The 72089-nt window shown below is 39.2% G+C and overlaps 1 long non-coding RNA gene across 1 annotated transcript; it reads left to right on the top strand.

Moving 5' to 3' along the window:
* The first annotated feature begins 15124 nt into the window (after positions 1–15124).
* On the top strand, positions 15125–17728 carry LOC116792599. Its single transcript, XR_004359197.1, has 3 exons — positions 15125–15251; positions 16306–16413; positions 17616–17728. It is a non-coding gene; the product is annotated as an uncharacterized LOC116792599 (long non-coding RNA).
* The last annotated feature ends 54361 nt before the right edge of the window (positions 17729–72089 follow it).

Here is a 72089-nt window from a genome sequence, read left to right as displayed (position 1 = left end):
TAATTTTCATTCCCTGCTAAGTGCCTACATTTTTAACCACACAGAGGCAGAGCTCTGAGCCTCAGGCTTCCTTTGTGTGCATGTCAGTGATGTTAATAATGTCTCTATTGGTATCTTGTCTCTGAAGTGAACTCCTAAGGCTTTCATTTTGTGAGTGGAAATCCTTTCTAAAAACGATTCCATCTCTAACTCTGTATGGGGTACTGCAATCTACTCTCATTAGAGACAGAGAAAGCTCTTAGGCCAGCTATGGAAAGACAACAGGAAACTTTTTTTCATCCAACTTTACCCCAAAAATGAATCTATGATTTACTATTCATTTTAGTCATTAAGTGGCTGGTTTCAGATCTCATACTAAAAGGTCCCTGTCCTGAGGTTCAAACTCATTCTTTTATAAAAGTTAATGATGTTTCACCTTGCAGGATGATAAGGCTAGAAGTGATATTCTGAATATGTTGAGGAACTGCTGTACAGTTCCAGAGCACCACCAATTGCTCCTTGTCACATTGGTCAGGGGAAGTTTATGTCCTAAAGGAGAGCTTCTGGCTGAGCCTTGGGATAACAGTTACATGATGCATTGAACCAGCTACAATACCTGTCTGAACACTTTATCTCCTGCTGCTGACTGATTTTTCTTTTAGCTTGCAACTCATTCTTTCATCACTGCGTTTTCTATTCAGAATAGTCAGGGATATTTTTAGAAACCTGTGTGTACCGTGCGCAGGAGAAGACACAAGCAGGTAAAATAGAATAGAGAAAGATCTCCCTAGCAGTGGAGCATATGTGTGTAATACTAATAACATATATTAACGTCAAATGTTGGCTGAAAATCTATTCCTGTAAATGACCAGCCTAAGATGTGGCATGTGGGAGTGGGAAAGTACCTGGGTTCTATAGGGAGCCTGTTGATGCCTTTTATGTTGCATTTCCCTCCCAAATATGCTTATGATTCACTAGGTTTGGATGCCTTGCCTTCACTCCTCCTGCCCCCTCAGATATTCCTTAGGTGCTCCTTATATTGGTGTATGATTTTACTTTTTAAATGCTACTTACATACTGAGCACTCATTGAAGACCAGGCATCGTGTAGGAGAAAAACATAGCTCTGGAGTCCTAATGTTTTTGATCTGGGGAGATTTTAAAGGCATTCTCTGTTCTAGCCAGATGTACATGCACTGGGCAGAGTTATTTATACGCACCATGTAGTAGCAATGCTTCATTACTGGCCTTATGAAGATTGCGTCGTAAAAGAGCTTGGCAATGGGGTTATCAAAGTTAATGCTACATGAAAAATAGTGATTCTTACAAGTCTGTTAGAAGGGGAACATGTCGTAAGGCTGCAATATATATAGAAGTCATTTGCATCCTGGCTTTTGGGTTTGTCTGACCTTAGGAGTACCACCACCACAGCTTGCAATAAAGAATTGGTTCATTAGCGCTAATACTTTCCTCTGCCACTGCGTAAGCAGATCTACCAAGTGTCAGTGATGGCTGATTATTCAGGTTGGGAATGTGCTGCATGGCTGCAGAGGCATTTATTCAATGATATCATACTGATGTTGACGTATAAAGCTAGCTGGATTTTAGGAGCTCACAGAAAGTCTTCATCCTTATATCCTCTAAAGATTCTCTTTTCCCTTTAATGTGGAGGACTGAGCCTATGCCATCTTGCTGACAGTAATACAGAATTAGTAAACTAATCCTGTTCCTCACCGATGATCAAAGGTAGGGCCTTGTAAAATGAGAAAAGAAAATTGCACAGACCAGAGCGACAAAAGTAAACTAAGACTAACTCAGTTATTGTTCCTGCTTCTGGTGAAGTGCTCAGTGCCACACTGACAATGAAGAGCAAAGCCAGAATGAACACTTTCCTGTTAGCATGAATGTAGCCCATGTCGTTAGAGTAGGGAAATGATTTTAAGTAGACTGAGCTGTGCTGCCTTTTGTACACAAGAAAGGCTAATCCCATTAAAAGTAATGGTCTGAGATTGCTCACTCCAAGTACTGTTAATGAGTTAAGTTTGTTCGTGTGTAATGAGTCCTCGTGTTCTTTATGTCCTCCTTGCTGATGAACCGCATAGCAGGAGCTGTCACCAGCTTAATTATGAAAATTTCCATGAGGGAAAATATCATTTTAGGAAGCAGGGTAAATAGATGGCATTTGTGGGTGTTGTTGTGTGGAGCACAGAGAACTCTGCTCTCCTCATTTTTCTGGTAGCTGCAGCAGTTCAGGAGAGCTCAAATTTAAGCCTGTGTTACTTAAATTGTCATAATACCAGACCTAAAAAGCCATGTGAAAGTGTGCAGTTTCATGTAGATCTCACTGCACAAACTCACAGCACAACTTAATTTCTATTAGTCTTAAGGATTTTGAAACCTTTGAAATTGTTAACATCCACTGTCTCTTTTCTTCCCCACCTGTCTGTGAGCCAAATTGCAAAGACCTCAGATCTTGCTTCCATCTCCATTTAAATCCACTTCATTTTGGCTTGGGTGTAAACATCATGTGTAGATCCATTTGGTTATCAGGGTTACAGAGGTCAAACTGGGCAAACTCTCCCTGTGAGGAATTTGGCCATCCCAGGGAAGGTGTAGGGCACACTTGCCACAGCGTTTCATGTGTGCTGGCAACTGGTGAGTGTTTGGAGGACCAGGTCAGGACTTAGACTGAATCATTACGCAATATTTTTTTCACAACATGAAGATACTGAAAATAATTATATCGGTTAAGGCACCTTGAAAGGGACAGAAAAGCATCTTATGCATATGTAGTAGGGTAACAGTTTAAAAATTTCTATCTTCTCACTATTGAACAGGAGTGTTTGATCAGCGATACAAATGCTTCTTGGCAAGGAATGTTGACTGTATCAGACAACATATGGTTCTAGAGTACACATTTGCAAATTAAGTGGTATCTGGTCACAAAATGTGTTCACTTTTTATTTTAAAACACAACTTGCCTCCCCCCATTTTTGGTCACAGCCCATTTAATTCAGTGAGTAGATTATTCAATGAAAAACACTCTTGGACATAAGACAGATCGGATTCAATAGAGAAAAAAAAAGATCTTAACAGTGACATTAATAACCTCAGTTCTTGTTAGCCAGATCAGCCTCCAGCACAGTATTAATGTGTCCATGAAAAAGAGGAAGGAAATTGTAGGTGCTTTTATTTTATATCCATATCTAAGCTCCTTTGCTGGTGACAGCCACCTTAAAGCAGTCAGTGCTTGGGAACTGGGTTGGTTTTGTTTTTTAATAACGATGTTTTCAAGCCACGATGGCTGTTCTGTTAATTGGGATGCCATTTGTAAGACCTTGAGACCTGGCTCTGATCATGAAAAAAAGATCAGGTCTTATGGACAGAGATATTAGGTTGAAACCTGCATATTTAGGGGAAAGCCTGACTACAAATTTCGCCAACGTTCTCTAATTTGCTTTAAAAGAACAAAAATTCAAAACCTACTTGCAAAATTATCCCAAACTTCAGGCATATGAAGCAAGTCTGGAATCTCATTAGTAAATTGTCTTCTGCATTAGGCTGTTCACTTAGGCCTGTGTTTGAAAAGACTTTTATGTAATTAAACTCCAGTGAAACTTTGTAGGAGTTTAAACACTCCAACAGAATGTAGGATATTGCCTGTTATATAAATGTGTGCTAGCCTGATTGTAAAGCACTGTTTTAAAATAGTATTATTGCACGCATGGATAAAATCAGGCCCTTTAGATAGGGTTTACTTTCACTGGGTTGAGACTGTTCTGCTGTGTGGCATTTATTAGATGAAAAAATAAGCTTGTCCTTGATGGTGTTGCTCTGTTGGAACTCTTCCCTCTTTGTATTGCCATTAGTTTCCTACCAAGGTTGCAGCAGAGCAATATCAGTGCTTTGCTTTTCAGCTATCTTGTAAGAAAAAGTTCTGGGCCCTCCTAAAATTACTATTAATTCAGCTATGGTGCAAAATAAAATCATGGCAAGAGTTCCATGTGGTTTATAGTGGCAGACCTCAGACTAGCCAACTGTAGCCAAAGCAAGCCTTGCTTGCAGTGAAAATCAAGTAACTGACCTTCTTGTAGTGTTAAAGGTGTTTGTCAAACTGCTTCTCTCAGCAGTGCAAAACTTGGTGGCTTCTACTGCCTATTTTTAGTAAATTCTCTTTAATTTCTTTTAAATTCAGAAGGCTGATAACCATGAAGTAAGGAGGCGTGGATGCTGAAAGGTCTCTAAGCAATAGATGTTGAACAAGTTGTTAAACAAGAGAATTGGATGTCTTTTTTCATCGTTCCGTATGTAGTATTGATTGATTGGAGTTTGAATAGGTATTGGTTTTAGATAAGCAAGACAAAGTGAAAGATCAACAGCAGCCAGTGAGGATGAACATTGAAAAAGACTGTACAGATAGTATCTTGTGAGGATCTGACTAGACATAATTCTGCTCTTTGTGCTACCTTAAGTCTAATGTCACTCCACAGAAACAACAGACCTAATGGATTAACGTCGAGGAGAAGATAATTTATTTTAAGAGAGAAACTCAGATAGTTTAGGGTGGTAAAATGGACAAAACCCAACAATTTGACCTGTCAAGGATTTAATACAGTCAGCAGGTGTATTTTGATTGCACACACTAATTTTCTGTTAAGTACTAATGATATGAAATTAGATGGGATATGAGCAATTCTCGTGGGAGTTCAGTGGCAGTGATGGAAAATAACACTTTTAGTACTGTGGCTTATCCTGTGGGATCTCTAGGTTTCTGTTGCAGTCTTGGAGTATGTAAGTTTTGCCAATGTACAGTCTCTATAGAAATATAGAAATATGAAGGTTCACGTTCTTGTGACATGGAGTGAAGCTTTGGGTGAGACAGGGCAAAATCCATTGGTGAGAACCCTAAAATAGGGAATGCAGATCTAGACCTTGCTTGATCACAGATATGCCATGAAAATTTGTGCAAGTCATACCAGTCTCCTCAAGCTCTGTTTTTTTTTTTCCTGTCCTGTTCTTTATTAGCAGTGTCTAATAGTGCCTAGCTGAAGGGACTCTCGATTTCAAGTGGAGCAATATACATTTGTTCTGTAATTAAGAAATCAAATTAGCAGGAGTGCGGATGTCATCCATCCACTTCATGCCTTTAGGACATGAAAGTAATAAATTGACAGTCTCTCGGAGCCAAGTGAGATCCAAAGATGGGTGCAGGAGACCTTGCAAGGATAATTGCAAAAGCAGCCCACAGAAAAAAAAAAAGTGAGTTTATCAGTTCAGTGCTACACTGTAGGACTGAAAGCAGACTGACATGCTCTGAGGACCTCCATTCAGTCTGTGATGCAGGAGGGGGATCCTACCTGTTTACATTAGAGTTGGAGAATAATTTGGTTCTGAAGAATCTTTTCTCTTGAGAAACCAGGAATTTCTGTTAAATTTATTCCAAGCTAGGTATGGGGGATAGCCTTGACTAGCACAGAACAAACATCCTGAGTCTGATACTGACATTTCCTAGACTTGAAAGCTGAAAGAAACACCCCACAGAAGGCACTGGAGTTACCACTGCACTACATTTACTGCCGTGTAAGCAAGGCCAGCCCCATCCTCCTAAACCCCACCAGCCTTTTGTTTTCCTTTGTACTGAAATTGGAAAGTAGAGCATTAAGATTTGAATATTCAGCCCCCTGCTGTGTGTCACAACCTTTAATGTTAGAAAAGCCACCCCTTTTACTTAAGCACTTAATTCAATTTTTATTGTGCAAATTACGCTTACCCAAGCAGTACTGTTTAATTGATTAATAAATTACCATTGACTGTCGATGTTCTTGGATTTCCTCTCTGTGCTATTGGAAGCACTGCTGACAGTAATTAAATAATCATTTCATCACAAGTGATGATTGAGTTTATCTAATTCAGTAGCTCTCTTATGTACCTAGTGTTAAGTTTGGACTCTTATAGGATTATATTGATTGATGGAGGAAGACCAGAAAGATAGCTATCATGAGTTGTTTCTTGCATTCAGAAGAGCAGGTAAGAGTTGTCCTGATAAAGTTATTTGACACATAGGTAAATAGGCATTTTTTAATACCTTGAAACCTGTAGTACTGTACCATGACTCATTTGAAGTTCAGCTTGTAGCACTCAGCATTCACTAATGCCTGTTCTCACTAATATGAAAAAATATAGAATAAAAATTATTGCTATAAAAAGGTATTAAAAAAAAATAAGAAATCTAGCTTGATCATGTTATCTTAACTCCTAAGAATACCTTTAAAAATAATAGCATCTGTCCACATATGTATATGCTTAAAAATGTATCTTCTCTGTCTCATTAAGCAAATAACCACTCAAGTTACACTTTCTCTTTCATGTACAGCATGAAAGTAGCATCTTGTAGCTCTCCCAGGGAGCACCAGTAACACCAGTTAAAGTGTCCCCCAGTCATAACAGTTATTTGGGATTGACAGAACTATAACCGAGATCGTCGTATTGAGGGAGAAAGATGAAATGTGACAAGCAACAGAAAGGGCTCATGGAATTTTCTTCAGAAGAGTTGTCAGGGCACAATTCAAGCCCAATTGATCAGACTGGCTTTAGAAAAATGAAATTAATTCTACCATCATAACAGAAACAGATTAAATGAAAGGACAGAAGTTCAGCTGTTGGTGCTTAGTCTTGCAAGCTCTCCTGAAGGGAAAAGTGGCATTTTCAGCCACAAGTCAACCTTTTGCCATTTCAAGATGAGTGCATAGCATCAGGATCTATAATCTGGGTGTAAGGAAATGCTGTGGGGAATTGTGAGTGATCCCCAGGGTTGTTTTAGTTAAGTTTGGGACTAAACTTTCACTGTAAAGAGTGCCATCAGTAAATGTGCCTGTTGGGAAAATGGGAAGATCTGAAATTAAACTTGCAGAAGTAGTGAATGGCCAACAAAAGATGACCTCAGTGACACCTGTTTTTAAAGGAACACAGCAGGCTTTGTATTTGAACACAGAAGGAATGTCTTTGGAGGATCCTTTATTATAATCAAAGGAAACTGATTTATCCACCACATGTATTACACGTGACATTTAAAATGAAGGCCCAAGTCAGGTACAGAAAGTTCCTCTATCATAAGTACCATGTGGTTTTGAGTCTAAATTTAATGAGAGTGAAGAGTAAAATACCCTGAAAAGGAGCAGATGAAGCACTCACGCAGCTTTTATGACAGTGACAAACTATCCAAGCTCTGCACTTCTTGCTTTATGATGCTTCTGTCACCTCCTCAATGAAAATGCCATCTTATTATGTACAGTGGGTGTACATTATTCTATATATATTCTAAATCATCTGACTATTTTGGCTCTCCATTAATGGCAAATTACAGTAAAACTCTGAAGGAAATGTCTGTGATGACTCTGTGAACACTGGAAGAATTAATTATGATTGATTTTGTTAATTAAGTTCAGTGGCTAATGTCTTTACAGTAATGGGATGCTTAAAAGACAGAGGCAGTGTTAAGTGTTGCACCTATAGCTGAGCTGAAGAGGTTCAGTGCAGTGTGGGTATCCATCTCCATGGACAAGGCTGTCAGGGAGTCACTTTTATTGTAGGCTCATGTGCTTTAAATGACATTTATCTGGTAAATTATCAAGCAAACCCTCCTTGTTTATGGGACACTTAATATTTTACATTTAAAATTATATTTATGCTAGTTATATTTTCTTACTAGGTCCAAGGGCTTGGGATATATTTTGGTCTTAGCTGTTTGGTTTACTTTCTTTTGCATATGTCCAGTTGTGTTCAGCCACCTAACTAGAGACTCAGTCTTTCCCATTCCACACTGGTTTCCCAGAATCTTTTGCTTTCACGGAACACTAGTGAATCCTCGTGGAAGGTGTCTTTGCTGTCTGGCAATTGCCTTCATTCCTTTTGTTTTGTTGCTATCTGTGTCTCCTCTTGAATTTAGGTTAGGAGGATAGAAAAAGGCCAAATGCACCCCATGAAGACATTCTGTACATGTGTATATATGCAGATATGTGCACTTCTATGGAGTTAGAAGCAGCAGAAGAAAAGATTTGTAATTGATACGTGTTTTGCTTAAAAACTGCAAAACCAGTTTGTTATTGACAAAATTGTGCAGCTGGATAGCATAAGATGACTTTGTCCTTGTGACAAACATGTTTAAGATGATAAAATACCTTAACATGTAGATTCTTCTGATGCACTGTGTATTATCTTGAACAGGCATCCTAACGCCCTGTATAGGTTTGGCCTTAAAATTATTTTTGTAGCTGGGTATATGTTGCTTTAAAAGAAAACCGCCACTTGCTATCCCTGTACCCTTGCAGAAGCTTGCCAAAAAAGGTTTCCCTCTTTTTCCTGCAGAATTATTTGTTTTTCCTGACACAAAGGAGAGTGCTTTGTCATTGTTTTCTGTATAACATTGATGGATTTCATGTTGAATGGGTATTGGGTTTTAGTTAAACATGACAGGGAAGGAGATTTATAGGCAGCGGCCGCAGAGGTTGTTTGAAAGGCCCAATAATGCTTCACTGCACAGATGTGTTTTCAGTGTTCTCTGATGGTAAAGAACCAACCGGCTCATATACACTCCACCCTCATTACGGAGCAATCCTTGAAAAGCCGAGTGTTAACAACTATATAGGTTTTCTTTCTTTGGAGTTTCAAAGTAAACAGGATTCAAGGAGCGGCCTTATGTCAGGAATGCTGTGCTAATGAGGACAAATTATATTCTAATCAGGTTTCTCCATTATTAATTCCCTGTTATTCTACTCTCTTTTTTCCCCCCTCTCCTCCTCTTTGTGTCCAATTTAAAGTTGCAGAAGAAACATGGGGTGGAGTGTTTTTCTTCTGGTGCTTGTTATTCATATTAAGTAGTCTGTTCTGCCTTTGGTGTGATGGTGGGTGTTAAGAATTTAAATCCCCCCTAATGCATTGATAGGATAATATGAATCACCACCCAGAAAAAAATCCTATATAGATCTCAACAGCTAAGGGATACTAAATGTGGTGTCTTATTTCTACACACAAAACATAACCCATTCTAGTTCATCATGGTCCTACATAGCTTAGGGATTTTCTTAGAGAGATTTTCATATTTTCCTTCTGTAAGGAAACTTAAAGAAGTGAGTAGAAATATATTATGCATTGTTCTTTCTTTGTTCTACTATGACTTTTACACATATTCTTAAACCAAATCCTCCAACAAACTTAAAAGTACCATTAAAATATAAGTATGACAATGGAATAAAATAAACCTTACTTGCATGCACTACATCTCGTTTATTTTGTCTGTGTCCCTTGGTTTGGCTCATGTATATTAAATATTCCATCAGGAAGTACCAGCCCAGCTCTCATGGAGAATACGTAGTGAACCGTGTGAAGCACCAGCTCACAGAGTGTGTGCACTCATTCAGCTTCCACCACAGTCACATTGTCATGAATCCTTTACTATCTCAAGCAGATTTGAAGCATTTGGGGCCTAATTAGCAGTTTTCCAGGAGCTGGGGAGCTGCAGCTAATACAGGAACATCATACTGTAAGGGATCCCTGGGTCACCGAGTCCAGTCCTCTGTCATTGGAGGCTATCTCAGTGTATCATTCCTTTCATCAAATGATTAAGATCTTTCTTAAAAGTCATCTGCTACATTTAGCACTGTTTTGATTGTTAGAAACCTCCTCCTCATTCTGAGCCTAAGTAGACATCTTGCCCACTGACAATATTTTTTCCTATGCTAGCAATGTCCATAGTTTTAATTTGTTCTTTATTTACCTGCCTATTTTGTGTTTGTTCTCCAGCAGTCATCTCTCCCTCATTTTGCAAGGCTCAATTGACCAAGCCTGTTTAGTCATCTCTTGCAAGATGAGCTCATTTCTTCCCATTACTAGGTCCTTTTTGCCAATTTGAAATAGTCTTTCTTGGGCATCAGTGTTCAAATTTGTGAAACATAAGCTGGATAAGGGCTCTCTAGGAACTGGTATCGTGGCATTAGCACATCCTCACCCTCACTAGAAAAATGTAACACACCAAGTAGGAAAAAAAAATTACTTTCCACCTGGTTATATTATGTTGATGGTTCACAGCAAGGACACTGACTTCTTTCTCCTTACTCATTTACAACTGCTGAGATCCCATATTATAGTAGAGATTCTTGTTAGTTCCCGCAAAGCTTTGCACTTAGACTTTTTTAATTGAGTCCCTTTTCCTCCCTGGGGTCATCAAATACCAGTAGGATCCTCCACGGTCTTGAGGCTGAGGCATACAGCTCTTTAAGAACACACCCCAGAAGGCTTCCCAGACTTTTCCCAAAATTTAAGGAGTTTTCTTATACCTCTGTCTTCTTCCAGAGCTGGAAGTTAATTGCTCATTAGGCAAGCTCACCTGGATTGAAAACACATAGTAAAGAAAGCTCTTACAGTAATTGAAGACTCATAATGCATTTGGGCCTGAATTTTGGAATAAGATGGATGGAGTTGTGTGCTGTATTTGTGTGCATAATAAGAACCACAATTGCTCATACAGGTAATTGGCTGCACCAGTTTAGCTTTAGTCAATCTGTAGGTGCCATTCTGGAATTACCACTGTCAAGCAGGGCATCAAGATAATTATTTCACATCTTCTGCCATAAACCCAATTATAAAATATTTTTGTGATAAATTGATGCCTTCCTGTCTTTGTCATTGCTCTCCTGAGCCTTTGAGATATTTATATATTCTGTAACACAAAATGATCCTTCTGGAGCTTGGCTTATTTGTGATGTAATTAACCCTCAGGAAATGCTTCCCTCATCCACAGTGGCTCTCCAGACTTGCATAACTTCTTTCAAGATGTGCTTCCCCTCAAAGTTGTGGCCCCAAGTTGCACCAGGGGACGTTTTGATTGGACATGACAAAAAAATTTCTTCATAGAAAGGATTGTCAAGCCTTGGAACAAGCTGTCCAGGGAAGTGGTGGAATCACCACCCCTGGAAGTACGTAAGGAATGCGTAGATGTGCTGCTTAGGAGATGGTTTACTGGTGGGCTTGGCAGTGTTGGGCTTGATGGTCTTAGAGGTCTTTTCTAACCTAAGTGATTCTGTAATTCATTTCTCCCCTCTCAGAGTTCTTCCCTAGCCCTGCACAGGTGTCACAGCTCAGTCCCCCACAGGTTGTCTGGGAAGGAGGGTTCATGTCTGTTCCAGGATCTCTCACAGTGGTTGATGCAACTTGGTTTTAACGCCTATTTCTAATCCCAGAAGGCAGTTCTTTCTGTCTTGTCTTGTGCTTGGGTTTAGGGCATGTTTAAAGGAGAAGAGATCCTGAAAACATTATGCAAGGCCCCTCCCCTTCCTGAAGAAGGTCCCTCAGGCACTGCAAACAGAGGTGACAGTCAACATGGACCTCAGTGCGAGATGGGGGCCTGTTTTTGAGATATAAATACCCTGAACTGTGTCTGCCTGTAGTTCTTAGATCTCTATCCTGAATCTGTGGTCTTCATTGCTATAAATATTTAAGTGTTTTTATTCCTATTAATGTTTTATAATATTATTTATTAAATACTAGAGTTTAGAGCAATTTGTCATCTGAATAAAAATAGTGCATTTCATTTAAAGTCCAGCTTGTGCTGCAAAGTGTCAATGTAATACAATGTGTTCAATATGTTTTTTTAATGCTTATTTCCCCCCTCAAATTGGATGCTGGCTTTCAATTTGAATATTGAGCTACCTGAACTGAATTATTTATCAACTTTAATTAGATTTGCAGACAAGTCATTTTTGCACATCTTTTCTAGGAAAAAATGCAGTTCTTTCTGGAAACTTTTAAGAAACATCAGATTGAGGACGCACAGCTAATTAACTTCACATTCTCTGTCAAAGTCATCCTTTCTTTTCTGTCTCTCTTTTTTTGTGTCTAGAAAACTAAAATGTGGGCTATGATGTTGTAGCTCACTGATTGTAAACTAAAACATGTTACAGCACACATCTACAATCCAGATTTAGGGGGTTTTTGATAGTTATTTTTGTAATTATTTGTATTTCTATATTACTTAAATTCTTCACCGAAGGAATGAGTCCTATTATGTTTAGCACAGCTTAAATGCAGAATAAGAATCCTTTTCTGAAGGAGAAAGCTTATTTTTGCCACAGCAGAGCATCAAGCTCTAAATCATATCTGATTTTTATGAACACATTTTCTCGTTCTACCAGTAAGCACTGCTGGCAAAGTTGAAAAGAACCACTTCTGATGGACTCTCTGTAGTGTGACACTATGGAAGCTACTGGAAAATTTGAGTGGTGTCTTTGCCTATAGTGCATCCTTTGTTGCTGGAAATGTGAGGATTGAATTTTAAATCTTACTTTAAGGCGTGGGAGATACGTAGCTAATTTCCAAATAGAGTCCGCACAATTTATGATTTAAGAAAAAAAAAGTGTTAATATGTTAATCAAAAAGAACATAAATTTTATGCAGTTACTCATAACTTTATACAATGATTACATGTAACTACATTGTTATTACAGTCTCAAAATTACAGTATAATTATATTTAGTTAATTCCAAAAGCAATTGCTGCGTGGCCAGAATTCATTTATATAAACCTAGACTAAGCACTGAATTGACTAGGAAAGTGAGGTAAATCTAATTGAGATAGATTGAGCAAACCTAATCAGCAGGGATATTTAATGGCAAAGAGAACAAAGAATTAAATAAAGCGATGCAAAGGCTATTCAGAAGAGTGGATATATGAGATAATAGGCCTCTCCATCTCTGATGTCATGTCTGATTCAGTGAGTCATCCCTAGTATTTTGTTAGTTGGCTGCCAGTTTGCATTGTATGTATATATATGTTTATACATGGAGGAGATGTTCTGCTGTTCTTATACGGAATTTTATCCCGGTATAACACATTCACTTCCAAATGCTGATGCTTTGCAAAACAGGAGGGCAGAAGAAGGCTTGCTTGCTGTCCCACCTCATTTATCATTAGCTGCTATGATTCTGATGAGCCAGAAGAACTTGTATTTACTCTTAAGAGTACAATTCACTTGTCTAGGAAAGGGGAACTTGTAGAGTTACCACGGGGGTACCCAAGACCTGCATGGGTCTGGAAAATGAAGTGTGGAACCTGTAGGAAGTTCACATTCCTCTGAAGTCAGAAAGGCCAGATTTGAAATCCAGATTATCTTAAAATGTCATTAAATTACTGCAGGTTGGCAGTGGAATCAAACTATAGGCCATGATACCCTGACAGCTGAAAAGAAGACCGAAGACCATTTCTGCATTTCCCACTCTGAGTGCAATCTCTAGGAGCTGCTGGGGAACCTGGGGATTATACTTAGGATGAATGTTATTATATCAGCTGTTAATTTCCAGTTTGAAGAACATAGACTAGTTCTGACCTTGTCCCTTGATTGCATCCTTTGATTACATCCCTTGAACCAGCTACAGAGAAGATGGGAGGCACATAGCAGCTTTCCATCAGAGACCCTATGTAACAGGATATTGAAAGAATATTAAGGTGGTTTTAATGTAGGAGAGGATTTGAAGTAAATAATATATAATGATTTTTTTAAAAGAAGGAAATCTGAAAAATCATCTTGTTCCTGTAGGTTGCTTTCACTTTTAGAAGCTGTAAGTTCATATTGATCTTTCTGTTAGCACACAGGTGAGGTTTATTGCCTTACAAATCTTTATATTGGTGTGATTTTTTTTTTTTTTGTATGTTGACCTGACATTTAGTCATATAAAACATCTAATTTCACCAGTTTTCCATATAGAGCTTAAATGATATTCTACCAATTGGATTTCAGTTACATATGTGAACACTGGTTTATATTTCTGAAACTTTAAGGAAAACCCTTCTTGTTTTGTATAGCAGCATTGAGCAAATGATGGACTCAAACACCTTATTTTAGAAAGGACATAATTACATTGTTAAATAATGCTTCAAAAGAGGAGGAGAGAATGTGCATGGGGGAATTTTCATCCAAAATTGAGTTGTGGAGAGGCAGAGGCAGAAAGAGCTGAATGTCCTCTTTTTGATGGCAGAAGCTGCAGTACTGCAGTCTAAGAAATTAGAGGCAGATGGCAGAGTGGATGATGGGAGACCAAGGAAAATCAGATGTTCATGTTGTAGAATAAACGCAGACAACATACAATTTTGCTGCTGTTCCCTTGGTTAGAGATACAACAAAGTTCAAGCCCATTAGTTCATAAGCTGTGAAGTTCTGATTTTGGAATCATGCCATTAATAGAATGAGCATAGCCCTGACCAAAAAAAGGATTGATCAATATATGAATGTTTTATTACTTAGAGCTATATGCATATACTGGAAATTTGACCTCCCATGGATATATAGAAAGAGGAGTGGCAGCTTTTAAAAAGTTGTATTGGTGTTTGGGGAATTATTTTGGCTATATGAATACTGATAAATGGGTCCACATATTATAGTTGAACAGATTGCTTTTTCAGTAAAAAGAGAAACCACATATTTTACATGGTAAATTTGAGCAAGTATTCACAGAGATATACAGCAAAATAATCTTTAACCTTAGAAAAATACTTGGTAGAAGATAGAGCAGTGCTTCCTCTGGTGATGCAAGTTTTCTCTAAAGTAGTCATACCATTGTGGATGTTTATGTTTAAAAATTTGAATTTTCTTATGATTTTCTTTTCATGGTATTTATCTTAACAGAGCAAGAAGGGATGGTACTACCACACACATTTGTGTTGGAATTACAAAGATCACAAGGAGTCATACTCCAGATAGTTTATTAGAAATACTTAAATAGATTTGTTGACTTTGTGGTGTTACTATGAAATGCAGAAATAGCCGTAACTGTGCATTAATCAAAAGTGAAAAATCAAATGTCACCAGAAATACCATCTCTTTGCTACCCACCTATAGTTTATTCAGAGGAGTTTAGGGAGGAGCTGAAAACAAATGCTTTAGGGGCTTTGCATACATATGATGTATTTCTCAAGTGTGGCAATGTGAATTTGAAGAAGGTACTTGAAAAACCCATCCAAGTGGCATGTTATGTTGTATCAATGCTTTTAATATCCAGACTGTTGACCTCATACATTTATGATGTATGTGGTCAAACAGTAGTGCAGAGAGCTGATGGGAATGACTGATAATTCCTGTGGAATCATTATAGCATAATGGTGTCAACATGTACTGCTGGGAGACTCTTAATCCTTGGAACATTAATATTACACTGGATGTGACCATTGCATGCCAAGACATACCATAAACCTTGTGTGATACTCATCACTGCAACCAAAAGACGCAAAGTTGTGATAGTTTCCAAGTGATCATCCTCGTGTTTTGATATTACTTGGCTAATATTAAATACCATTTAGATACAGAGAAATAGTAATAGCACACACACAGTTAGCTGAGAACTTGAGTGTGAAACTCAGGAGTGCTGATGAGCATTTACACAGGTCACACAGAGAACAGACTGAAATAATTTGTACAAGCCATGGTTTAATTTAAAAGAAGCTGGGTTAAATATAGCTAATCATATCAAAAGTTGTGCTGTGCTACCAAAAACCCCCATACACTATGAATTTTTACAGTATGTGTGGGTTACACAGATGGCACTGAGAATTGTGTCAGATCTGATACAATACAGGTCGAGAATGCCCAGGTGACATTTTAAAAGGTCCCCAAAACTCCCGTTTGTCATCCATGTGAGAAACAAAAGACCTTTAAATCCTGACCCAGCCCTACTGGTAGACTGTGGGTACATGCAATGGTAAATGCTGGACTGCAGATTTATGGCCTCTGTGTGCAGTACTCCCCCAGTGTTGGAATGAGCCCCTAGCAGACCTTCACTGCCATAGGACTGGGGGAATGAAGATGCACCACAACAGATCTGGCTCTCAGGACTTACCTGCTGAAGCCCCAAACAACTGCAGCTACTGCTGCTTTGAAGTAGAGTTTTGGGGTGCTCAACACAGATATAAAACAGGCACTTCCTGTGCTTATTTTCTATGACTTTCTGTCATGGTACCTCAGAGGTAAGCCTGAAGTAATCCCAGCAGCTTCAGTGTAGTTGCTTTAGATTTATACCCATATGAACAGGAGCCCCATTTGCCCATTGTTTCTAAAATACGAGGTTTCTCTTCCGTATCAAACTTCAGCGACTTATTTTATATTCCCTTACATCACGTTTTATCACAGATAATCCAGGAATATTGTTTCTCTGAGTAATAAAATTGTTCTTTAGTGCATGACCAGAGTAAAGGATATTGTGTCTTTTAGACATCACGTATAGACAAGAAGATATAAATGAGAGTTAATAACCATCAAATGTGTCTATTTCCTTTTCCTATAAATTAGAGCATGCTTTCCTACTGAATTTTGCAAGAAGGAAAACAGACTCCCTCCTGCTGATGTGAGGAAGCAATGCTAAATCTCCCTAAAGATTCACTCTGGCTTCTTACAGCTGTATGTTAGTACCTTTTTATATGCAATTTTACTTCATTTAGTCTTTAAGGTTGTGCCTGAGGTTAGTTTAAAAGGTTAGTTAAATGTTAATGGATGTTAATGCTGCAATTAAATTGTTAAATCAATTGAAAACTGTGGCTCCATCTCTATCTGTGTTAGTGCCGGCCTGAGTTGCATTGGCGTATAAATTAAAAGCTGTAAATCTAGTGAAGTCTAATTAGAGACCAAATTTCTCATTTATCTTATTTTCACAGGACTGTAAGCACTGATAGATAATCAACGAAGGGCTAAAACTTTTTAACATTAAAAAACTATTTTATCTATTTCAGGACTCAGGTGACTGATTATAATTCAGATCCAATTACTGTAAAAGGTCATATGTGAAATGAAGTTCTTACAGACACTACAAGTTTTATTTTACAAGTTTGCATACACTGCTGCACCACCTACATCCCAAAAAGCAAAAGTAAATACACTGAACAAGATTATGTAAAAACGCTCTTCAATTAGCCTCCCTCATGTAACCCTTTGAAGTTTGTGATTTTAATACATGGGCACATCCAGTGTTCAATTCTACAGCACATGCTTAAGCTTCCCAGGTTATGTGTGTGCCTAAGAGTCTTGTTGGTTCTTGCCTTCTGTGAGTAAAGGTAATTAGCAACATGCTTAAATACATTCGCCATAGATACAGCGATACAAATTCTTGGATTTGTGAGAATGGTTATTTCCATTGTTGTGCTTAAATTAACTACTGGCAACCTGCCACTTAGGAAAAAGAAAGGGGAAAAAAACCCCCAGGCTGTTTTATCCACGAAGGTCTTGAGGAAAAGGAAATGCCGATCTTAATCCAACTTGCAGTGCCTCAGTTTTGAGGGTGTTTTCGTGCACTAAAAACACATGCTACTTAATGTTAGTTCCTCCAAAGTTAAAAGTGAGATTTAATCATGCTGCTTCTGTTGGCTTATTTTTCCAACACCCCCTGTGATTCTCCGAAGTGTAGATCTTAAAGCTGCAAAAAGGCCAACAACAGATTGCAGCATGAGCATAGGGAGCAGCATCAAGACTCATTAGTTTACAAATAAACCACAAGACAAATGTTTAAAATGTTTGTAGGTTCCAAATCACAGTTCTAAAATTGCATCCTTTTGGTCATGTAGGAGTGTTAGAAATGTTACAGCTTTACATGTTAATTTCTTTTTTAGTGACTGTTCCTGGAGCACTTGAGGAAACATGTTTTGCTTTGGGAAATAAAAGGGAAAAAAAAAAATCCTCTGTCCTAACCAATTAAGACTTCACAGAAGGAAGTCATGAGCTCGGATTCTGCTAGAAGGCCTTCTTCCAAAGAAGCGTCAGCTCATGTCCTTTCTAGTGACTTCAGCTAAATTTCAACATTCATTAAAACACAAAAAGAGATCAAATCTGAAAGTGAATTGCCGAATAGCTTGAATGTTCTAAACTTTTCTCTCTCCTAATTTTGTCACAAATTCAGATCTTCTAAAAACATCTTGGCTGCAAACTCTGCAGGAAAAATGCTGTTGTGTTGTGTGTCCCCTACAGCAAATGAAAAAGGATGTTCTGGTTTTATTCTAAAAGGTGCACAAATTTCCTGACTGTCTTTTCTTTTCTGTTTGCATCCGTTTCAGTATTCACAGATTTGATATATCACATTGCACCTCCCAAAAAGTTGTAACTGAATGTTGAACAGTCAAATATCCACAAGAGTAGATTGTGGATATTTAGTAGATAATAGTACTAAACCTGTTGGTTTGTACTATTTAACAAAATAGTGCTTTTCCAATTATTTTGGTACATGATTAGTTAATATTTCAGATAATTATTTAACTATTTTATCACAGGGGTTCTGCATCTTTATAAGAAATGAACAGGATCATTGCTAACAGAGATCATAAATCACTTCTGCTAAAAGTACTCTCTTTAAAATTGTAACTTGCTTTCCTTTCACTTCCTTGGTAAGAAAAGACAGCAAGGAATGATAATTCTTTTTACTAAGTGCTCAGAGTAGTAAATAGTTGTCTTATAGCAAGATGTAATGTCATAAAGCAGGATATAAAAATAATAATAGTTAATCATTAAATAGCATGTTTCATCCACAGAAAATGGAGCTCTTAGAAAAGATGACTAAATAGCATTATCCATTTCCTTAATCCATCTCCTTTCCTTAATAATGATTTGATAAAATGGAAGCCAACTTTATCTCACCTTGAAAATAATAGTCTAGTTATACCAAACTTTCTCTACTACTTTCTAAACAACAATGCTAAATTTCAATAAATATTTGAGGGAAAGTCAAAGTCCTTTAAGTGAAGGAAGAAACAACACAGATACAACTAAATTCATTGTTGAGTCAATGATTAATTGAATTATAAAAGAGAAGCTGAAGTTAACACAAGAATGGGAGAGATCTAAGTGTTTTTCCGTAGTAGATCTGAGGCCTGTTGAATCCATAGGGAATACTCTTAGTTCTCTCAGAACTTGTGGTCTGGAAAGTTTCCTCACAGGCCAATTGACTTGCCAGGGAGATTTTAACTGCTGATAAAATACTGGCCTTATAGATGGGCTTCTTGAATGGGGCATGGAAAAGAAGAGGTACTGTCTTTGGGAAGTTGATTGGCTGATGTGAATCCCAGCATTCATCAGCTGAGGTGATCACAAGATCGAGAATGTAGGACAAATTCTAGAGTTGTACATTTTCCCTACCAACTTCTGCTTTGCTTGTTTGATGGTAGATTTACAGCAAGGAGGAATATCTGAAGCTAAACAATATTTTGCCATAGAACAATTTCATGTGAACTCACTCTGATGGGTGTTTCTGTGGAACTTGAACATTACCTGCAGGTGAAAGAAGACTTTCTTTATCCATTGTTCTCATCTTGTTGACTTCCATTACTGCTCTTGCTTGTGTTTTGGGAGGCAGAGGAGTTCTCATCTTGCATTATGTGCCTTTGCTGTGCCATGTCATTTCTGGACAGAACAAAAGTATTCCAGCATTGTTCTGTGGACCCAGCAGAAGAAGGGCAAAATTTGGAGTAGTTGGGAAAAGGACTTACCATGTTCACTGTTTCAAACTTTATTTTTCTAGTTTTGTTCTGATCAAGTACCAAGCTGCTGCTATTTGAAAGCTTCTCTTTGTCAGTTTGAGTCTTGCTGGCCTGTAACTCAGACACAGAAACCTTCCTTTGATTTTTGTAGCCCACAAAGAGTTCTCCAAGAAACCTTTTCTTTCCTTTCTCTTTTCATAGATAAACGAAAAGATTTATATCATAGATTTTTCTATAGATAGAAATGGAAAATAGATTTCACATAGATTTTGGTGTGTGAAACCCTGAAGAGATGCCTTGATTTTGTGAGTGGGTCAGATGTTGCTCTTGGTCTGTCTGTTTTCATGGCTGTGGTACATATTGCATGACATTTGGGGGACAGGTGTTACATACCTGCGTGAGTGACATGGTTTTATCAGTTTTACTTGTGACAGTGAGCTGCTACTTCCCCTGGGCCAGTGCAGGTGTCAGTGCTGCTTCAGAGAACTAGAAGTGGGAAAATTTCTCCTAGCTGAAGGAGTAAATAACTTTCTCTTGGACTCCATCTATAAGGCAGTGCAAAAACAACCATTACCCACTGTGCAGAGAAGGGGAGTGATGGGGAGGCATCATGCCTTTTGGTGACAGTCCACACTTCATCTCAGTATCACAAACAGCAGTATCCCACAGCAGTATCATAAACCTGTATCCAAAAGAGCAGCTTCTTTTACATTTTGTTATATTTCGTCTGGAGGGGGTATACTAACTGTTCCAAACAAGAAAAAAAATCCCACGGCAATATGGAACAGTTGTCTTTCAGGCTGGGTTTTATCTGATGGTCACCACCCTGCCTATTGCTAACTTCAGCAGGATTTCTGTAAATAGCTTGGTGCTATTTGCTTGGTGAGCAAAAGCATCTCTAAATGTCTGGATTAGAGCACTGGTAAGAGAAAACATTTACAAGTCTAAGTTTGTTCTCCAGTGGGTAATATACTGGGAGGCAGATAAAATCATCCTGCAGCCTTTCATGACTGGCAGTGTCTGGTAACACAGCAATGAGTGCTGAATGTGTAGATAAAAGAGTAAGGCACCGGAATAGCGGGGGACTCTGCAGATCAGCACTGATGTACGTTGATAGAATTACTCCCTGTAAAGGGAACTTGTACGGCATCTGCCTGCAGATATCTGACACTCATCAACATTGTCATTGTCTTGCTTCCATGGGAATCAGATATTAATTTTACAAAGCCTAAATGCAAGCTAGAAACAAGACAGATAAATGTATTTTATGCTGTCGCGTTTCGCCTTGTGATGCTCACAGCAATGCTTAGCTGGAACTTCTGTAGGTGGGTTTGCTTCAACATTTACGTGAGGATGATGAGGGGCAGAATGTGTTAGACAGAGAACAAAAGTACAGGGAATGTTGCCCATTCATTAGGAGTGGGATGGCTCCTGGGAGAGACTCTTGTCTGCAACTACCCAACCTCCAAACTGTGATGATAAACAACAGAACTTGAGAGCAAGGCAGATGACATTGCCTGATTCTGGAGACAGGAGTTCCCTGTAAAAGTCAGATTTTCCTTCTGCCTTCTAGGAAATAGTGCTTCTAAGTGGCTCCCTGAGACAGGAGTGCCTTTTTCTTTTTTATTTTTATAATTTCGGTGTTTTTCTGAATGAGACCCGTTGGTAGTGTGATGATCAGGAGCTCCCCTTCCCTCCATCCCTCATTCCCTGCTGCTGTGCAAGCAGGAGCCCTGCTCTCTGACAGCAGGGGCCGAGGTGGTTGTTTGCAGCAGAGAGATTCAACCATTTGTGCGACCCGGCTGTTTCCAAACAAGCCAGGCTCCTGCAAGCCTTACCAGCTGTGAGTAATAGTGAAGGGAAGGGGGAAAAAAGAAAGCTGCCTGGGCCTGCAGGCTTCAGACAGGCAGGCTCTGGGGGAAACAAGAGAAAGCCATTAACTAACCACAGTATTATCTTGATTCTCTCAGAGAAACGAGCTAGGGACGGCTAATGAACTAGCCTTAACGTTTCAAACTGAATGCACCTCTGGGAGCTCTGCTAGAACAAACAGTGTGACAGATCAATGCCTGATGCCTATATCAAGAGAAAAGGTTATTTGCCTCTCTAAGGAATTGCAGGATTAGTATATCGCTATGATACACTTTGTATCCTTTTCAAAATATGGGTTTATACGTTGTGCTTATTTTTATTTTTGTAAGTTGTGAACTCCACTAGTGTGAGCAATAAAAAGGTAATCCATTCTTCTCTGCCCCTCTCTCTTTCCCGGGATCCTTTGTTTGGGAGCCTACACATGCATTGTTTGACTGTTGTATGCACCTTGCCACAGAGACACTCACTTTTAGAAAGTTTTTTTAAAAAAATCAGTTTAGAGCTGTGTAACTTGGTTGGGACCCTATGAAAGGCCTTGATAGGAGGCAGATTCTTAATAGAAGAAAACCTTGTGTGGGGAAGGTTTTGCTTACTTTCTGCTGCTATCGCTGTTATCTTCCATGTTCTGGGGTAGTTCCATGTGTGTCCAGGCTTTAGAACCCCATCTCTAAAATGGGATATTAAACCTTCCTTTCTGTTACTGCTTCTCTGCCTTTGCTGTTTAGATTGAAAACTCCTGCACAGGATGTTCTTCCTATTTATACTGTACCTGGCACATGGACTGTAGATCCCTGTTGGGAGTTTTTGATAATTTAGTTAATACAAAAATAACCTCCAAGTGTAATACAATTTGTAAAAGAGATGAAAGGTAGTGACAAAGATGAAGGTGGGACCTGGAGATAATTTACCATATAAAATTATTAGAATTGGTAGACTTCTTGGGCTAGGAAGAGTTCAGGCTAGGTTATTCTTCATCCTTGTGCCTTGTCCTTTGATGCTTAGGGCAATACCAAGCCAAGGGGATAAATAGTCCAAGTGCAGCAATCTTACCTCCTCAACTGGAGGCAGAGTTGTTTTTAACTGCTGTCTATGATTTCACTATATCCTTTGATATTGCCATTTTTCTTTAAAGCCAAAGCCCTTGAAAACTATTTTGATCAATTACCTCATTCAGGAAGCTGCTGTACGTATTTAACCATAGACATAGGCTTTGGTCAGGCTATCAAAGTAATTTTCATTTTTACAAATTATTGCTTTAATGGGAATTAGATGAGGAGTGAATTATTGTTTCTTAAGAAAAATAAAAATCTCCAGGTGATTTGTCAAGAGATAAGTGTCTGAGCATCAGCATTTGAGAAGGTCCGCATTTCCTTCTAGGAAGGAAACACATTAAATGCTTAAATTAAAACAATGTTGTAAATTAGAAAATGGGACAAAATTAGCTTTATCTCTCCCCAGTTGTACCCAGGAATTGAGTCAGAAAGTGATACATGTATCCCAACTTAAATGCTTTGTGTCAAATTCTGATATCTGTATTCTGCTTTACTTCATCCCTACTTCTACTGATGTCAGTGGAACTACACATGAAACAAAGAGTGATTCAGTGTGAGCAAAGCCACCAGAGTTTGGCCTTTTGAAGTTAGTATGAGCTTTGCTATTGACGCCGTTGGAGATGAGAAATTGTTCTTTGATCATCTTCTGAAAACCACAGTTGAGCTTTGTAGGTTTTATACCAAACATAGCACACAGTTGCTTGGTTCAGGACAGGTACTACAGAATTCTTCATATGAGGTACAAAGTCACTTCTCCTGGACCTTCCATTCTGTCACAAACCCCAGTGTTACTAGGGCTTTTGGAAGCCAATGTTTACTTTTAGAATTAATTTTCTAGTGCAGATTTCCTGCAATAAGTTGAAAACAAAATTTGTTAATACTCAAGAAAGAAAAACAGCAATTTCTGAACACCTCTATTTTATAAATCATGCTGATTTTCACTGGGAGGGTGAAAATATTATTAGGGATGTCACAAGGTCCAAATTTTCTCTGTGTGTGAGAGACTGAGAGTTGGTTATTTCAGGGGAGATGAAATATAATATTGTGTTTCCAGTCTCTTTCTATGTACAGTCAGGCAAAGCTTTCATTCAGAACTGAGTTGAGAATTGGCCTGGTCATAATGACATGTGAAATCTTCTGGTCATGGAAATTCAGGAAACATGCATGTGCAAAGAGGAAAAAGTCCAGATTGATGTAAAATGTTGATGTCCTGGAAAGGTGGATGGATGGAGTAATTCTTGTTTGTCAGAGTGTTTTGAAAGCCTCTGCAAAGCAGCAAAAGACACTGACAAAGCTTATTGTATTATTTACATCAGAAGTGGTCTGAATCATGCTGATTTTACTCAGGTAAACTGTCCCAACGAAGCAATTCATTGTTATCCTTCTCTCGGCTTGTTGACACCATTTAGAACCAGAAACAAATTTTTCAGTAGTCCCTTCATTGCCACTGATAAATAGCCATGGCTTCTCCAGACTCAGGGGCTTGTTGTAACTCACTAGTAAAGTTATAGTTGTGCCTGACTGAAGATATGATCAGGGCAAGGTTTGCAAAGAGAGAGATCAAAGATTTTGTTGCTTCCCACACACTTTGCCACAGTAACTTAAGTAGAGGAAACTGAAATGTCTTTTTGTCACTATACACATACTGCCTTGTTAAAGATTATACTTTTTTCAAATTCCAAGTAACAAGAAGTAATTGATATCAAACTGTTTTGAGAACAACACTGGGCTATTGTATCACCCCAGTCTCTCCACTACAGAGTCATAAAATTGTTCAGGTTGAAAAGACTTTTAAGATCATTGAGTCCAACCATTAACCCAGCACTAATCCATGTCCCCAAGTGCCACATCTACATGTTTGATTAGTGCCTCAAACTGATACCACGTTCTGGACCTTTCCAGTAAAATGCAAAGGAACATGGGAAGTCTCCCAAACTCAGTGCAGAGGTCAGTAAGAGTTTTCCAAATGGACTAACTGAATAAAAATTTGGTCCAAATTTCAACTAAAGTCAAAACTGACTTAGGTGCTCACAGGGACTCATTAGTTTTGTTTTGCTTCTTTTTTTTTTGTATTGTCCAATGGCCCTGTATGCAGCCAGGAAGCTAATTTTCCAAAAAAAAGAAATATTATTCCTTTCTCCAGACATGTTTGAACACCTCTGTTAAGGCAACCTTCAACAAAGCTACGATTTTACCGAGTCAAACTTTGGCAATTTATAAATTAAAAACCATTTTTGTTAAACTTCGCCTTATACCGAATGTATATAAAACATGAATTTTAACACAGGGCAAAGAGTTTGTAGTGTTTCAGGGCATTACAAGGTATGTTTATACATTCTTTTCCTGTCTCTTGCCTAGTTTGGACAAGGTCAGTTCAAAAGTCCTTGTTTATATATTTTTCAATGGTCTCATCTTTCCTCTGGGCGTGTGACGCAACTGGGGAAAGGTTACCCAGTGAGACCATTTGCTGTATGGATGAACTCGTAGACGATGGCATATCAGGGAGCTTCTAAAGGAAATATTATATGGTCCATCAAGGCAATCTCAAATTTCCTGATTGCATATATTTAAATAGGATAAGCTCCAGTTACCTAAGCACTTGTTTTGGCTGTAATGGAAAATAGGAGACTAATGTGGATCATAATGCCTATCTCATCCCAGCCCATCAAGGTGTATGAAAATAAATCTTAATATCTGTTATTAGAAGAATGGGTGTAGTGGGTGAAGAGTTGAATCTATGCAACTATAGACAGGAAAAAAAAAATTAACTGGATCTGGTTTAAGATTATACCTGTTCATTGAATACATTCATCAGTGTCTGGTTTTGTATTTCTTCTTCCTCATGATACCCCAGATAAGAAGTGGTAACTAAGTCTTAATGGTTTTAAAACTTTCTGTCTGTAACCATAAAGTGACCATTTACAAATTGGAATGCATTGTTGAGTGGGGATCCAGTTCCTTTCTCTGCCAGACCTGTCCGTGCAGGTAGATCTTTGAGTTAAGACAACAGTAGACTGTTGAAAAGGTAGATTTTGTGTGTGTGTGGTTTGTTCTTCCCTTTTTTTTTTTTTTTAGGCAGTATGTATGTTAGGAGTTTCATCAGTAGACAGCTGCTTAGAACAGCTGTCTGCTTATGTGCCCATCTTAGGAGAGAATGATTAATGAATTCACTTGGGCAGTGAGAAACTCAGTTCACTGATCCATAGTTTCAGCACAGGTATTGATGTGAAACTAATGAGAAATTTGATGCTCAAATTTGAATGTTTATTCCAATTACCAAACAACAGATCTAAATTAAAAAATAGCTTGAAACCTTAACCTTTTATTAGTAACACTGAAAGCTGAACTGTGGCTTTGCATCCTGTGGTGCAATCTGAAGACTCGATGTGCTACCACCTACGTTGTTTTGGGGAAGAGAGAGAGAATGGCTTCTCCTGATTGACCCTGCTCCCACTACCTGATAATTGGAATCTTCTTCCTTCCACCCCTCCTACTCCTGTTTAACGGGTATATTTTTCCCAGGAATTAAACATGTGCTGAGAATTGAGCTGTAGGCATCCCCTACAGCTCTATTAAAATACTGCATTCACTAAGTGCTCTGAGCAATGTTTCTTATCTGATTGTGGTGTGGTACACAGGAGTTCCAGGTCTGTCCTAAAATGCTTCCAGTCTCTATAAGCAAAGGATAGAGGAAATAGGTAGATACAAGCTTTAGTACATATGCATTAAGTTAAGGTATGGGGAAATGAAATGATTTGTTGAAGTTCTACACAAAGTTTGTTTGGCACTTGACCTTTGATTCCTGCATTTTCAGTCTTGTGAAGAATTGCTGTTATCCTTCAAAACTGACTTTTTACCATGTTTCTATCAGAAGGGAATAATAAGAACTCTTGAAAGTTACTCAATGCATTCAAGTTGTCCTGTCAGCTAAAACCTGGTGGTTTTGCAAAGGATAAATACTTCTAATTTTTATACAAATCAGTGGCAGTTTATAACTCTGCATCTCACGCAATCAAGTAATTTAAAAACAAAGTTCAGAGGGGAAAATTTAGAATTTTAATACAGGTGTGTTTCATGAAAGTGCTTGCGGATGGGCAAGAATCTTTTTTTTAAAGAATTTATTAACTGCACATTCAAGACTGAACTTGGATGATCTCAATACCCTTTGCTTTAGATGCCTGCTGTGCTGGCTTTTTCCTGTTTCATGTAGGTATTCAGAAATGTGATGGCAATTCTGTTCTAATAGAAGTAAGTCAGGTTGCTGAAAATGTGCAGCAAACGTTGCTAAATTCTGCAAAACTGATCCATCAAATACCCATAAAGGAAATGGAAGATTTTACACTGGTTACTGTTCAAGGATATTTGTGAACAATTCAAATGTTCTTCCAGTACCTGAGTGCTCATGAATTTGTAGCAAAGCAGTGCTGAGGCAGATGCTACTTAATACATGCTCTTGGCCTGTAAATATCCATCTCAAGTCACCTTCGTACACATCTGCAGTGCCCTGTTTAGCCCATCCACCAAGGAATGGTGGCATCCACAGCAGCTGCTGTTGTCTCCCTCCTCAGGCATTCCCAAAGCTGCCCCTGTCTCTGAGGGTCATGGCATATGTCTTGTGGCACTTGGCCACGTGAAAATTGCAACGTGTAGGTCAGGAAAATTATGTCTTATTGTAGATTTTAGGTCAAGCCACATGAAAAGACAAGCAGTTGTTTGCAAAGCAAACAACACACAGTAAAAGGTCCACGAGTTTTTGAGAAAACTGTGTAGATTTGTGTGAAGTTAAAATTAAAAGTGAATGTGCAAACATTATTTTTAGGTTGGTATGACTATCCATTAGCTTTTCATTTTCAGCCACCATGGAACAATGTTTCACAACCTGGATTAATATCCCTTTTCTATTTAATTTTAACAGCTTATCTTGTCAGCATGCTCGCTTTTGGTGATATAAACTCATTTGGGATTGGGATCAGGAAAAGTCCTTTCTTCCTTAGAAGAATCCTGGCCCTGGGATCACTAGTCACTAGTTGAGAGCAAAAGTACAGAGGATCATGGACAGCAGACTTTGAGGGGTCCTGTGCAAGGACAACACAGTCACCAGGTCTGCCTTCATGCATATTCATAATCCATGCATTTCCAGAAAGAAATTGGTCATGGATTGCTCAAGCCAGTGAAGACACTTTAAGCATTTTTGTACATTTTTTAATGAGTGTGGGGCTGGACCTACACTGGCAGTACCCAGGCACTGAATCTGCAGCTGTGTGTTCACAGGGTATGATTCTGTTCCTTTTCTCCTGAGGTCCCCATTCATTGCATTATACAATAGCCACTGGGAGGATTAGAGCACAATTTCCATCTTGTTCCATTAGTTATTTGTATTTCAACATCAGCTGGAGACCTTTGTCAAGAGCTAGACCTTGTTGTACTTGGTGCTATGTATATCCATAGCAGAAGGCAATTCTTTCCCCACAGATATTACAGTTTAGAAACCTTGAGGTTTAGAGAGATCTGCTCTATGACATACATAGTGACAAACTTCATTATTGTTTTAAGTCTAGCTAATGCCTAGAAAAATGCTACTGGATCAGTCAGAAAAAGGGCTTTAATTCCCCTGCTGGGTCTCTCCCTGTTGTGTCATTTATTTGTAAAAAGAAAGTGCTTCAATTTTGTGGTTTTTTTTTTTTTCTTTTCCTCTTTTCAAACCGAAGGTTTGGAGCTTCTTGGAATAAAAAAGAAAAAAAATTCTTTAAGCCTTTGTGAAGCAAAGAAAACTTTCAAAAGAAATGCCCCAGTCCCCTCTTTGGTTCACACCTATCTGGTCAAAGAGTTCAGCTCTCCGTGGAGGCTCCCAGACCTAACAGCAGTCATGCGGAACCTGTTTGCTGGCTTTCAGGCTCAGCACTTTCCAGGGTGCCCCATCTCAACACGCCTGACATTTCTGGCCTGGCAGCCAAGAGGAATAAAACCTCTGGGGAGAACCTAAAATTAAATGACTCCTTTTGGTCAGATCAAGGTTGTTCACTTCAGTAACTCCGCTGCAACTCTGCCCTTCTCTCATTTAGTGGCCATGGAAAAGCCTATTCTCCCCCTTTGCCTCTTTTCCCTTTAGGGACTTTAAATACAGTCCTTGAACGCCAAGACTAGGAAAACTAGCTTCGTTTTACAGAGAAAGAAATAAGAAAACAATCAGACCTTTGTTAATGTACTCTTATTTTATGAAGCATTATTTGTCCATGCATTCCTGTACGGTAGAGAGTGTAGAGCATCCTCTTGGTTTATGTAGAACAGGCTCTTGATCTGTTACCTCTCTAACATGAAATATATTAAGGTCAGAAGAGTGTTCTAGTCCTTGTCATATAGCTGTGACAAACCTCTCAGATTTTCATTTTGGAGGTGAGCTCAGGAGATGGCAGAACATGCTTCTCCTGATGAGTCTTCCACTTCAATAGCACTTACATCTTCTAGTCTAACACCTACCAATTTATATGCATGCTTTGGTCAAGGGCATTTTCTGAATGGTCTCTTAACTGGGGGAAAGGCCCTGCTCTGCAGCTTAGATGCTGTGAGGTGTTGAAGTGTGCAGCCTGACTGACTCTAGCAGGACTGATATCTTAAAACAAGGCATGTGCTGAAATAAGTTGCTCAGGTGGTGCTCGTGGTTAGGTTGTAGGAAACATCTGATGTGTGAATGGCTGAGCTGATCACTTCTGCAGTAGAACACATTTCTTTTTCCTCTGTCCACAGCCACCGTCTATTTATTTTCCTTTGCCACCTGGCTTCGTTTTTCACCTTTTCTCCTGTATCCCTGATCTCTTTTGATCAATTGTTTCTCTTTTTAGACTTTATGGATTCTCCAGAGTGGAACAGAACCCAGTAATACTTACATATGAACTCAATTTTTCAAGCCATGATTTTGTTTTGGTTTAGTGTTTTTTGTTTGTTGGTTTTGGTTTTTTTGTCGTTGTTTTTGTTTGGTTGGTTGGTTGGGGTTTGTTTTGTTTTGTTTTTTAATGAGAAGGAAATTTCTTGCCCAAGGCTAGTTTTAAGCATTTGGCATAAAAGTTAAGGGTACATCAAAATTATCTGAAAAATAAAATTATGAACAAAATTAAAATACTCATCAATGCTTCTCATTGGTTGGCTTTTCTGCAGCTTCCTACATTGATGCTAATCAGTGTTGTAAGACAGCAATGTGAACTCTTCTAAAGATCACGGCCCAAACTACACTTTTATTTCAAACTTGAGTTTAAGCTCACTGATAGAAGGTTGTGGGTATGATAGTGGGTTGCATCCTTGTATGAGGCAGCATCACCCAGCTTTTCAAAACCAGGGCAGAGCTGGGAATCCGTTGCAAATTGATCTGTCAAGATGCTGGAGGTGCCAACCAGAGCTGCCTCTGCCTTATGCCATTTTGTGCCAGTGCCAGGCTGCAGGTAATTGACTCTTGCTCAGAGAGTCCAAGCTGATAGCAATCCATGTTACCATTTCAGGATATTAGTTTGCAATTCTTTGTCAGAGTAACTCACGTTTGGATGAGAAGCTCTTGCTGTGCCCTGCTAATCCTTTAACAGGCTGTGTTGCTTTCTGAAGTGAGTGAAATCTCCACTCATGCAGCAAGAGACTCAGTCTTTTTCACCTGCATTCTGTCCCAAAGTCCCAAAATCTTGGTTTTTTGCCAAGTATTGTGCTGATGCTGATCTCTGGATTCAAGAACGAAAGAGAGGGCTTTCTTGGGAAAGTACTGAAGACTTGGTCCACCATTACTAAAGTAGTGTCTGCTTGCCCTGATGATGCTTGATTGTCTTTCCCAGTCTTGTTCTTCAAGACATGGAGGTCTGACTATTAGACACTCAATTCCTCTGTCTAGGTGAAGTTATGTGATGTTACCATCCTATTCCTGCAGGAAAATAGGGGTGCCAGGACATCTGCAGCTGTTACTTTCATTGATCCTTTCACTGAACAAACCATCTCCAGCTTTACCCAAAGACTTAGAAATTAGGAAGACATGACAATAGTGCTGCCAGGCTTTACAGATATTTTCAGATTGGAAGAAAGTATGGGATTTTTTTTGAAGATGGCAACTTTTTGTTGCTTTCCCCTCCCCCTTGATAGAAAAATGGTCTAAAAATAAAAAAAAAAAAAAAAAAAAAAAGGGGAAAATTTCATGTTGCATACAAAGGAAGACAAAGTGAAGCTAAGAGCAATTAGGCTAGACAGATGAATAAGCTGCCTAGTGAGGTAGCTGAGTCACCATCATTAGAGGTGTTCAAAACACAGGCTAGATAAAATCCTTGAGGGGGTCAGAGTGTATGGGAAAATCCTGCTCGATAGAGGAGGCTGACCCAGCTGACCCAGGAGGTCTGCTGCTTCTTCTGCGTCTCTTTATTTAAAAACAGAGTTGAATTCAGAGAGTAGAAGGGGAAAACAAAACCCAAACCAGGTGCCTGTGTCTGGTAAACAGTTTTCTTTTGTTCTCAGTGATGAGAGTTGTGAAAAAAAAAAAAAAAGAAAAAGAGAAAAAACCAAACCCTAAAATAAAAAATGTATGTGTGCTGTTTGCAGAAGTGATGTGCTAAAAGATCTGTGTCTGCTTAGTAGAAAGACTGAGCATCTTTCAACAGACCTGACAGAGCATAGGGGGGAAATTCTTTTAGTGTGAGTAGCTGGGGCACACAGGTGAGGTTATACACCTGTGCAACAGAGAGAAGAAAACAAGCAATTGCTCTCCTGAGGGCCTTCTGGGAGTGGGCCTGTGCAGCCCCACAGCAATCCATTTGGAAATTCAATGCCTTCACGATTTGTGAAAATTTGACCCAGTGACTGTGGTTCTCAGCTGTGCATAAAAACATGGAGATGGAAGCCTGGGCTCCCAGGAGTGAGGTCCGGCATCCACACGCAGGGAAATCCTGTGGCTGGTGTTGTTGCCAAGGTCAAGCTGATGATCAGCATCAGGCATGAAAAGATTCAGGCTTAAGGCAATAAAAGTTCAAGGAATTCCCCAAAGTCTTCACCACAAACACAGAAGTACTCCAGAAGTCAGAACAAGCCAACAGCATCTCATAGAGGGTGGTTCAGTTCATCTTTGCTGATGGACTTTTCTAGATGGGCCTGGGAGAGGACAGAAGTCAACTGCTGAGGACTCCATGGGACAGGTTTCTTTTTGCCACAACACTTAGGTTTTGTAATATTTCATAGAGCTGCACTGGAAAACCCATATCTTTGGGTTCAAAATCATATCTTTGTAGTTTAACTGCCTGAAGTTTGTGCTCTCATTAGTGAGCCTGGCTTAAAATCTCTTCTCTGTCCCTGCCTATGTCTGTTGCATTCTAGTGCTACTGGGGATTGATGCCACCAGAAAGGGGATGCAACTGCAGCCCAGGACTTTTGACATGCAGTTGTATGATGGCTTTTTTCTCCATGTGCAACTACTGACATCAGTTTGACTTCTGTAGGATAACATTGTTCTTGGGATTTAAGAGCAGAAATGCTTTCTCTTGAGTGCCCAGATGTTACAGAGTCACAAGATTTACTGATAGGCAAGCAAATAAATGAGAACAATGGTTTTCATCTTTAAATTTAGAAATGAGGACAATGGTTTTCATCTTTAAATTTAGAAACACTCTTCAGTCTTCCCATGGCATTACGGTGAATGGCAAGAAACAGAGGAAAAACTATTTTGTTAAATGCAGAACTCCCGATTTAGCTCCAGCTAAGGTGAAGCCTCCTTATATGTTCGGTATTTTCTGAATGCAGAATAAAGAATAAAATACCCTGCATTCTCTAAAAAGCTTGTGATACTTGAATGAAAAAAAAAGGGAACAGAAGTTTAAGCCTTTGGGTGTTATATTCTTGCCAGTGGAGAGCACTACTTTTCTGCTACAAATGTGGTGGACAGTGGTGTTGCTCGTGTATTATCTGCATAACAGGAGCTGTGAGCACAACAGAGCTGTGCTATTTTGCAACAGTTTGCTGTCAGAGCCGTGGACTGGATTCGGTGTTTATCACTAAGTTACTTCTCAGGAACTGGGCCAGATCAATACTGTATTCTTTCAGCCCTCTCTAAACCCAGCAGGGAAGGCAATCACAGTGGTGCAGAACTCTGCACCTTCTGGAACAGATCAATACTCTGACAGTGCTAAGCTTTGTTCCTTCACCAGCTTTAAGATGTTCTACATGATTGCTTAACGGTTTGTTTTCTCTTCTCCCTATATGACAACACTGCTCCCTCCCTGATCTTTCCTAATAACATCACTGTAATTGCCTTGACATGAAATAGCAGCACAAACATAGATGCTTCGCTTTGAGGTGTTTTATCTCTTTATGAACGTCTCTATTGGTTGAGGGTGTTGATTTCACTTTAATATGAAATCAGAGCTTATTTTTTGTTTGTTTGTTTTCTTATTTACATTGTTTTACTAAACTTGATTTTGCTAAATTTGATTTTGACTATGGGGATTGCATACAGGGATTGTATTGCACGGTGTGGTAGATATAATAATATGTACCGAGTAAAGAATATCAGCTTATACTTTGTGTTGCTGAAGTCTATTTCGGTCTAACCCCATTCAACCACATCATCTTGTTCATCTCAGAAATACTGTGGTGCAGTTACCTTTCAGCTAGTACTAGGTGGAATATGTTGTCCAAGCTGGATCTAGAACTCCTACCTCTCATTTCTCTTTTCTGATGTCATCTGAAGCTGCAGAACTTGTAGTTTTCCTTCAAAACCACATCTTTTTCTCTATTTTTGAGAAATGATTGCATGTTATGTGTTGTTAGCTAGTCTAAAAGACAGTATTCGCCATTGCAAATGACTGGATTTTTCCTCTAGAGTTGGGAAGTGTGTTTAGTTACATAATTCTGTCTGGAAAAGGCTGATGTCTAGTGGCTTTTCATGTGTACAGAACTACTGGAAAATCTGTAATGTAGCACACATTTATAGGTTACCCAGAGAAATTGTGGATACCCCATTCCTGAAAGTGTTTAAGGCCAAGTTGGATGGGGCTTAGAGCAGCCTGATCTGGTGGAAGGTGTCCCTGCCTGTAGCACAGGGATTGGAACAAGATAATCTTTAAGATCTCTTCCAACCCAAACCATCCTCTGAATCTATAGTATAGTGTTAAGGTACTTGCTGCTGAACCAAGGAAAATGGAGCGTTGTTCTGAAGGATGTTCTACATGCACATGCCTCGAAGACTCTGTAGTGATGCTCTGCTAGCAAGGATGTGGCTGTTCCATATGCTGAAAATAACAAGGAAAGGGTGATTCAGAGAGCCCCTTGTTGTTGCATTTGGACTTATGTCAATCTAGGGGGAATTCTTTGTCGAGGATCTACGTCTTCAGAGCTGCTCCACTGAAGCAGTGGGAATTATTCCTAGATACCGGGGGAAATGGAAGAGGGATTTTGAACCAGAAGACAGTCTGTTTCTCAGGCAAGAGCTAGCTCAGAGAACTCTGCTTTGGAGAGTGTCAGACAAGATGATCACACTGGTCCCTCCTCTATTTTTTATCTGTGAATTTGTAGCTCTTGTTGGACAGACATACAAAGGGAGCTCTCGGTCCAAAGTCTCTCTGATACTTTGAACTGAATTACCACTTCATCACATGAAAACCTTCCATCCTTAAGACCGGACCCACGGGAATGTTGCTGTTTTTCTTTGATAGTTGACTTCCGCTCCATTTCCCAGGTAAAGCATTAATCCCTCACAGCCCTCTCCTCATTTTGAAAGTCTTTAGCTGCAGTTCTCTGTTAGGCTTTGAAAAGCATGTTGTAAGGAGTACAAATGAGAGATATGCTGCCTTCAAAACAGCAGCTGCCCACTTCTGCATATGTGTAAAGTAGGATAAGATATGCAATTTGTAGGTACTATGATTACTGGCTTAAGGAGAAGATACAGCATTTCTCAACATTTTTGAGACATTAATACAATTCAACCAGGCCATTTTCTGTAATGTGTGGTTCACTGTATCTGATGTATATTTTTTTCATCTCAGACATAAAGGTAAATCCTTTTCATTTACATAAGCGGGCTCTATAAACCAGATTACCCGAATTAATCATAGATATTTAAGCATATTACATTACTCTGTACCACAAGCTAGCATTCCTAGAAGGTGGATCAGAGATAAGGGTTCCATAAATTACTGACCAAATCCTTTAGTCCATCAGGCTTTATTTCCACTAAAATCAGTTTTGCTTGAGTAAGACCTTCTGGATTTGGCCCTGATACACTTTTATATTCATAGACCCTTCAGATACAAAGAAAGCTCCATGAAGCAATTGTATAAATTTTTTTTTTATAGCCTTAAATTCACAGTTTTGAATAAAAGTATAAAAATAAGCTGTTTTTTTAGTAATGGTGCTTTTAATAATAAACAGTCATGTTACACCTCTATCCTGTCCTGCTTTTATTAGCCTATTAGTTTTTATTTAACATCTCTATTATGTTATTTCCAGTAAACAGCTTAAATCATGAAATGTGAAAAACTGGCTGCTTTCCCCTCAGTAAAATAAAGATCTGTGTACAGTTATTCTCTAATATTTTGCCTCTCCGCTTCCTAGAAGGCTTTAAGTTTCATCTGTCATTTGGAAACCAGTTGGGCTACTGGCAGCTAACATGCTGTTCCATATAAAAGTATAGGGAATATTCCCCACACATGGTTCTTTTACCCTAATCAAGCACTGCAGATGCATCTTGTCAAGAGAATGCACCTCATCCTCAGAAATCAAAGGAAAGTGACTTCAAGGAGGACAGAGCGGCACAGCGGCAGCTGACCCCACACCAGACCCCACAGGCAGGTCTGTCAGCAGAGCCAGGGAGGAGACTGGGGAAGATGAGCTGACACCCCATGACACTGCTGCAGAGATTCATCCCGGAGCTGGGCATCTGGGTCCTTCAGCTGCCAAGGTCAGCAGGAGCAGCAGCTCCCGTGCCGGAGCCGTGAGAGCACCGCACATGTCTCGGCAGTCGCAGGGCTGAGGGGTTCGCGGGGACCGGCGCGTGCAAAGCTCTGGGCACGCAAGGGAGACAGATTTAGACCAGGAATTAGGAGAGCGCAGTATTATCCTCGCCAACTTCCTGTAAATAAGATTTCTCCCCTTTCTCCTTGCTGTCGTGCTTGCTTCCTACCTTAGCCTCATCCAGGCGAAAATGTTTCCAGCAGAAATTCTTTCTCTGCTCCTAGTGCACAGATGTGCGGATATATTTCATTTTAAAAAAAAGTTATTTTAATTTCAAGCTCCCTTTTAAAAAGGATTTGTCACTACCTGACACAGTCCTTACTCTGGGAGACTGCTAATGGTTTCAGCAGGGTTTTCTGTGAGAACTACTGGTTTTTATCATATATTGCAACAACAGCGGGGTACAGCGACGTTTTTATTTCAACAAAAAAAGCAGTCTGCAGTTCAGAAGAGGTTAATAGAACAAGGAGAATTAAGTATATTTAAAAGGTAGAAGGATATGGAAAAAATTCCTTTTTCATAATATATTTTTTATTATCTGGCTTCCTTTCCTTTGTCAGAAGACTTTCAAAAGCCTAAACCAGTCTATCCTCATCTGGTATCTCTTGAAGCTCTGCAATTCTTAATTCTTCTTTGGACTAGATGCAGATTTTGTCAAACTGCACCTGCTGGACCAGAGTCCTGTGCAAGGAAGGGCTCCCATTCACTTGTGTCAGGGTGACCGACAGCTTGCAAGGACAAACATCTCTCACTTCTGCTTTTTCTTTGTATTGCATTGAACATGCAGCACTCCATAGCTCTCTTAAGAGTGACATAGGACTGGAGAAACAGATCTTGTGCTGCCCTAGAAGCACTTTGTGTCTGTTTGCAGTCATTTTTCTGTTCATTTCCATTTTCTCCGTCTCTTCCTTTATCTTCAATGTCTAACAGAAACTATAATTTTCAGGTGGCTACATCCAGTGCTGTGGGATGCTGTGCAAGGACAGTATGCCCAGAGCAGTGTCACAAACCCACATTGCATCTATTTTCTCTCTTAATTATACACATCCATTTAATCTCCTAATTACAATCTACCCGATGATGAAACCAGGACTAGCAGGTTGTTTGTAGCTGGCCAGTTTTCCTCATTTCCTTATTTTTCATTAACCCAGAAAGGAGTCTGCTTCAGTTTTGTGGTTGACCAGGTAGCTGAGAGGAACATTGACCTCCTACCACACAAGCACAAACAATTCCTGTAAACTCTGTGATCACTCTGGAAAAAAACTGTGTTGGAAACCAGGATGCTTCGGATACAATAAGTCCAGCCTGTTTCCAGTTGTCACCTTTTCTGGTGACTGTCCTGAACCAAACAGGGAACAGGCTGGATGCCCCACTTCAGGATGATGGTAACCACAGATTCTAGGACCCTCTGTCTCTCTGTTGCAGCGTGTCCATCAAAAATCAGAGCGTGAACCTGCCGACCCATGGGATTTCTGTGCTTTTTTAGTTCATGTGTCCTTTTCAGACTCTTCTAACAGTAGACACCCTTCAAAACTTCAAATTTTCTGTTCTGGTCTAAAGTGTCTGGTCAATGTTGTCTATGAAATTAGAGGATAATTACAAATACTGAGAATAATGGTGAAGAGAGACATGCTAATCTGCTGAGGAAGCTCAGCAGTTCCTGTGTTGATCTGGCAGCCAAGTTGTTTTGTACCAGAGGTGTCCACAAATGATGAGGTAGATACTTTAATTGCCATTTCAGTTTGGGATCTTGGAATTTGATTCTAATCCAGTTTTCTGGAGTGGCTGAGAAATGTGCCTGACCATTGTCACGCTGAACGAGGCCTCCCGAAACAGAGGAATCCGAACAAGTGCACTCTGTTTTGGGAAGGTCTTGGAAGTCAGGATGTCTTAATTAGTGGCTCATTTCTCATGGCTGTTTCAGCTCTTTAAAGGTAAGAAATGCAAGGCGTGGAAAATGAGTTGCTGGAAATAAATATGGAAATTGAGAGGGAGGAGGGAATGCTTATGTCTATCCCTCACAGGTAAATGGAGTAAAAGAAAGTCTTGTTTTCTCTTGTAACAACAAAGCCCAGCACTTCTGTCCTCTGACTCTCCAGCTGACAGAATGGAGGCTGGGGTAGTTCAGATGCTGGTAAATTAGTTTGGATAGTATAATGTTGTAGCTGGTGTCAATTACAGAGTTTGAACATAAAAAATAAAGTGATCAAACATTGCCTCCCTCTGCTCTCTTATCCCATTATGCTCAGTCCCACCACTGAGAAACACAGACAGTTTTTCTGACTTATTTTCTCTCTGTCCAATGTTATATTCTGGCATCACTGGAGAGTTTAGAATAGTTCTGGTGAACTAAGCTAATTTGCAGTGTATAGTTAGGGAAAAGCAGAACCACTTGAAGTGAGGAGGATAAACCTTAACATATGAAAACCACCAATATAAGGAAAATATTAAAGAGGAAATTTGCAGACTGTGGCCTTGAGCATGTGTGTTTCTCCTGATATCCATTGGCAAATGTCGGACATCGACCTGTTTGTTTCTAATGAAAAGAGACAGAAGGACAGAGTAGTATGGCCTTAAACTTTGTGTGCAGTCTTGCCTTCAATAGGAGTGTTCAGTATTTCATAGTTCACAAAGGTCTCTGACCTTCTGTATTTTGAATTTTATTATCTGCATTCCTAATTTATTGGTAGTATCAAGAAACTTTTAGGGAGTCAGATTTTATTTTCATTTAATCAGTAACAGTCTTTTACTATAAGTGATCCAGAGTGCTGTCTAAAACCAGGATGGTTACCTAATGAGTGATCTTCTGCTGGAACTCTGCAGTCAGGTGGGAACATAAAGCTACCTTGACAGTATCAATGGTCACTGCAAAATGAAATCTGTAGCAGTAGCTAAACCACAGCCATTAGATGCTGTCACTGGGATTTGAAATTAAATTAAGCAGCTGGAATGCCCACTATCCTGCTAACATCATCAACCATATCAAAGATAATCACTGCTTTTATTACTGCAAGCACAGGATGCGGCTGGAAGTAAAACTGCCGATTATCAGATCTCAGTTTAGCCAATTTTGACTTCCAGTTCAGAGATTTGAGTTGTCAAAAGGGACATTTAAAAAGAGATCAGCCCCTTTGATGTGATAACACACAGGAGCCTGGGGGGCAGAGTCACAAAACTTCTGTACACCGTGTGGACTAGAACCATGGAAAATGTTTCCTGTTTTATAGGGGTGCAGGGAGAATATTAAAACTGCAAAAGCTGTTCAGACTAGGATGTAGACAGTTTGATGGTGTCAAGAAAAAGCCTTATTATCTCCTCTGCTTTAGTGCTCTGGTAATGTTTTTTCCAGGAACATGAGGATTCAGGGAAAGAAGTTCCGATTACTAATTATCTTCATATTGCTGGATTTTACATTTACGCCTCTGATCTAAGATGAGTGGTTGTGAGTTACCACAAGCTTTATCAAAAGAAAAAAAGACCCAAACACAACCCTCTTACCATTGTGGTTGAGACACTCAGTGAAATATGCACTTAAATACCTGGAGTTGGGGGAAAGTCACTTAACCCCCAAATTCAGTGAGGTTCTGTGGTACAACCTCCACAGGACTTGAAACAGGTCCAGCCTTAAGACTTACAGGGCACATAAACCCGCCACACTTTTACACCAAGGAATAGTCCTGGAAGTGGAGATCTCATGGAGAAAGACTGGAGAAAACTGAAAAGAGCAGAGCATATGGGCCAGCACATCTTAATTGTAGTATGGCTACTCCATTGGCTCTCATAGTCAGAGCAGAAGGATTCCACAGCTTCATAATGGCTTGTTTAGGTTTGAGAGGTATATCAGATTTAGAGGAAAGATACCCCAAAGTGCAATAAAATGCCTGGTATTCACAAGACACTTAGTTTAGCGTGAGAAAAGCTAATTTTCTCTTGGTGTTAATTGTTAAGGGTTTGCTTGGATCCTGATGAGAGTTTCTCTTGCAGAATGAAAAATTAACATACTTTTATGTAAAAAAAGAATTATGGTGTGATTTGGTCAGGTGGGATCGTTTACTAGACAAGTTGGTGTGGACTGCAAGTGAAAACAGAGTCCAGTCCTTTGATCTGTAGCTGACTGTCACTTCTTACCAAGAAAAGCCTCTTAGTTTTATCATTTTTAATCCCCGAAAAGGGATATTTATTTGACAAAAGACCAATTGATTCGTTGTTTTCAGTACATGGGCACTATAAGTTTGGCCCAGTGTAGGATGGGGTGTGAAACCTCCCAAGGTTTCCTTGCTGTGTCCAGCTGGTCAGTCAGGTACCCACTGAGCAGGAAGGCTTGAAGTGTAACAAAGCCAGGAGAGACCTTTGAAAAGAAAGGTTAGTTCATCAGTGGCCTTCTCACTAGCTTAGAAGGTCAGCTCTTCTCTAAACTGTGTCAGCATCCTTGGAGAGATGGTTAAAGAAAGTAGTGTCATGTGCCTTTTACAGACAGAAAAGAGCAGATGCAATGCCCTCTGAAGCTAATTCAAAGTTTCCAGTTGATGTGAGCTGACACTGCATCACGTCACTCCTATACTGAAGCTGTGCATATATGCTGTGCTGAAACCCACATGGAAGGAATGATTGAGTTGTCTTAGAGTGCAATTTCCTTAAATGCAAAGCCCAACTGAGCATGCTTTGTGTTTGGTAACTTAGAGGGCTCAGAGAGAACAGAGCCCTTGCCCACTTACAGCTAATAGTTTTTCATTTTTAGTAATGACCTCGAATGTTTCTGTTTTCATCACCCCAAATAGCTTGATACTGCTCAGCAGCCAGTCTGAGTCCATGCCACGAATGCTATGAGGAATAAATGCAAAAGAGCTGTAGGCAAGAGGAAAAATTTCTTTCCCCAGGTGCCCCATAATAGTTTTTCCCAGTGTTCACCCTATTCTAAGTGGGTATTTTGTCTGCCTAAGGGCATGAGGGTTGTATCCCAGGCAACACTGGTCTGATATTTTTCCACTGTCTACTTTTGTGGGCAGCTGAATGCCAGCAGAGGTGCTCTGGCTGCATCACAGCCACCTCTTATATGGTGGCTCTCTTAAGAAAGAAGGCAAATTTCCAGTTTGATTGTCTAATTTGTTTTTTAATAATTGAGACAGATTGGTTTTTGCCTTTGAGAATGAGTCCTTGTGTGCAGTCAGGTGAGCTGTTTGCTATCAGTGTCTGCACTAGTATCAGATAAGCAGAAAACCCCCTCAACCTGACAATTCACTTGAGAATAATCTGATCTGGTTTGCTTTGCTGTTTCCTCTTGAAGTGGACAATGGCTTTTCCCCTGTTAAAAAGTTGACACAATGAGACAAGTGTGTGATTATTGTATCCCTTTATGTCATTTGAGTAACTTGAGATAGCCTGGTGTAATGTGAGTAATCTGTGTTCACCACCCCTTGAATCTATCTGGAGTTGATTGGCATATCTGTGCATTTTAACTTGTCTGGAAGGCCCTTATCTCCTTGCTGCACAGCATCAGTTGCAAATTTTAAACCTTTCTGTTCAACTTTATGTTTAAATATGTTACTCTTCCCCTTTCCTCTTAGGGTCTTAGCAAGGAGCTGCTTTTGCTTTGTGGGTTTGTTTGAAGTAAACCCAGTGACTCCTTTAAAACCAGTGAATCAGGGGAAGCCAGGTAATGCAGCTGACAGACAGGTGATCCTGATAACACTGTCTGGTGCCTGATAGACTGCCCTTGAACATCTGAGCCATTCACACCATTTTAGACAGTTAACACTGGTTTTCCACTACTGAGCAAATCATTACTTTCCATCCTGACCCATTAAAGTTAAGACCTCCATGTGCCTTTTGGGTGCAGCCTGTGGTTAGAGGGTGATGCTGAGGAGAGCCACCCCCTGAGAAGTGCTGCAGGCACTGTACCTCAGTGCCTCCACGTGTGCATGGGAGCAGGACTGCAGTGCCAGCCCCAGGCAGTTGCCAAAGCAACCCATTTTTTTTAATTATTTTTATTTTTAACCTGTGCTTCCCTTTGAAAAGACTCAGATTAAAAATGAATCTTGAGAATCACCTTTCCTTTCATGGTGTTGCACTGTAAATGTCACTTCCTTTATTTTGAGTGAAGGTGACAGAAAAGTGTGGTCTTAAGGAACAAATGTCATGCTCCAGGAGAAGAAGGGAGGCAGTGAGATATGTTCTAAAGGAAGGTAAGATGCCACTTTGATACTAAATTTGTCCTATTTATGTAAGCTCAGTTTGAAACTTCACCAGCTGCCTCAGTTTCCCCTGACAGATGCAGAATCCTGTTCAGGAATGTGCAGGGATTTTGAGGGCTTAAATGTACAGAAACCCCCAGCTGAATCACAGAATGTCCTAAGTTGGAAGGGACCTTAAAAATCATCTAGTTCCAACCCTCTGCCATAACAAGGGTCACCTTCCACTAGACCAGGTTGCTCCAAGCCCCATCCAACCTGGCCTTGAACACTTCCAGGGATGGGTCATCCATGGCTTCTCTGGGCAACCTGTACCAGTGCCTCGCCGCTCTCTGAGTAAAGAATTTATTCTTATCATCTAATCTAAATCTCTCCTCTTTTAGTTTAAAATAATTCCCTCTTGTCCTATCACTATCTGCCCACGTAAAAACTCCTTTTGCCTCTTTTTTTTTTATGCCTGCTTTAAGTAAATGGGAGGGGTCTGTCTTGTGTGCAGGTAATCCACAGCCATGTATCTCAGCTCACAAAATTAATCAGATTATGTAGTTAAAATGGGTTTTGGCTTCTAGGCATTGAGTCAGAAATACTGTAGCCCTGTGACACAAAACACTGGTTTGGTGTAAATGTGCTATACTGGTTAGAAGTTGTTCAACATGGTAACTTTGGCTTTATGTTTTAAAATAAAAGCATTAAGTCAGAATAAACTGCATTATATGTGGCTAGTTCAGCAGAAATGTGAACTTTTGGCCACACATGACTTGGGCGAAATTTGTCCCGGTCTGCTGGTGCAGAAATGTGATGTGAATGTTTGGGAACCTCACCTGTGACCATGTTGTTGCTCTTCACTCTCCTCCCAAGGTCCTGTCTTGCACTGCTCCCGTGGGTGGCAGGTTGCAGGGGCAGGTGTGTCATTTCTCCATGTCCCTGTCACACTGACAGTCTGACTCTTCAACTCTCCTTCTCAGGGACAGCACTGTCTGGTATCTGATGTAGGCTACTTTGGCCCTTTTTTCACTGTTCTGCTATTTAGTGGAACTTTCTCCCTTTGTGGAGCAGTGCAGACATATCCTTTGTCCTTTTCCTCTCTCAGCTGAGTGAGCACCAGACTATCCTGGCAATGCTCACTGGGGCTGCCTTCTAGTCTCCTTCTCCTCTGCCACATGACCCTTAAAGGATTGTGGGTTACACCTGGGACTGGAGAGGCATTTAGGGTCAGCTTCCCTAAAACTATTGCCTTCCACATGCCTTCAGTAGGCATTTTTCTTTTAAAAATGTTTGATAAAATTGAAGACACTACAGTGGGTGAGCTACTGCGGCTCTTGCTACTGTCAGGCAATGAGGCTGCATAACAATTTTATGTCAGACTGTTCAGGTTAGGATAAGAATTTAATAAACCCTCCCCTATAGAGGAGAAAACACCCCTGCTCTGTATATTTGAACTCCTGAGGCTTGCTCTGGCTCTGTTCTCTTTGCATTATACACAATGGGATCATAAGCTTGGCAAATGAGAAATAAACTGAGAATACTGTGATTAAAAATGTACAATACATAATATAACCTTGCACAACAAAATTAGTACTTTGCTAATTTAGTCCCAAAGCATATTGATTAAATGCATTTTACCACTTCAGTGTATACTGGAAAATCCAATTAATATAAAAAAAAAGAAAATGAAAACATTCAAGTCACTGAACTCTGGATCATAAATGTTAATCCATCCTGCAGTATCTTTTGAATAGAACACACACTAATTTTCTCTCATTGTTACAGAACAGATTTCACATAAAATAATGCTGTAATTGTTTGGAAAAAAAAAAGTATTTGCCATTTGCTGTTTCCATTTGCTCCTCCTTGATTGAATTCACTAAGAAAGGACTTTTTTCTATCCATAATGGCTTTCAGCAAACTCTCCTTAGTTGAAAACTTTTAGTACCAAAAATGTCTGCATATTTAGTGAATTAGAAAAAGAAACCTCACACAATATTCAACCATAGGTATAGAATTTGACCAAATTCAGGACTTTGTTTGGACTATGTCCCTACTAGAGATGATGGCAAAAGAAATGAGTCTTTCACAGTGGCTGAATACCAAGAACTCAGCTTTTCTTAGGTGAATGGGAAGAAAAAACTTCTGGTCAAAGGCTTTGTGCCAGCAGGACCTACAGACAGTGCAAATAATGGAGTATTTTCTTTGGTACCTAAATTGGGGCAGAACCTTAATAATCCATTGGTCTGTACATGCTGCTAGAGCCAGCACAGAAATCCATGTGTCCTCAGACTTCATTTATTTCCTGCTGGAATTTTATGAGGCTTAAATTCAGGATATTTGCTGGGGATGAAGCAATTTTACAGCAAATTCCTGAATTTTCAGCGAGGCATGGTGCAAAAAGGATGACTGCAGCTTGGTCTCAGGAATCTCTAGTGAGGGAAGAAGCCGATGGTATTGTTGCATCCAAGATGGGGAATCTTTTCCAACAGAGTGATGCTACCAAGGGAATGCAATTGCAGCAAACAGCAGCTGAGTGGAATGATGAGAAAGTTAAGATTTCCAACACTCTTGAACTCTTACAATTAGTGATATTGTGTCAGGTTTTACAATATAAAGATAGCCGTGCGCTAGGTGTTGGAGGTGGTGGTGGAATCACATTTAGAGAAATATTTCCGCAGACAGCACTTTTATCATTTTAGCAGTACAGCATTCCTAAGGTACCTATTAGAATATGTTGTTGTCAAAGGGAATCTTGGTGAAGAGGCATCCCTTTTGGAGCCATGTCTGCAGGGAAACACATGCAGATGTCTTCATTAGTCTCGTGTCTCAGTGACTCCCCCGGAGGGTGTGCTGTGTTGGGCAGTAGCTGTTTCATAGGGAATCCATGAAGAAACCCATGTGCTCTTCACTCTGCTGGTTGTGTGTGGTCTCCGAAGGCATTTTCTTCACCCTCTCCCCCCCCCCTTTTTTTTTTTTTTTGTGGAAAGAAGAGGAACTGAATTATGATAAAAATGAAACATTGCTCTCAAATGGGCATTAATTCTGGTGCTTTTATAAATGATATTCATCCTCAGACAGGACAGCATTCACAAGATTCATCCAGTGAAAGTCTTGTGAATCTTATCCCATCATAGCTTGTTTTTATGTATGTTCAGATAAATACTACTCTATGATATATTTGAATATACCTAGGGCTTTTTGACTAGGCTGATATTTACATTTTTGCATAGCCAAGCTTTACCAAAGTACAGTAGTATTTTATGCATCAAAAATACCACTTGATCTCCAGTTCTTTAAAACATAGTAAGACAGTGAGGAACCCAGGCATTTCAGACTTTTTCCAGTTTTAAGTATTTTGTATGCATTTTAGAATATGACATATCCTTACCTTTCACCACATCACTGTACACAGCTGTGTGACAGGAAACAGACTTAGTATCACAATAATTTATTTGATGGAGCATGATCATGATATTTTATGTTTTCTGTATTTGGATAATTGTAGCTAGGAAATACACTCTTTCCTAGAATGATGCAACACCCAATTCAAATCGAGTGGGCTAAAGACAGACTTTTCAGACTGTCCCTTGTTCTTTCCAAGGATTTATAGGGAAGACCTAATTTTGCTATCATATACACTGCAAGGAACAGCCTAGAAATTTAATACATCTGAGGAGATAGGAAAGGACTGATGGTGCAGAAAGAAGAGAGGATAATCTAATTCTTTCAGTCTATTCTGGGTAGGGGAGTTGTGATGATCCTACAAACCTTAATTTCTCGGTTTTTTGGACAAATTGAACAACACTTACTTTGTTGGATAGCAAGTGTTCCATTAATTTCTTCTCTTCTGGTTTAGTCTTGCTCTGTCCTTCATAGCACTGCTTCATAATACTGTGCTAAAAGTCAGATAAACTGATATTTCCTCAGCCTCATCAGTGACTTAGAAACAGGTTGTATTATGGTTTCATCCTAATGTAATGTATTGCACTTCTGAATTAAAAGAACAGATCCTCAGCAGCTAAAATTTTACATCATTCAATGCACCTTTACATAGAGATATTAAATAAAGATCAGACCCATAAAATTTCTGATCCCATCAGTTACAGTATATAATTTTCCAATATTTTGCTTACATTTTAAAAAGAATCAGACTCATATTTTTTTCTTATTCTGAGAGAAATGTATATGTCAAATATGTGATGTTAATTCTCTAGAAAGTATTCATAAATACACTAACACTTTATAAGTTAAATGAAAAGTGATAAAAAAAAATTAGACGATAATTAATCCATTCTTTATTTATAGCCTTGATTGGCTGTTGTGCAAAAAACTATCGGTGAGGCCAAATCAGGTTATTCCAGCTTTCTTTCTTCCATTAGCATGTGCCCAGAGAGAGTTATTAGCTCATTTTGGTTGTTCATTGGCAGTCCTGACATGGGAAGTGTCTGCCAGCAAATGTCCTTAATATACACGGTTGGAAGGGGAAAAAGAGCTACCAAAACCATATATTTGCCCTATCCTGCTGAAGTAAAAATGTCTTCACAAGCCACTAAGGAGCTTAGATATTTTTTTAAATTGGCTGTGATGTTTTTGTGTTTTCTTCTCCTTCACTACCAGCATTCACAGATATCATCTACATAGGCAGGAAATTCATGTTCATGTATTCATTTTTGTCTTTTTAAATTTTTTTTTCTGTGCTGTTTGGAGTTATTTTAATAGTTCAGGCTGAAAAAAATAATCTGATGAAATTCTTTTTTCCAAAATTTTAAGCATAGTGTATTGGATATTTTATATTTTGAAGTGCTTGTCTTTTGGAATACTGTATGTGTACATGCACGATGTGCATCCTCTAGGACATTTCAACAGTTTATTTGCAAAACTGATCTGTCAGAACTAAAAGGCAAAGGGTGATGGAGATTTCAGCTGAAAAAAAAAAAAGGGGAAAGAAAAAATTATGCCAATTCTTGACATCATCTGCATGACAAAATAGTGGTAATTAATAATATAATTTTTTTAGTACTACCTTGCTAAGAGGTGTTGATTGTGGAGAGTTATTGTACCTTGCTAAATACCTGTTGTTTAACAGCCCAGAGTTGCCTGTGTTTTGCAGAAGGATGACAGGATTATTAACCATATAGGTGTATTTTGGGGTTTAACGAACAAATGTTTTTCAAGTCTAATTTATTCTTCATGAGAACAGTGTTAATTCATTTCAAGTTTTGCCTGGGAGGTGAGACCTCCAAAATTGTCCCAAAGGTGATAGCATACTTTTATTTTAGTGCAAAGACTTCTTAGCACGTTGCATCATTGCATATATTTATTCATCATCCTTACACCATCCCTGAAAAGCGAGATTAAGGCACAGGGATCAATCCAGGCTTGAGTGATGCACAGCCCACCTCTTAGGAGCTCTCTTAGTGTTTAACCACAACCCTGCACATCATCTCGGGACAAGAAGTGAAGAAAACAACAAGCATTTGTAAACCGTGTTAGAGATTAAGGATGGCAGAGCCTAATTGTGTGATTAAATATTAGTCTGCTCTCCTATGGCAACAGAAAGTGGCATGGGATTTTTTTTTTTTAATTCCTAGAAATACTTAGTACTTGTTTCTTAGCTTATCAACAACATGTTGTGGCTGTGTCAGGCAGAAACATTAGCTTGTGAATTAGCCCTGAGGCACTGTCCTATATACCGCTATGGAAGCGCCTGGTGTGGGATCCACTGACTCAGAGGAAGAGTGCCTCCTGCTGATTCTGTCTTCAATCCAAACACTGACCTTGCCCCCCTGACGGGATTTGACAGGTTTACAACCCACGGGTGTGGCTGTCATAGCATCATTTTCCCCCCCTTTTAGCTTCTTCTCTAATAAACTTGTTAAACGTTTTGCATTAATAGAGAAACTTATGCAATGGGTGTCTCGCCGTCTTTGACAACTCATTCAATGTCAACCTTCAACAATTTTCCTTTAATGGACACGTAACATCCCTGGTGTGATGATTTTTTTTTTTTTTTTAAACTTTTGGTGTCAGATTGATAAGCCTGTGAAATAGAATAGCTACACATAATGCTGCTTTATCCTCACAATTGACAGTGAGGCAGTGAAGCAGAACCTCAAGAAAAGCGACCCAGTTCTGCATGTGTAACCACACAAGAACCCAGACTGGTCCCCAGTCCCACCTAACGTCGCAGCTTCGTGACATCTGAGCAAATAATAGGCAGAGAGTGTGAGTTTGTGAAAGTAATTATATAAAGCTGATGCCAGGGGACAAAAAGAAGTGGGGTGGGGGGAGAAAGCGAGCGGTTTCACCGCTTTGACAATGTCCACAGCTGTGATGTCATAGGCACAAAGATGATAATAAAATTTGGCCAATGTGGTGTCAACTACACCTTGCTCCTTTTGTCTTTTCCCTCGTATAATTTTGTATCCATGTGTGAATCGGCTCATTAGTGGAGGAGAGTGAAAATTGAGGTCAGGGTATTTAAACCTGACCTGTGCAAAGGCCATGCAATGCCTAAGCCCACCGGGGGTTTCACTTCAGAGCCCTGGACCACCCTTGAAGGTGACACCAATTCAAGCCTCATTTTATAAAGGCCTTATTAATTATTGTCTTTATAAGAAGGAGAAGCCATATAAAGAAATGTGTCATTCTTAGAGTAGGAGTAGGCAGGGAAAAAAAAAGAGAGAGAGAGAGAAAGAGAGAAAGAAACAGAAGATCAAAAGAGAGCTTTTTTTTCCCTTTTGCTTTTCATGCCTCAGAACCTCAAAGGAGGTCGGGGAACAATCAGGCTTAGGGGTCTCGTGTGCTTTCTGGCAATTAGACTCAGCTGATGGGCTGAAAGGGATTGAATGGCAGGGTTCAAGGCCCTTCTCCAGAGCTTCAGACAACAGGCTTTTCCAAAGCAGCAGAGCAGCAGACACCACTGAAATAATTTCAAATGGAGACTTACAGCCAGGGATTCATTAATTCACCGGCCTAAACAATTACTGGAACATATAATGTCTCTATATACACTTTGATAAAGACTGTCATCCTAGACCTTCATTTTCCCCATTTTTATTAGAGATTTTTAATGTCAGGTTTGAAAAGAACCTTTTATTTCTTCAATTATCAAATTAAACCTTTTATTTTTTTTTTTCAGGACAGGGGGGAATATAAATTCCAGAATTTTTGTTTTATGGCTACAATTGATTTGAATTACAAGAGGAGACTAAGAAAGTTTTGAAAAGCATCCTTAAACATTCAGTCATAAATAGGATGGGAGCCTGAGTAGCAAGAGATCCCATCATCCTCCTTCCTCTCTTTAAAGAGGGTGGTCTGGGACAAATAGATTTAAATGAGCTTGATGTGAGAGAATTAGCTAATAAGGGACATGCAGCAGAGCACTGTGTAGTTGCAGGCTGCATTTGCTGCTGGAATGATTTGAACTGAGCAAACTGAATTAATGCACTTTTAGTACAGTTGAAATGTTTTTAAAATAAGAGAACATATTATTGTATTTCTTTTTTTTTTGTTTTTCCCCTAGTATAAGACTAGATGCACCCAGAGGTGAAAGGTTTTAGTGCAGACCTGTGGTTCACTTGTAAAAATGTACCTGAATATCCCTCTGGATATTAGAGGTAGGTACAGGGATAAGCCCCTCTAGAGCACTTTTGGGAAGGACCATGTGTGCTTGGTCCTAGGAAAAAGCTGTCCTGTGCTGAGGCAGATAAAAAGTCTAATTAGGCACAATCAGAAGTGGGTTTTGAATGGAAAACTGGATTTGTGACTAAATTAAATTTTGTGTTTCTCTGTTCCTCAGACACTTGTTTGTTTTAATAGAAAAATATTTCAACTGAAAATATTTTTATTGGAAAGTCTGATCTTGGTGTTGCTTAGAAGTGCTGGTTGCTGTAGCCCTGCTCTGTTCTCTGGAGCAGTGCCCTGCTCAGACACCCACCACCTCCTCTGCCCAGCAGTGCAGTGTGGGAGACACAGTCCAACAGGTAGCTCTGTTAGAGAGCAACATGAGGTTTTTTACTTATGGTTTTGAAAGAAGACACCAACTTGTTCACCATGCTGAACACTGTGTTAGGAGAATCCAGCATCCTCTAACCATACCACAAGTGTTTGCTTGATATAGAGGTGGTCCTTGGCTCATTCCTGTGCCAAAGCCCTGTTGATGTTTGCTAATCCAAACGATAACATGAGTATTTACTGTGCAGAAAAGCAGTGTTGGGAAGGAAACCTGCCTGTTATGTGATTCCATAGTGTCATGGTTTAACCTCAGTTGGCAGCTCAGCCCCACACAGCCACTCACTCCCTCCCTGCTGGTGGGATGGGGGGAGAATCAGAAGAGCAAAAGGGAGAAATCTCCTAGGTCAAGACAAAGACAGTGTACACAGGTAAAGCAAAAGCTGCACATGCAAAGAAGGCAAAACAGGGAATTAATTCCCTACTTCCCAAAGTCAAGAGGTGGTCAACCACCTCCAGGAAAGCTGGGCTTCATTGCACGTATTGGTTACTTGAGGAGATAAATGCCGTCATTCCGAACATCCCCCTTACTTCTTTCCCAGCTCTGTGTTCTGAGCATGGCATGTAAGTGCAGGCACCAAGATCCTCAGCATAGGCTTGTAATAACTATACCTTAATTCATCTTGGTCCTGTTCTGGAACTGAAGACACAAGCTAAATCAAAGCAGATAAAGCCAAATGATGCATCTGGGAATTGGTATAATTCCTGAAACTGTGGTACCAGTAGAGGGTATCCATCAACCAAGATGATGATGATGAAGGGAATCTCTTGGCTATTTACTACACACGTAATACACCTAGAGGTGCTTGCTTCAGTGGGCTATTTTGGATTCCTTCAAAGGAGAGCAGGAGGGATACAGAAAGGTAGGTGGGTTAAAGTGAGCCACTGTGAGTTATTGTGAGTAAGAGCCCTTTCCATTACAACAAATGAGTGCTGTAATGAGATTCATTGAGAGAGGTTGTAGCTCTATTGTACTCCAGGCTTACTTAATAGATGAAGCTAACAAGACTAGAGATTAGAGTTGTCTGTTCTATCTGTCTGTATAGTATCCAGGCCACAGAATTTCTTTCTACCTTTGTGTGTGATTTTTGGTTTTAGTTGTCAGTTATCAGGCTAAAATAATTCTTATTTATATTTTGGACCTGGAGCGTGGGCACAGTTTTTGTCTGTCATGAGTATAACAATACTGTGTGGTATTAGCTGGCATTAAATACATTTTGAGACTGTTAATTTGTGATCTGTAAAACTCTTTGACCGAGGTCAGACTATAATAATAGTTTCTTATGTCTTTGTATCACTTGACTGTTGAACTTGTTTTTGTGACCTCTGCTTACCTTCTTTATACAGCCTTTCCTTCTGATGGTAGCCTTGTGTTGAAACTCCAGTGTGGTTACTCTGTCCCTCTTTTTTGACATACTAATGCTCTAAGTTTGCTGCAAGGCTAGAGGGAGGATTCTTGCCTTACTGCATTTTTGTACTTCCCTGTTCTCCTCCGTGGCTGAATTCTTGCATAGTGCAGCCTTCTGGCTTTAAATTGTGTTTTTAGTACCAAATAATATGTGCGCTGCCTCAAAACCTGGTGAAGATGTGAAAGAAGGAGGTGCAAAATCCTAGTTAGTTACCCCTGCTTCCTGATGTCAGCCCAGTGGCCGTAGGTAACACAAATGTTATCAGTAGACACTTGTCATGACCATTCTGCTCACTGTTAGCTTCACAGTATGAGACACGAGTGAAATCATCTCCCCTGAAGTGTCTCTTTCTATGGTTTTTGAGATTATTCTTTCAACTCAACACACCGGCCACCTTCTGGTGTAATCTGTCTCTTCCCCACCATTCTGCCTCGTTCCCCAAACAAGCCTCTTTGTCCTTGCCCATTGCCCATTTATACCATTCTCAATCAATCTTCATTGAATGCAGCGGTACATCATTAACTTGTCTTCCGGCAAGGCACTTAACCCCCTAAACCCTGGAGCAGATTCATTACACTGCCATCTTCCAGTGAGCGCTCACACCCACACTTGACTTGGGCCATTACTTAGTCACACGATTCATCATCCACATGGCTGCTTTTTTGCTCCCGACCAGATTGGCGTGACAGTATCTGGAGCGTATTACAGGGAGATATCCCAAGAAAAGGGCCCTGTTTGGGAGAGTTTGTCTACAGATAAAACTCTTGCTGACCCTGCTCTTCTCCGTTATCACCCCGGAGTCACATATGCCATTATGCAGCCCTTCCTTGTCTGTGGTCATGGCAGCTTTTGCCATCCTTTGAATCAGGACTGGGCTTTGTATAAGGGACATGATGCAGAATTCACCCATGTTTTATGTTATGTCTTGATTTTACATGTTTTCTGCTAATTTCTGAGTTACAGTATTATTATCCAGACAAATTTGTAAGACGTGACTGTAATGCGAAGGATTTTTATACTTGGATTGGTATCAGACCTGAATCCAGAACACCCTTCTTTCACTCTCATGTGTGATAAATATTAGAACTATTCTTTTTTTTTTTTAATCACTCTGTGAGCCTTATTTTACTTGGCTTTTACTTTTTTTGTTTCCTTCCTGCCAGTTTGAAAAGGAATTTAGCAGCTGAGGTAGTTTCTTTATTGCTGAAAAGCTCCTCAATAATTCTGAGTTTATAATCCACTGTAAGATCATCGGTCTGACTTTGGTAATCACACGTCACGGTATGATTACCAAGAAATAACTGAAGAGTGATTATGCAAATCCTGGAGTTCTAATTGGCTAATAATGACTTTAAGACAAGTACAATGATTCATATGTTGTGTGTTTTTGAGGGGAGAAATCCAAAGTAATTATGTAAATCAGTTCCCTGTAACAACTAGTCAGATGCGAAGCTTTGTTTGGTTATGGAGAGCGGTAATGCGTCAAAACTGTGGAGCATCCCTGCACTGTGATACACAGAGGCAGTTCCACTTCAGATGTGCTGTATTGTGTATAGGGACTGATTTCATTCCTTCTAGCCAAGTATTATTTCTTCCACTACCCTCGAGGAAGCTCAAACAACCCTCCATGCTCACATATATGTTTAAGGTGATTGTTTAGCCCAGGAGACAAATGGGAAAAGAAAAACTTCATTTTCTAAAGAAGGATAATATACTCCTTCTTCTTTATTTTTTTCACTAAGATTCTGGGTCACAGCCAAATTTATTCACTATTAAAGTTACCCTTCATTAGTAACCTTAGAATAAAAGCTTCTTTTTACCTTTTCTCCTGCCATGCTGTTATAGGACCTCTAGGCTGTCTTTGTAAATTCTACATGTTATTCTTATTAATGCTCATTTTAAAAAATTATTCTCATGTGCAATGTAGATTTTTTGAGATAGATTGAAAAAATCCTGCTCTGTCTTTGTCATGCTGAAGGCTCCCAAAAAACTTAACCAGTTATTGGCACTGTTTGATTCAAATTCTGTACAAAATATTAGGAGATGTAAATAACAGTCACAACCCTTTATTCTACTTAAAATAAGCATGGTTCGGGCAGGCTCGTATCATTGGGAATGCAAAAATTTCACCTCAGATATGTCTTGGGAAACATACTTGGAGCAGGGAGCTGGAGGGAGGATAGTGGTGTTCATGATAACCATGAAGAAATGGTTTAACCATAAAGACATTTCAGGAAAGGCTCTGGTTGAGGGCACTGCTGCCCAGTCTTTGTGTGATTGATTCCTTTGATCTCCATTATATATATTTAATGGGAAACCTAGTTTTAATATAGGTATATTCTTTATACTAAGCCTTGAAAGGAGTTTGTTTTTACTGACTATGGGCTTGATTCAGGGTAGTAAGTTGGCTTTGTTGAGCTGTCAGTCCTCTATCTCTCTAGAATGGGGGAAGTTCAGACCCACATACACTGTTGTATAAGACAACAGTGAGGCAACACTCTCATCATGTGCTCAGCATGTTTTCTGTGTAGACACAGGCTTTCCTCATATATTTCTCCTAGATAACAGTTTGGGCCTCTCTGTAGAATGGGTATGACTTTACAACTTCTATCTACACCTTCCAACAAAAAATTTCCATTTGCTATAATAAATCAGACACACAGATGTAAATCCTTAGAGGAGCAGATTAATTTATACATAGGAAGCTGGTACCCTTTTAAGGCTGCTGATAGAGGGTAATAAATGTGAGAAGGAAAGAAGAGAGAAGGGGAACATGTTCCCCATGAAGGGCATTTGGTGAAAAAAGTGACCTCTAAATGCCTGAAAAACTGTTAAGAGAGAAGACAAGAAATAAAAAAAGAAAGGTAGCTGAGGAGAGGTGGAGACCCAGAGCATTACAAAGCTCCTCCAGGTCTGTGACAATCAGCAAAGAAGTTCCTAATGATTTAGTGCACTTTTAATCTGACACACAGTGAGCAGTTGAGCAATACTCTGAAGCTGAAGCATTTGTCTGCACAATGTGTAGGCCTGGCAATGCCAAAATATTTTGCAGGTAGGTCTTTGATTTGCTGAATTGATTGTGTAGGTGGGGTTCTTGAATGTCAAAATGAATTATATTTCAGTATAAAATCTCCTCACTTTTTTATGTCTAAAAAAATGATAAAATACATCTAAGCCCATGTTATGGTTGTAAGAAGAGCTGAGAATTTATCTATGTTTTTGGGCTTCTCCACACAAAAATAATTCAGCATTTGGAAATTAAATGTCCATGAAATTTTAAGTAACTTTTTTTACTTGAATGACACGTGTCTTCACAGCTTAGTGGTCATAGAGAAGAGTAGGGATCTACCAGCTTGTTATGCAGACAGTGTACAATCAACTTCTATGCCTGTTGCATCATGAGGGGAGCAGGACAGGATGTGCATGTCCCATCATCTTCCTGTAAGGACACCTGATGCCATAAAGTCCATAAGTTTGTCTTACAGTCCTGCTCTTGATACTTTGTCCTCAGAAAGACAACTTCACCCTCTTTTCTGCCTGTTTGAGATTTTAAGGGGACATACCTGTTATAATTTGGGCACTGACTCTCCTGCTCATTTCTGGCTTGGTATTTGTAAGTAAAGGTGGATGTGGATGTGCCAGTTGGAACTGGCAGAGCACTCTGTTCCCCTCGTGTTTGCTTTGCTTAGGTATGAATGAATGTGCCAAATTTCATATGTAAGTGATGTGCCTGGAGACTGTACTTCCTTCCCATAGATGAAGATATTAAAAAATATAGAAGCCATTAGTTTTCTGGATATTTTAAACCAGGAGGAGGATGAAATGTCAGGACCTTGAAGCAACACAAACAGGGCTGCTAACATATTTCTAGACCATCCCACTGTGTAATCAAATTGTGCTCTTTTGATTGATCCACTCAGCCACGTCCAAGCAACTGTCTGCTGAATCAAATTCAATGTTGTGTGTGGCTCAGTCGTGAAAATAGTGCCCTAAAAATGATAAAATTTAAAAATATAATGTACCTCTTAGAAGCTGAGAAACCAAAGAAGAGTTTAAAAAAGAGCTTTTTAATAAAATTGATGCTAGGAATTGTTTCTTTTATTATTTGTTGACAAGAATTTTGTGTGACTTAAGACTACACTTGAGATAAAAACTGCTAGTTTTTCAAAGCAGCAGCAAAGGTGTTTAAATAAAGAAGTAGTTTTGGGGCATTGGCTGATAATTTCAAATATAAACAAAGGAAAAAGTTGGAGATGGAAATGAGAGAAGTAGAAGGGCTGACTATTTCATTGTAGTAAAAAGGATGAAGAGAAGATGACAGAGCTCATGTGGAACTTCTCTGCATAAGTATTTTTGCACATTCCCTAAATTTACCAGATCCCCTTCCCACGCCCTGCTTCCCAAATCTCACCCCACTCAGGCTGTGCTGCCATGTACCCATTCATTGTGTTTTACAGCAGTTATGTTTCAGTAATGCTTTATTTATGTCTCTGGCTTGGAAAAGTCTTTGGCTGAAAGTCACAATTTCAATGACGATTTTTTTCAGCTTGCCACTTAAAATATGATCAAGCATACGGGTGAGCTACACAAAATTTTTTCAGTGAACATTTGAAATCAGAGCAAAACCTGATTGTTCCATCTTATTAGCCACGTCTTGTTTGATGTAGCATGTTTTTCTAACCCGGTATCACTTCCATCTGAAGCTGCACCACAGAGAACACAAAGGTTTCAGGATTGAAGTTGAAGGAGCACTGAAGGGCATCTTACAAATGCTACTTTGTCACCTAGCAGGAGTTCTTGGAAATTTTTCAATGTTTTTCTTTTCTTTTGTGAACGGACATAAAGTGCCTCTTTCAAACCCAGCTTGGGTTTCATTCCTGCTTCTGTGATTCTCTGAGGTGCATTAGTTGAGGCTGGCAAACTTTTAGACTCCAGGGAATACAAAGCAAGATAATCAGTGCAAACTCAGTCCTTGAGGCAACTCTGTTTGGGTGGCTGAATTTCCTGACAGGGACTGGGATGGGGGAGAAAAACTGCTGCCCTAAAGATGTACAGGAGCGACAAAATTGAAACAAGAAGAAATCCTTCATTTTTTTTTTTTTAAATCTGAATAAAGACAGAAAAGGATCCAGGGCCATTCAGAGACTGGTAGGAACTGAGAAAGACACTTCTGCAGGTTTGCTTCCCAGATTTTTGCTTCACTCTAAACTTTTATTTATGTGCCTTTTCCTGTGCCACTTTTACCAATGTTTCTCGACAACACATTAACTTCCCTCCCGGTACAATAATCGACTCCAATCTGCTATTATCACGGAAATAGAAGAGGTAAAGTGCCTGTAATAGGATCCAAATCAAATCACTTTCACTTCAGCCGGCTTTTGCTGTGAAGCCGAAGATTCCCCAGGGAGATTCAATACAGAGAAACACCTGCAGACACAGGCTGAGGCCCGGAGATGATATAGAACACGACAGGCCGAGCTTTGCACTAGCATTTCCTTCGTTACAAGCCGGTCACATTGGCAGTAATAACCAGAGGCAGGACCTGATAAAGTTGTGACTCATTGGCAAAGCCAGGATCTGACTTTCAGCTGATTTGACCCATCCTGAAGCAACACATCACTTGACAATTTACTGTAGAAACAGCTACAGTTACTTTTTTTTTTTCCTCCCCCCCCCAAAGCGCTTGCCTTAGTCTTGAATGGTTTTGCATGAATCTGTGATTGTGTTTAAGCGCAGTCCTGCCTGAAGAGAAAAAATATATCATCCTCTCTCTCCCAGCAGCTAGGAAAGGTCAGACTAAATTGAATTTAATAAGTTTTAGGTTTAGGGGAAAATAAACCTAGAATCTTTCCCGTGGCATAAGAGAAGACTTCACCAAGGGCTGAACATTGAAATACACGGATGCAACCACATACTGTAGGTTAGAGTCTTTATGTCTTGTTCCCTGGGAATATTAATTTATTAATTCAGATCTTTTCCCACCCACACTTACGTTTTTATGGAAGTACTTTTTAGGAATGCTAAGAAATTCAATGCCGTTTACTTATCTTTATTTAATTTTGTGTTTGTCTCAGGAAGCAAATGTAAGTCCTCTCCATAATTGTCGCCTAAGATTTGACAGGTTTGGCTGCTTTGGAGAAATAGCAGTAGTGGTAAAAACAGCAAGAAAATACAAAGAAAAGCAGTTATTCCTGAATTTTAAAAACCTGTGGGGAAATATTCATGGTGTGGAGTGGATCTCCTGTTTTCACTTTGAAATTCGTCCCAGTAAGTCACCCAATACCTAAGTTGCTGGTGCAAATATTATTCAGTTCCTGACAGGATATAAAGTTGCTCACATAATAGGTGTGTGGCTTTGATGAGCACACACTGACTCAATATATGCATAAAACACAGCTTTAGCTCCCATACCATTATAAATAATACTTCTAGGATAAGCAAATCATTAAAAATTAAATTTAAACAGAATGCTCAAAAGCAACAAAGAAAAAAAAAGTTGAAATAATTGTCAATTTTTCTGCAACTGGCTGCTTCTGGAAAGTGTTACATGGTCTTTGATCATGTCCTCATCTCTGCAGTGTTGGGGCACTTTAGTGTATTAGGTAAAGAGGGTAAGAGACATCATGTAGGGTTTGCTCTTAGACTTCTTTTTCCTCATGAAGAGAATTGATTTTTCACTAAATGTGTGGTTGATAAGGTTTAGTTAAAGTATTTGCTGTAAGGCCAGTATTTTTCATGGGGTGGCAAATAAAAATAACCTTTTTGCTTCTCTCCAACAAGCTTTTATTATAATAATGGAAAACTGTTTTTTTATTGTTGTTGTTTTAGAAAAACCTTTTGAAAGAAAGGAGGTAGGTTTAGAAATGTGTTTTGACTCCATATTACAATCACATTAATGTAATGTATAAAAAACCATATGTTAAACACTAACATGGGATCAAAACTCCTGCTGTGAGAGAAACTGAAGTCACATTATCTTGTCAACTCAAATGCACATTCTTAATTGCTAAATATGAGCCAGAATCCCATGTCCAAACATTTGCTCACTGGAAACCAAACCTTAATTTTACAGTTCAATTGCAGCTGCAACTCTAAGGGAGTTTGGGAAGCTCTAACGGAAAGGAGTAAAGTATTTAAATTACGGGCCATCAGAATTTGAGATGATAGTTTGTAAATTCAAAACTGAAAATATGGTGCTGATATACAGTGAGAACATGGAAAACAGCATCATCCATGCCCTTTAATTAGATATGAGAACAAGTAGGACATTTAAAAGCAAAATAAAGGAACGACCGAGAGGGCTACCTAAGTATCTGTTTGTGGATGGAGTATTAATGATTTTATTCTAAATAATTGGTTTTTATTTCTCAGTGCAAATCAAAGCTTTATATGCAGGAGAGCAGATGTGAGGAGAAGAGGGGGAGGAAAGGAGGAATTAGGTCACTCTGTCAGAACATCTTTAGCTTTGCCTGATGAAGAAAAAGTTATATTAATTACAAATATAATATTTTTTAATGTAAAACTCTATGAATTGTATGACCTGAAATTAAATATTTCCTGTAGTTCTTGGGGCTTCTTTATGTTGTCAAAAAAAAAAAAAAAGGAAAAGAAAAGAAAGAGAAAAGGAAATAATTCAGGTAAAAGGTAAATAAATTTTCCCTGTAAAATTAAGAATTCATGTGACAGGCCACTGTTCTCTGTCTTGCTTTTAGACTGAAAGCATCTGACTAATTCAGTGGGATTTTGTGAGTGTTTTGGTCGATCCAACCGTGCTTTATTTGGCATTAACAAAATTATTCTATCCAACTTCATCAGCTTCTTATGGTCACTTTTTTGAGAGAGGACCTTTGGCTTGCAACTCCTGTGTAGCAGCTAAAGTCTAATATTTCATACACGTGAGAGCAGGAAGCAGGGACCGAGTCGTGCAGCCGAATGCTCCTGGAAATGCTCCGGGTGGTACGTTCTGTCCGTGGGAGCACTTTGGCACAGCACTGTGTTAAAATACATCTTTCCCTCCCTCCACCTCCAGTCTCACTCTGCTGACCAAGAAAAAACAATAGTATTGGCTGGGAAAACGCGAGATATTTTTAGCAGTTACTGTCTGTTTTTTCAAAAAGCAGCAAGAGCAATGAGAGTATTACTTTTGGTCTTTTTTTTTTTTTTTTAGGGGTTTAGAGGCTAAAGCCTCTAGGATTTGATGGTGTGATCTCTGACATTGCCTTTAAGAAATGCAGAGGCTTCTTTCTCCTGTGTTTTCAGGTGTAGCTGTGTCTCAGGTGTTAGTTCACCAGCTTCATTTCTAGGAAGCTTCAGGGTTGAGTGTGAGGAGAATGAAAATGCCTCTTGCAGCTTGACAAAAAGTTACTCTGTCTTTTTCTTGAACGTTTCATTGATATAACACTTAGAAATTTGCTTAAACATTGAGAGGAGAAAGTGATTTTTCTATACTTTATATACCCAGACAATAAATTTTAAAAAAAACTAATTCACCTGATACTACATAAGGAAACTATATTTCCTTACGCTGTATCTTTCATCCTAAATAAGATTTTTGAATTTCTTGTCGAAACTTCTTTTTGGAAAAACAGCCAACTCTCCTTATAGTGCATTACCCAACGCAGCATTTATATTATTAGAAAATTAAACCAGTGACTGAGAGATTTTGACTAATTAGGTTTCTTGGATAATAAGAGCTTTTTAATAAGGTACATATCACTTACAATATTGCTAATGAAATGTGAAAGCGATTCAGTACTCTGTAAGATAATGGCTAACTTGTTTTAATTGTTAACATTTTTTCTTGCCTGCAATGACACAGTCATTATTTCGCAGTCACCGCTTATCGTGAAATCCAAGAGGATTAATGGTTTCACTTATACTGGCGAAAATGTTTAAGCTGTCCCGATTATCAGTGCAGTTGGAAAGAATAATGGTTATTTGTCATTGCGTTTAGCCGTAGAATGAATTGTCCTCCAGCCAAGAGAATCATTAACCCTTTGAGCGACAGTAATAGAGTTTTACAATTAAAAATAAGGAAGCAAAGATTTATGGCTGGATATTTTTTTTTTTCTTCTGTAGGTAGTTTATTAGCTTATGAGTCCCACTAAAACTAAATATATTTCTCTGACAAAATAAACCACACAATATATCTTATTCTCCTGTGTAACACTTCTGCTAGTTGGAATTAGATTGCACTGAAACGTTCTTTTAGTGAAAGAAAAAATCTCCCAACTAGCTAAAAAATAAGTCAAAAGATTGAACATACATTCTGGAGGGAAAAAAAAAAGAAGATTCACATTGCTTTTTTGTTACTAGATTGCTGTATATGTTTAAGTACTGCATTTAGAGGAGAATTTTGTCTGTAAATCCTTATAATTCAAAACCATTTACTACTTACAAGCAACTTTAAAAAAAGCAAATTAGCTTAGCGAAGTAATTAATATTGTAAATTTGGTTCATCTGGGAAGAGTTTAAAATTGCATTGTGAGTGAATGAGTATTCTTAAAATTCCATACATGGCACTGAACTAGCTGCCAAAACTATAAAAGGCATCATAAAACAAACAATTGAGTGTTTAAAGTTTTGAGTGTAAAAGGGTAATATAAAAAAAAAAAAGAGAAATAAAACCATTACTTGGGAAGTCATTTTAAATCAGGGGAAAAAGCATCCTCAGTGGGGCTGTTGCTGTGCTGATTTGTAACACTGTGGTTCCTTCGTTGTGGGTTTATATTGGCTTGATGTAACTATGTGGGGATGGTTTTGTGTGGCTTGGTTGGACCCTGCAGCATCATTTTGGAGGTACTTCTGCACTGGAACAATGTTGATTTCCAGCAGCTCAGAGCCCAGCTCATAGCATGGATCTGAGGATGAGAAATGGAAGATGTCTGTGAAATATTCCTCCTTGCAACAATGCTGGAAGGAGTGAGACTTCTTTTCTTCATGATTTAGGGGGGGATGGAAGATGGTTGGCATTTAACTGGCAGTGTTCGGCTCTTTACAAGATTGTGTCCTGTTACAGTATTTTCACCTAAGAAATTCACTGAAGTGAGTCTCACGCAATAAAAATACATTTAAAAAAGCAGAGAGCATTTATGCTCCTCAGCAGGTCATTCTTGTCCAAGTGGTTGAGAAAGCAACCACTAAGGACAATAAAATTTACTTGTAGAAGACACAGGTTTTCTATTTTACCTTCCTTCCAAGAAAGATAAAAATACCAATAAAATGAATACTGGTATTAATGTGTAGCTCAGGCCTGATTCTCAGCCGGTGGAAAGTGGTGGAAGAGGTTTTGACCAGGTGCATGGAGGGGTGGTGCCAGACTCAGCACCTGAAGGGGATGCACAATGTCACTTGTTTTTCTGGGATGAAATCATCTCAAAGATTTTTATGGACTCCTTTTCTAAGAAGGAGAGGAAAGGGCAGCTACTCCCTTCAGCTGTAATAATAAATACAAATGGACTTGATTATGAAAAGAAAACTTGCTTACCACCAGAGAGGCCACATTAGCAGAGTGAGTGTCTGGGGAAGCATCACCTCCACATAGGTAACCAAGGTGTGAATGGAAATTATATTATTCCCCAATTATTTGAAAAAAAATAAATGTTTCTTCAGGTGCTTTTTGAGCCTGTGTCATATGAGGATCAGTGTGTATGGGAATGATCATTATCATTATTGTGTGCGATCTATGGACAAAAACAGGGTTTCTATGAGATGGTAAACAACAGTTTCTGCCGAAGCCCCCTGAGGTATTCTGGAAGTGCACAGCCCAGCAGTTTTAGATGGGGGAGGTCAGAAGAAACAGCTGCCACCAGACAAGAAGACATAGCAAATACATGTAAAAAAAAAGGAGGGGGGGAAAAGGTAAAAAAAACCAAAAAACAAAAAACCACTATCATCCCCCCCAAATACCCATACACACAAACCTGCAAATACTTGAATTTCCACCGTTCCATAAATCTATTTCAATGCAGGAATGTAGAACTATAGAAGTGAATGGTGGACTTTAGCCCTAGTTTCGAATTTATGATTGACACTTTTGAGAAACCACTGTTAAACCATCCCTGTGGCTTTGATGAAAATTGACAATGTGATCGCCGGCTTTGTTCCTTTTGGTTTCCTTTTGCAGCAGTGCACGGGCATATGGCTTATGTAAGTCCTTCCCTCCCACCCCAAAAATGCTGATAATGGTGGCTATTTTGGGGAAGACAATTACTAATGAAAAGAACTGAATGGATTTTCCCTCCTCACTGGGTAGGGGTTCAAATGCTTTTCAGAAAGCACGAAGCAAAAATGCTGCTGCTGCACCTCTGTGGCTGGTCGGCTGCGTTTGTTGTCCTTTGGCTCCAGCTGGAACGTTGTGCTCACAGGGTCTAGCTTGGAATGTCAACTCTGTCCTGCCTTTTGCATTTTAATTACAAATGAAGTGGCCTACAAAAAAAAAATATAGTTTACAACTTGCGAATGGACCATTTATTAAATGTTAACTGGAGTTCAGAGGCTTAAGATGCAAGAGGTGGGAAGGAGCTGACATCCAGCGGTGAAACTGTTGGAGAAAAATAAAAATGGGATGTCCAAAATTGAGAAGAATTCTTCATTAATTTCAAAAGAGTCTCCCCACTGCATCTGCTAGAAATACAATTAGAAGGAGACAGACGTATTTAATGGTAATATTTTGTTCCTGGTACAGGGAAGATGGAGTCTCTGATCCTTCTGTCCTTGTGAACAAACATTTGACAGGAAAAGCTTCTGGGCTCTTTGACATTAATAGTAAAACCATTACTGAGTTCCTGGGCCTGGTTCTTAAACAGTACTGATTATTTCTATAATTATTATTATGTTTAAGGGACTCTGCTCAAATGCTCTCCTGCCCCACATACAAGTTCTTGTGTTGCAGACAGGCTTTGGGAGGGGAAGGTTCTCCTGTCTGGGACTTCTCTGTAATTTTTAGCAGTTCCTATGAAATATTAAAAGTCTTGTGCTTCTTTTTTATTTTATTTTTAGTTTTTTAGTGAAAATACTGTTTAAACATTGCACACAAAAAAGACACAAAAACCTTGAACGAGAAACTGGCTGGAGTCAGTAACCTTCTCTGAACTGGGTAAAACACAGGAAGAAAACAAAGTATGCAAGAGTAAAGCATTGATCAGATTTCATTTTGTTGCATAGAAATATTTTGAACCATAACTATGGGAAGACCTTCTCTGTATTATAGAAAAATATGCTGTTGTACGTAGAAATAGCTTGTGCCATTTTCAAAATAACTCTTTCTGCCTTATTTAACTATGATGTGGTAGGGAGGTGGTCCTAAATCAGAGATTATCTTATATATATATAATATATCCTGAAGGGATGGCAGGGCTATTTTACCTTCTATAGTCTCCCTTTGTTAGAACAAAGAGCTAGACAATCCAAAAAATCAAAATATCAGAACAATGAAATATCTTAAGTGTTGGGAAGCAGCAAGTAGTGCCTAATTCTGTGGGGTTTGGGAGGGTTTATTTTGTTTCCTTTTTTTAAAATTTTATTTTTGGTTGGCTTCTTTATTTCTTTAAAATTTTAACCTCTCTTCCTGTGCCAGCTGGAAACCAAAATTCTGATTTTATTCCCAGTATTTAATAGCTTTGATTTCATAGTCTTTCTCCCCCTCTTCCAAAAGGCTAAAATTTTAATTGACACATTCCTGGAAATGTATTAGGTCAATTTAGAATAAAGCATGTCATTTACGCAGTGTGTGGAATCTTAGTTTTCGTGTAAAATACTGCTCTTAATTGATTATCATGTACGTGAATTTTCTGCATCATTTACATTTACAAATGTGCATTGCCCAAAAAACTAATAAATCTCGGAGGTTTGAATATTAACAACATTTTCTCCCCCTTGTGTTATTAGCAGAGAAATCAGCGCTAGAGACTGGCAAACTGTTGCTCCCATGAGTACCCTTTCCAAACACAAGGAGCCCTTTGTCACATAAATGGTTCAACTGGAGAAAAATTGCTATATCAGACCAGTGTCAACAGCAGAACTCTGGAGAAGGAGAGCTGCTCGTGTGTGTGTGGGTTTGGAGGTCCAGGTCAGTGTCCTGCTCTTTAGTGTGCTTCCAAGGAGACAGAGAAAAATCCGTGTGTGTGCAGTGGGATGGAGGAGTTGCCCAAACCATCAAAATATTCCCACCGTGGGATAAGAGTGCAATTCCCAAACAGAAGAGTGGGAAACTGTCCAGAAGGCACGGTGCTGCCCAAAAAATTGTTACTATGTGCCCAAGGGAAGGGTGGTTTGCTTCCCATGCCTAAATCAGCTCAAGTCTGTAGTGCCAGGTGATGTGGGCCATGGGGATGTTCAGGGCTGTGGAGTTGTGCCATCACCACTTCTCAGATTTTAGCTGATGCAAGAGGCTTTGTGGCTTTCCAAGTCTCTTGCTGGTCTGTCTGTGTTTCAGGGAGTAAAGCTGTGAGATACAGAAACTACCTGGAGCTATTGAATGCTACACACCCATTTTCTGTGGTCTGCCCTGTTGTCTGCAGGGTTTTCTCATATCTTCTTGTGGCAGTATGAAGGTCTTGTCCAAGCATCCCTGTGTCCCCAAAATTATGTTTTTCACTAAATTAAAGAAAGGAAAATATTTTACATGATGAAAGTTTGCAAAAATAATTTCAAATAGCAAAAAAAAAAAAAAATAAAAATTATGTGTTTATGTATGAGTATATAAAATATAAATATATATCACATTACATATATTATCTATATAACATATAGATAATATGTTATCATATCTATCTTATTATAGATATACATATATGATACATATGCATGTATCTCTGCATTACATAAATGGATATAAATACATAAATATACACAAAGATAAGAATATATATACACACACGCATATAATAATAATTTATTTTGACCAAGTTTCATAGAATTTTTTGGTTTGAGGTCAATCCTAAACAATTGCATTCTTCCTCTTGTTTTAATATGCAATATTAATTATATAATTTAGACAGGTCTCTTAAAATCAACAATCTGTAGCAGAGTTCTGCTTACTTGATGTTGATACTGTTGAGTGATGGATACAACCTAAAGAACTGACTGGGAAGTCGGGGAAGAGCTAGATAGGAGCATCTTCAGGCTTACATTCTGGTGATATAACATATCATTTCAACCTGTCTGTTATCCCTAGAAAATCTGCCATTATATGGTGGAATGAAAGAACTTTGCACTCTCATGATGATATAGAATAGCTCCCATTATTTTCCTCTTCTTTTCAGAATTCCATATTAGTGTCCAATCTCTCCTTTTTTACAAAGAATTCTCCAAAATTAAATGCTATAAACAGAAAGAGGAAGAGGTGGGAGCAAAGGGATCCTGCAGAAACAATGGCAAAAGGAAAATACTGGAGGCATGAGGAATTATAGAATCATAGAATGGTTTGAGCTGAAGGGACCTTGAAGATCTAGTTCCAAAGGAATTAGATGGTCTTTAAGATCATGATTTCCCCCTCCAAAGGAAGAGGGAATGTCATTTTAAAGGAAATGACAGAATGTCTGATGTAGAGGTTATCCCTTGTGGACTCTGTTATGGTCTGGAAGGGAATATCAGGAATATCGAGTCCTTATTGATCTTATTCCACCTCTGACCAGATTGTCCTGAGATGCCTTTCCTGCAGTATTTGATTACACAGTCTTGGTATCCAAAAACATGGGGCTTTGCCTTACTACTTGATGGTGCTATATTCAGTGGTTGTGTTGAACACAGTTCTGTGGTGTCCTACTCCATGGATAGCTGCATTTTATCACTGAGAATAATGATTTCTTTTGAATATACCTGCTTTTATTCTTTTTTTTTTCTTTTTTGGCAGTGTAGGAGTGTCATTTACTACAATTTTTTCACTGGACTGAATTGCTGAAATATAGTTGCCATTACAAACATGTAAAGCAAAGGGAAACAAGCCTTATCTCTTAGTTTTTCACTTAGAGACACTCAAAGAAATGTGGACATTTCTTTGCCTGTGTGTCTGACCATCAGTCAGCAAACTCTAAGTAACCCTAATGGAAATTAGGGATTAGACATGTTTATTGAGGGAGTAGAATTATGCCCCTTAGAAAGGGTGCTTGCTTGGGATCACTGCAGTATGAATCACTGGGACTGTGGCCAAAGGTGGGAAAGAACACGGCTGACATTTGCAACCCTCCCAGCTATCAGTAAGTACAGCCAAAATAATTACCCCAAGGCATCTGGATAACCCAGCCTAATTAGCAGTGCCTGAAAATGAGTGGGTTGCATGTTTATACCTGAAGAAATCAAATTACCCTCATACATTTCACCAGGGGCTCTTCCAATTCATTGCTCTGTTGATGAAAGAGGTAGCTATTTACCATAAAGTCACAACCCCGCAGCCTGTGGCTATTCGCCACGTTGAGGAGTGTTACTGCCCTGCAGGGAAATTATTCCTTTTACTGGAGTTGAAGGCAATATTCTTTGCACTGATGAGCTCTAATACTTTTATGGTAGGTGGCATGGACTGTGGAATATACACAAACACAGTAATATGCACTTAATTAGATTACTTGTTAATATCGTTCATTCATTTAATTTGGTCAAAACTGCTGTAGCCAAATGTTCACCCTGAGCTGCAGATCTCAGTTCCCAGATCTGAGAGCAAGATTCAGAGAGAGTTTTAACATCCTTACAGATTATGTTATCCATAATTAAAACGTTTTAGGCTAACCCATTTGGAAGGGAATGTAAAGCTTCACATTTTTGCCAACAGAGTAAAAAAATAAGATCAAATCTTTGAGGTGGTAAGATTACCCCAAACCATTGTAATTTCTTGCATCTTCTTTTGAAATGTCTCAAACTGACTATTTGAAGATATCACACACTACCTCTAGCAACTATGAACCAAATCAAGTCTGGCAAATTCTTAGTTTGTTACTGTAACACAGTTTCCCTCTGTTACGATCAAATGCAAAAACTCACAGCAGCACTACTGCACCATTCAAACACCAATTTAAAAAATAAGGTCAAAAAAAGACCCAGATCCAAATTGTACATGAAACATAGGAAAAGAAGGTTTAGGTAGAACATTCATACATTTAGGAATGGCTTTATTTATTCCTTAATGATTATTATACATACTGTCACGTACTTGTGTGGATAACAAATGCAGTGACTGCCACAGTCGAAGTGCTTGGAGTGGATTTTGAGTCAAATTAAAGAAAGATGCAGTGATATACAAATCTACTTTTGTCAATATTATAGAGTTTGCCCAGAACAAACATGAGAGGGCTTGTCACTCTATCGTGGAACTCAGTCCCAAGGGATATATAATTGGCAAACTGAGTTGTCAGAAAGATTCTTCCTTAGGCAGACTGCACCAGTGTTTGAAACCACAAAGTTCCAGGGCCAGAGAAAGGCCTGAAAGGAAGTGACACAAAACCTCATCATCCCTTGTTCTGAATTGACTTTCAGTGCAGATTTGTTCTGCATAATTTTGGGGAGTGAGTGAAGTAAAAAGGAGTTGGGGCTTGTAAAATGGCGCCTGGGTATATTAAGCAATCTCTTCACCTCCAGAAGGCAAGGTTCAGATTGGAGTTTAGTGGCCTCAGGCTAGTCACTAGTGGGCAGTTGCCCACACTGCTAAGCATAACACAATTTAGCAGAAATCAGAACAATTGACAGTTTCTTCTCAAGAGATGCTGTAGACTCATTACTGGAATTGAAGGGGTGTTGGAGGTCAGAGCTGAAGTGCACTGGCAGATCTGTGTGGAGGAAGTTTGCGGCACTCTGTGTGGTAGGACAGATGGTGCTGTTAGTGTCTAACTTTCATGAGTACTAAAATTCACCAAATATCCCTCTTGCCCCAAAACAAACAAACATGCGCGCTTACAGACGCGCACAAGTATTCCCACACAGTTGAGAGCAGTCAGTGTCCCTGGCATCCTTACCAGCTTTCCTACTCATTTAACACCAGCACAGATTAGAGGACACAGTAACGCAACACTCCGGGCTGTTTGCTGAATGTAGCTCATAATGATTGACGCACTTGCCTGCGTCCCGACTTTGAACTACGTGTTGTATATTATTATTTTTTGTTATTGTCCTTTAAAATGCTTTGAGATATAACATATGGCAAGTGCCAATGCACCACGGTGCAATGTAATTTAGTCAAATATCAGAAGCATAGACAGTGCAAATGGAAAGCAGGAGAAATATCTGATCCAAGTGCCTACTGGTGTAATTGACTCAGTCGAGCCAGCCTGTGTCATTAGTCCTATAAAGAGTTGCATTTACAACAATAAAACTGAAAAGCATGGAAATTAAAAGCTGTTAGAATTTCCTCTTGTGTGTATTTATCTGCACGAGTGCTGTATACTCCCTGCACAATTTTGTAATCTGTTTGGTAAAGTGGCATTACAGTAACCTGTGTCAGCCCTGCACTGTATATCAAACAATATCACACTCCAAAGGAGGATTAATCAAAGTAACGGATGCGCTGGTTTAGTGCACCATGTCTGCTGTCAATTACACACGCAGTAAGCTCACAAATTTAAGCTGCTGAGCAGAATAAAATCAAGGGTCTCTTTTGCTTCCTCTCCAACCAACCAACCAACCTGTAAATTTTGCGAAGGATTTCTGGGCAGGTGAAGCGACTCCAGAGCCGGGCGGTGAGGCAGGGACTGTTTGTGTTTGGCTGTGTTGGTGCTGAGTGGCAAAGGCAGTTGACGGACAAGTGTACCCCAACAAGGTTCCACTTATTAAAGAAGCCTTGTCAAACAAGCTGAAAGCCCTGCATATAAGTGACCTTTCTGTTCACCTCCCATTACAATGAAGATTTGAGCATTCCTGGCGAGCCTTCCACTGTCGACATTAAAGAATCAGAGTGTCTTTCCATCTCTGCTGATGTGCCACTAGACCACTTAACAGAAAATTGAGAGAGTATATTACGGGGTGAAAGAGCAGAGTTCGGAGGTCACTATCATTCTCATTAAGAGATGTTTCTATGCAGTACCCATAGGTGGATAAATCAATACTTTCTGTCTGAAAATGATCACACTTGGTAAAGAGGGCTTTAATTGGGCTGTTACTGTTTATGGAGAGTGAGTATTTATGGGGTTTCATGACAATAAACAGCAGAGTGGATGATGGCTTCCATGTTCCTTTGTGGGATGTGATATGACAAGTGGAATGACAGAAGATTTTGACATTTCAGACCTCCCTTGAGTGAGGGGAGCACAAACTCTTAGCAATTGGCCAGGAACTCCCAAGGTCCCAAATTGGGATCCGTTGTTTGAGTCATGCATTGTTTGAATAGAAAGGCCTTTATTCCAGGTATCCGTCTAAATGTTAGACATTAAAGAAATTAAACATTAATGGTCTGATAGACAACCTTTTTTCCCCCCTCTTTTCTTTCTCCCCCACTTTTAGTGGCACTGGATGAATCTGTTTAATGTGTAGCCTTTTCACTGTCAGAACGGAGACAGAGAGAGACAAAGGTTACAGAGAAAAAAGGAGACTAAGATTTCTGGATCTCACAGAGAAACAATTAAATAAAAATAGGAGAAATGAAAACCAAAAGCTTTCCTGGCTGTGGAGGACTGGGACACTAAACTCAAGCAGAATCAGTCTTCAAACAAAATTGCTGAAATTCTGCACAGCATCATCACCTGGTGCAACCCAAAGGAAAGAGAGGACCCATACCTTTACAATGCTGGGGGCACACAACAAACTGGGATCTTCAGCCAACCTCATTTTTTCAGACAGAAAAGTGTTAAACTAATCTTCAATAAATCCCACTGATGCAGATGTAGTGTACACATCCTGACAAGTTATTTATTTTGAACATGTTTTAGTTGAGATTCCTGGGTTTGACGGTCTCACTGTGTTGTATCTCTGCTTTCCCATTTTGAAATGTGTATATTCTGCAACTTTTTTGAAGGAAGTCCAGGCATTTGAGGTAAGCTGTATGTGGAGAAAATACGAGAAAGTTTCAGAGAATCTAGACATGAATTAAACCAGCTGTCAGGATTTTAACTGAGACATGAAATAGTAATTGTAATGTATTTCCAGAATTCCCTCGTCCTTCAAAAAGTATTCTGATGAAAGTGTGTTGTCCCCCTTATTGGCTCCAGTCTGGCAAGGTATGAAAAGGAATTATACCCTGAAGGTGTGACCACACACTAATCCATGCTGTACTGGGGGTTTGCAGAGTTGAGGATCTGCAGTTTAAGATACACACAGAATGAAATACATTGTTTCAGATTATTGTTTTGCTGTTTATTTGGTATAGTGGCTTACTATTAAGGTGATGTCTGGCCTTTTGGCTTATAGCTGATATATCTAAAAGCTGTTAAAGGAAATTCTATTTAAAAGTAGCAAAATCTTTCCTGTGAGGCTGGGCAAATGCTCAACATGATGCCCAAAGAAGCTGTGGAGCCTCTAGCCTTGGAGAGGATCAAAACTCAGCTAGACACAACCTTGAGCAACCTGCTCTGCTTGAGTTGGACTGGCACCAGAGGTGCCTTTCCCCAGCTTCAGGGATTTGGGCATTCTGTGATTCCATTGCATTACACAGTTTTGCAGGTAAACAGGTAAATGAGGGTATGGAAAGAAATTCAGAGACTGGTGTCATCTGAAGTATTTCTGCGGTTCTTGTTGTCACTGCAATACTGACATTTAATGGATTTTTTCTTACAAGTCCCCTTTGAGTTGCAAGGAGCATCTGTGTTTTATTTTATATATTATATGTAATTATATATGTACTGTATGTGTTTTGCTGGTGGGAAGCTAAGACATGGACATTACCCTTCAGAACTTCAGAAACATTTAGGTGACCAACTCTTCCTGGTTTCAGAAGGAGTTAAGCACTGCTATGTCCTCGTGTGTTTGTGTACTGATAACTTGCTGGTATATGGGGCTTTTTGACTAGTGCTCTGTTCTCTCACCTCACTGATAAGCAGCCTAAACAGGATTCTACTGCTCAATTTTTCTCTTTTTGTCTTTTAATTTCTTTTCATTGTCTTTTAAATAGATTGTCTGGTTAGTTGTCTCTTCAAGAGCCCAAGACTGCTGCAGTGTAGAAGCTGCAGTAGAAGTTCTGTTGTAAACACATTCAGCCTCAGATGGTTTTCTTTAGCAAAGAGAAATGCTAAATTTTCCAAGTGCCAAAACTGACAGTTCTCTGCTTTCAACAGAAGCAAACTACATACTTTTGCTTAAAAAAAGTCCATTATGAATTTAATTATATTTTCAAGGGTTCTGTATATAGGATTGCAAATTACATATAAATGAAGGCAAAGCCTTTTTGAAAGCATGTGTTGTTAGGAGAAAAATAACAACAACAACAAAACCCCTAGTCTCCAGTTTTGATGGGAAAATATTACTTCTGGTTATTGTTTCATCAGTAATCCATAATACCTCCAAGGGAACTGCTACAGTCTGTCATCTCATGGACAGCTTAAAAAAAATGGCATGCTATAGAACTGGTAGGCCCTGAGGGAACTTTTGAATAGCTGATACCCTATTTGTGCAATAGATATTTTCCTTGATAACTGGAAATTAAGCTTGCCTGGAAGAAATGTAAATATCATCTGTAATTTGCACTCTGAATTACCATTAAAAATTATGTGTGCACATAATCATATCAAACATTTCAGAGCTTAGAAACCATGATAACACTTGGCACTCTCAGCATCTTCAAAGCACTTTACAAATATTACCAGTGCATCCTTCCTCCACCCCATATTGTTATCCCCACTTTACAGATGAGGCAAGGGGGTCAGCGAGGTTCCTTAGTGCCTTGGGATCAGGCTGACTGTAAGTAACACTACTGGGATAGGGACTCAAGAATTTGTCTATGATTAAGCCACCATAGGTAAACTGCTAGTGGTGCTAATTTACTTACAAGTGGACAAAAATAATATATGCAGTGACAGAAGTGCACATGATACCATTTACATAGCTGTTGTGCCTCCTAACCTAGTTAAGATATAGCTGCAGGACAAAGATTTTGTTTACATCAAAAGGGTGACTGGAAATAAATGGAGTTTTCCTACATAGGTGCCAGTAAAGAGCTTGAATTAGAACCAGACTGATGTATGATTTAAACATAAACAAATCAAAGCAAACTCATTCAGATTA

This window comes from Chiroxiphia lanceolata, chromosome 12 (assembly GCF_009829145.1).
Source record: "Chiroxiphia lanceolata isolate bChiLan1 chromosome 12, bChiLan1.pri, whole genome shotgun sequence".
NCBI classification, from domain to species: Eukaryota; Metazoa; Chordata; class Aves; order Passeriformes; family Pipridae; genus Chiroxiphia; species Chiroxiphia lanceolata.
Note: the sequence above shows the minus strand (reverse complement) of the source record. Positions and strands in the feature narration are given on the sequence as shown.